Genomic DNA, 72,089 nt, shown 5'->3' with positions numbered 1-72,089 from the left:
TGACTAGTGGTATTAAAGCGATGATTGATAGTACAATTTCACATCGAGTGCCCCAATGGATGGGGTAGGTCAGGTGAACCAATCGTGATGTGAGAGCCCGTAACAAGCGTATCACAAGATTAGACGGAGAAAATGTCACATGAATACTTTTAAAAAGTAGTCAATGTGTCACATCGGAATAAAAAATAAAGATTTTAGGCTATATAAGTGAGTGCATTGCACATTCTATCTTTATTAAACATGCATTTGGAGAAGAAGATAATAGCTCCATGACACACCCTGTTAAGAAAGTAAAAAGGTACAATACTCTTAACTAGCTTTTTAGTTTAATTTGTCTCAGCTTCTTTTAGCCACGAAAACTAGCTCTTTAACGGTACCCTTACCAATGAAGTGGCAACAAAAAACATTCAAACCCATTGACTTGTTGATTCTAGCTAGGCCTCTTTTGATTTTTGAACACAATTTACCACTTTTAATCTTTGCAAATTAGTACTTAAATTTAACAACTAAATTCATTTTGATGTTTGAATTTAACAAATATAAGAAATCAATGAGATTGGATGCTTTTTTATTATTATTACATAAAATTGCTACAAAATAACATTTGCACTTAAATTAACCCAACGCCAATTCCTTATGATGCAAAATTGTAGAGCTTGAGGAGCAACAAATAATATATCATTCAAATAAGTACAAAGAAAAAGAGAGAGATGTTTACTTGTAAAGTCAGATATTGAATGGAGGTTAGTGGGTGAAAAAAATGAGAAGCTTTTTAAGTCATTCATCATTGCAAGAATAGGATCCATAAAAAGAGCAATCAAAAAGTTCCACTCTAATTATTTATACAACATCTTGCATAGGGATATTCAATCAATTAATCGATAGGTTAGCTGACTCAAATTATCATTAACCGGCCCTTTTAAACTCTTAGTCGTTAACCGAATAAAAATTTAAAAAAAAAATAATTAAACCGAACTTTTTAAGTTAATTCGGTCGGTTAACGGAAATTTATATGTTTTATTTTTATTTTTTTTGTTAAAACAAGTATAAAACATATAAAAAAGTAACCGAATTAACCGATCAGTTAATTTATACTTCCAAAAAATTAACCGAACAGACCGACCCCGACCGAATTCTTATATATTACAATATTATTTATTAAGTTTGTTTAATTTGGATAACCAACCGATTTCGAACCGAATTAACTGTTAACCAAACTTCCAAAAATTTATTAATCGACCTCAACTAAATTAATTCGATTAACCGACTGATTAATCGAATTCGATCGATTAACTAAATTAATTTGATTTTATCCGAAATTTGCACGCCCCTAATCCTGAATCCTTCCCCTTGTTAGGGCCTATTCTATTGAATTATAATCATGATCCCCCATATAATTTTATTAATAAAATTATTATTTATGCATTTTAATAATTTTATTAAAAAATTTAAAATTTTTTATTATGTACCATTTTTAGTCTAATGTATTTCATTTTCCTAATTTTTCATCACCGCTTCAACTACATTCGAGTCTAAACACGTCATTATTGTTTCTATCTCACATCTACAATACTTGAATTTCATTATTATCGTTCTTTTTTATTCATCAAAATTGATCTCAACATCCATCTAAAGGTATGTTTAATTTTGGTGGCCAAATTTCAAATAAGAGGCGGTGCTAGGAGTGACAAGGCCTCAACCCCTCCCCTCTAAAATGGGTAATTCGAACTTTTAGCCTTTATAATTTATAAATTTGTTATTATTTTCAGCAACCAAATTAGTAAAGAGGTAATTTTCAGCAACTTTTCTACTCCATGTAAAACCCCATTTTCGCCCATTTCTTATACATGGAAAATGACAGCCATAAATGGGTAAAGTTGGAAAACTGAAAATTTGGGAAACGTGGAGCCCGATGGCTAGGCCTGGCTCTGAAGAACCCGCTTGTACAAATTTCGCGACCCAAGCATTTAGTGGCCTATCAAAATTAAACAAACCAAGCTCGGGACCCAATTTTAAAAACTAGTGATTTGAAAAACATAAGTGCCCAAAGCCTACCATTTTCGACCACCAGAATCTTAACCCCAAAAAAAACCTAAAAATAAAAATTAGTCGTTGAAATTAAACTGGACCGATTGGTCGAATTAGGTCTAAAGCAAGACAACCCAATTCATCCATGAATTGGTACGATCAACCATCAAATTGAGAATCAGATGAACTAATTGGACTGGGCACCGATCACCTGAATAGTTTAACCATCAATTAAATTCTAAAAACATTGAAATTCCCGCAATTCCGAAAAAAGACCCATATAGACTTCTTCACACTTTTTATGTACAAAATCCAATAATGTGAACCTGTTCTCGAATCAGGCCGAAAAAAGAAAACCTGTTCTTGAATAGAAACAAGAAATCTTTCTAAACTTGGCCTACCAACAGGTTTTTCTTTAGGGTCTATAATTTTATCAAAAAATGAAATAATTATATTAATGGAGATTGTTACCATGACGACAAAAAAGAAAAAAGAAAATATGGGGGTAGAACAAAACTCAAACCTGAATAATCAAAGGAAAACTTACCTACATTTGGAAACTAAAAAGGAACTGTCCATTTTTTTTTTGTACAATCTAATTTATTCACTCTAAATAGGAACTGTCACCACCTAAATTTTTCCGTGTGGGCACGCCAAGCTACTAGTTCAATTTTACGTTCTTTTCTTCTTCTTTTTTTTGTATAGGAAGATTTTTGCTACCTTTTTAAGTTTCAGTTCCTCTTGGTATTTTTTAGAGTACGTACAGTCATCACAAGCTGTTGTCGTGCACCTTCTACCTCCGCGAATTTGAGGCTTATCTCGGAATATCGTTCTTGCATATCCTTCAATTCATTTTCCATTGATTTGTTTCTTTCTCTTAATGATTCTAGTTCAGCTATCAATTCATCTTGGTTACCGTCTTTATCGACAATAGACGGTTCTTTCTCTGACAAACTGTCATACTTGCTGCGGATAAGATATCAATAGAAGTAATTGTTAGTCACTTTATCTTTTCTTTGGTTTTTTTAATACTCTTCTTGGTATTTATTCCCTCCACTAACTAGTACAAGGAAGAATAGTGGAAAAAGGTACAAAAAGAACAGAGTCAGAAAATAAAGTTTTATATCTTCCAAGTCTTACCTTTTCACAAAAGGCATTGATATAATGTCATTTGATGTATCCTCGGAATATTTACACACCTGCATTTTTATATATTTAGAACAAAATATAAGTCAAAGCTGGATATAATGACCTTCAATTTATTGTTCATTAATATTAGAGAATTTCCCTTAAAAATGAGTTCTTTTGTATCTTCTTACAAATCATGGTATAATGTTTCTGACCTTTTGGAGTTGGCATTTGCAGAAACTGGTGCTGCGCTCACTGAGTTCTTCTACTCTGCTTTCTAACTCATCAATTTTCTTCTGAAGATCCTTCTCCATTTCCAAGAAGACATTTGTTGACGTTTCTAAAGCAGTTTCCTTTGACTTTATTTGTCCCTGCCGTGAGGAAAATATGAATCATATGAACACAAATTCTCCCTTTTCATACTCTGCTCCAGAATAAAAGATGAACCATGTGCAACAAACTGTTCCAAAGAGGATTTTAAATAAATCTCGAATGTGAAAATTTACCTCAAGCAGCATTACTTTCTCCCTTAGGCTTGCAACCTCTATAGGACTGAGAGGAACCATGGCAGATTTATCGTCTTCTAATGGTGTTTTTGTTCCATCAGAAACTGCCTCTCTTTCATTGCTCTCTTTCAGCTTCTTTTCCATGGTAGTAACAGCATCTTCCTTCTTCTTAATGTCATCCTTTAATTCAACTACTTGCTTTCTGAGTTTTTCTTTCTCTACTTCAACCTCATACAGAGACCACTTCAATTCAGTGCATTGAGTTTTGAGGGTGTCCAGCTCTGATTGCAAGGATTCAGCTTCAGCTTCTTTCTCAACCCTCATCAAAGCAATTGTACTCACCAGCTCATTTCTTTCTAAATTTCCTCTTTGATTCTGCACTCCAATTTCTTCAGCAAATGCTTTGATGTGATCCAACTCCAGTGTCAACTTTTCTGTCTGTTGAGCTTGTTCACGAAGGCATTTATTTTCTGTAGTCAGCTTGTCAATCTCAGCTTTTAGGTTCTGGATCTCTAGGGAAAAAGTCCCACTAACTTCTTCTTCATGCTTCTTTTGATGTTCAAGCTGCTTTGATTTATCATCAATTTCCTTCAACATCTGCACTATCTGATTTGATTTTAAATTTACTTGATTGAAAAAGTAACAGAGTTTTGCCTGATAATCCTCCTTAACTGATTGCAGCTCTTCGTTAGCTTTCTTGTGTTGTTCTTCCAGCTTATTTTTCTGCAAGCGTAGTTCACTAGCTTCAGTCAGAGCTTTTGTAGCCACCTTTTGATTTGCATCAGATGTAAAGGCCATCTGCATAGAGAGCCTCCTAAATTCCTCCTGAAGACATTCAGCTGTATGAGAATTCTTCCATCTTGTCATTCGCAAGGCTTCCTCTGCTCGGATAGCTCTTTGCTCCTGCTCAACTTTGGTTTGTATGATAGATTCTAGATCCATTTCATATACTTGTGCCTGTTTCTCTAACTCTTCCTCCAAGCTGTTGATGTGGGTTTCTAGTTCGTTTATGGTAGTTAAAGAGTCAGAGGATTCTTTTGACTTCTTGTTGAGTTCACTTTCCAAGCACTCTATTCGGGCCTCGAGTTCATTTATGTTAGCAAAGGAAGATGGGCAATCGTACTGCATATTTAGTTGATCTTGCAGTTGGCTTTGCTCTAGTTTGTAGGAGATGTCGTGATTTTCCTGCTTCAGTATCTCATAGTCAAGTGCTAGCTGCTCCATTTGTGCCTCAAGATCATCTTTATCTTTCTTGTAGACCTCTATCTCTCTGTGAAGGTCCATGATCTTTTGTTCAAGTACAGAGGTTTCCTTGGTGTCTCTATATTCTTTAACGAGTTGTTCCAATTCCCTCTGCTCGTCATCATCATCGTCATCTGTGTGATTTCCTGAGATGATTACTCTCAATTCTTCAGCACTGACATGGGATCCTGATTTGTTGTTGGGTGGATTGGATGCCTCCATATTCTTCGCTTCCAGCAGTTCTTCTAGGTTGTGTACAGCAAGAATTAACTCAGCATTTGACTCCTGCGTCTTCTGCATTTGTAACTGAAGATTGGAATTCAAGGCCTTCTCATGATTCAACTCTTGTCTGATTTCTTCAACAAGAACCCATGGGTCCCCACTCTCAATCTGCAGCCTGCTTTTCACTTTTGCATCATCCATTCGCTTCTCACAGGCTTTCAGCTTCTTGCACTCTAATTTGAGTGCATCTCTCTCTCCTTTCAAAGTAACAACTTCCCTCGAGAGATCCTGCCCCCTTTTGCTCTCCTTTACAATTCGTTTCCTAAGAGCCTGTAATTCCAAATCCGACACATCCACTTGTCTGGACAAAGCAATGATCTCATTCTTGAGCTTTTCAATCTCATTATCTGAACCATGTTGGGAGTTTTCTCGCGGAAAGGTGTCCTGAGAACAGTTTGAGTCATCAGTACTCATTCCAAGATCAGACCCTGCTGACCATTCCTCGTAGATTGCTGTGGAAGTAATTGATGTTGCTTTAGGAATAACTGAGGTGCTATTCATAGATGACAGATAAGGGTCCTGGTTGATGTTGTTGTTTCTCATTCCAAGTTCTTGTGGAGCATTAAGTCCAGAGATGCTATCAGAACTTGAAATGGTAATATCAGATCCATTGGATCCTCTACAGTTCCCAAGCAATTCAACATTGTGGGCGATTTTGCTGAAAGTCACATCCTGTCAGACAGATGATAAACAAAGAAACAAGTAAAACATGCAAATCCACTTTCAATTAACTTTTATATTAACAGCAGCAACAAGAAAACCGAAAATGATGATAAGTGCCTTACTTCAGTGGTTTCGTTCTTAATGTTTTCATCGACCTTCAAGCTCCTATCTTGCGACCCAATGCTCGCATTTTCAATTTCTTCCACCTCTCTGCAATAATTATCAAACAAAAAGTCAACATTAAAAACAAACGATCCAGGTTCTGAAATAACATCCAATAACTACAAGAATTCAATAAGAATTGAGAAGTCTTTTACCTTTGATCAGCATTTTCCTGCAGCCTCTGAATTGAAACCTGGTCCAACAGTTTGAATTCAATTTCAAAACATCAATCAACATAAATAATGGGGAAAGATTAAAGAAAAATCCCAACCAGAAGTAATCCGTGATGCATATAAATATGAGAGAGAAACAGAGGGAGTGAGAGTGAGAATACTAACATGCAAAATTGCTTTAGAATTTGAATTCTTTAATGGAAGAGAAACGGTGGAAATTTTAATTGCTTCAGCATAAGCAGCAAAATCAATTGAAGCTTCCCCAACTAAACCTCCTCCTTTTCCCAATCCCTACAACAAACATATAAAATATTCACGACACCACTATTTTAAGGAAAAAAAAAAGATGTAACACATCCAAGACATGAATTCATCAAAAGTATACACGTATGTCTTACTGATGATATAATAAAATGGTAGATTCTTTCATTGATCTTCCCAGTCTTTGGATCCCGAGCAAATTTAACGGTCTCGTAAACTGGATTTTCCCACCGACAATTACCGTCTAGAACCGTCGCCTTTTCTATCTTTGTTCTCGGTTTTCCTCCATCGCCAGGGACCACTGATATCATCAATGCTTGCACATTCAACTGCGTAACCTAAATCACACAGAAAAAAACTATTAATATTTCAATATTCTTCAAACTTATTCAATCACATTACTGGAAAAAAAATATTTAAAATATTTATCATTTTAACTGAGAAAAATAGCTCAAACAGCTTCAAGAAAAACAAATCGATTTCTCTTTTTTTTTTTCAGTTTTAGCTGCAATTTCTGACTAATAAGCTACTAAAAAAAGTAAATAGATGAATTTAAAAGAAAATGTTCGATGAATACGAAATTCTGAAAAATAAAGAATTTGAAATAATGAGAGTACTTGAGTTGCATGGAACTGAAGCTTGAAGACGGCTTTGCTCCTGTTCTTGTCGCTCCTCCATCTCGCCGACTTAAACATCTTCTCCGCAAAACTCGCCGGGATTCCCGGACTCTCACCTGAGGTCCGGAAAATCCAGCTGGCAAGCCGTCATTCAATCGATCTCTCGATCCAATGCTGGAAATCCAATCCAAAATGCAAGCACGCACCGAGGAAAACAGAGCCAGTTACAGCAGTCCACACATAGAGTTCAACTAAACAGAACCGAGTTCGTTCAATTCGAGTGGAACTGAATCAAAGACCGAGCCTAGAACTCAGAATCAAAAAACGCCTTGAAAGAGAACAGATCTAAAGAAGAGCTCTTTCCCTCTCTCTGTCCCTCACAGAGCTATTTGCAAGTTGTAACAGTCTCTCTGGTGGAAAGAGATTGCACGTATTTTATTTTTAATATAAGAAAAGGGAAATTTTTGAAAGAGAAAAAAATTGAAGGAGAAGCTTCTCTGTGATTAAATTAATTTTTAATGAAGGATTAATTAAAATTAATTACGTATTAGGTGAAAACATGTGTTTGTTTGTTTTGAGCAAAGGGAACAGTAAGTAAAGGTTATTAATTTGACATTAATGCCCCCATGTGTCAGTTTAGTTGTAGCAAATATTCTATGTTTCGGACGAGGGTCAAACGGGTAGTTTGTAAGAAAAAATAAAAAATATTAATTGATTTTGACTGTATTAGCCTAATAAGTTGGGATACGATTAAGATAAAACTATAAAATATAATATACGGACCTGATGGACGATAATGAAATTACATAGTCGAAATCCAAGAAATTTTATTATGGGTTAATTTAAAGAAGTCCTAAAACTATGAGTTAAATTATAAATCAGCCACTAAAAGTTGAAATATTCCAATTGAGTCCTCCAATTAAAATTTTCCCTTAATCTAGTCATCAACTTTGGCACTAAATATAAGTTTGATTTTGTCATATTTAAAAAACATTTATTAATTTATACGTGATTAAATAAGGAAAATAGGAGCGAAGCTAAAATATTATTTAAAGGGCCAAAATTGAATAATAAATATTTTGAGGGTCGAGGTATAATTCTATCATTATATTTATTTGTAATTTCATAAATTGTAAAGGATTTAAAGAAATAAATTTACCATGTTAGAGGGGACCAAAGTCACTACCTGTCCCTTGCCTTTGCCCCTACACGTCAGATCCAAATTAATTTTTAATGCCAAAGATACGACTAAAGTGACAAAAAATCTTAATTAAAATGATACTTTAGTTTGAATATTCAATTAGACTCTTCTTGAGTTTAGATACCAATTTAAAACATGATTTATAATTTAGGGATGCTTGGTGGAATTAAACATTTATTTTTTATACTTACTATGTTAGTGTTAAACTTCTGGTTAAGATTAAGTTTGTATTATAAGTTAATCGGGCATCAATTTAGTTAAAAAATTACTAAAATATCATTACTTTTACAAAGAAATAAAAAAATATTAACGTAAGGGTATTTTTGTCTTTTCTCTCTTTTTAGTAAAATAAATACAACAATAGGATGTAAACTTAGGAAACATGCATTTTAAACTTTTAACTTAAATCATATATGTTTTTTTTTTTTTATATACAATGTTAGCCCTTCCTCAATCCTTAAATAGGAGGATAATGGACTTCATCTCACTCGAACCCACGTCGTCCTATACTGATACCAGTTGAACTCAAGACTCAATCGACTTAACTCATCTTTTGTTAAATTGGTTTGAAATGGAAATATTTGATTATCTACATTTTGAATTATTGAACATTAAAATGTGTCATTTTCAATTCAATCCTTAGTTTTTTTTTTTCCTAAGGTCCCATTGTACAAATTTTTGAGGAGTACATTATTTTCTTATTTTTGTTTATTCATTAAATAATTCACTTTTCCTTCAACCACTCTATTTTAATTATTTTCCAAGGATAAAAAATATATATGGTTAGCCCACAAAATATAAATACCTAGGACCCTTAAGTCTCTTAACATTACATGAAAAGAAAATAAAAATGTAATTAAAATGTACTCCACTTTTCAACATCCTTTTCCTTCAAGGCTTTTTGAAGAAATGCTTACATCAATGTGATACATGTGCATTCAATCCTTTTCTTCTTCCTCTTTGAATTTTACATTACTCGTATTAATGTCATCTCCGTTAAATTATGCTTCTTCTTTTTTTTGTTACGAGTGAGTTATGTATTTAATCTTTATACTTTAATTTAGTTATTTTTAATTTTTATATTTACATGTAAAGGATAAACCCGATTAAACAATGAACAAAATGAATAAAATAAGAATCGAAAAGACCGAACAAACAAATTTTATGTGGAAAAACTCCTCAAGAGATGATAAAAAACCATAGACAAAAGGAGATTTCATTATAATAAAATAGAGTACAAAAGATGTAGAGAATTAAAAGAAAAATTCGAAGCCCCACAAGAAAAACCCTTCGAAACAAAGAACAAACTTCTCTCCATCTAAATAATTTTTGTTGTGTAAAAACTAGAGTAACTAAGGCCTGATTATAGGCTGAAATTCAGAGCATATATGACTACAACAAGTCTAGGTTAATCAGGTTTAAGTGGGAAACTAAAACAGAATTTAGCTAGGAGAAGAAAAGTCAAAATAAACTTTGGTCAAAATAAGAGGTATTCTCCCATATTACAAATTTTAAAATTTTAATCTTGACCAAAATGGTAGATGTTAAATTTGTTAAGTTATAATATTTCTAAAATCTCATGTGGCAAATATATTACATCATTTGTAATGTCGTGCTAGCTTGTTATTTCTGCATATTACTCATGGATTTAACGATTTTTATTTGTGGTAAGACTGAAATTCTAAAATTCGAAAAATTTAATAACTAAGAATGATCCAATTGGAGAATATGTATTAAACCTACAACTTTACCATACATGACTAATAACATAATTAAACCAAACAAAATTAACTACTACTATTTAGATTAGGATTGAAATTTTTAAATTTAAAGAATATGACTAAAATTGACTAAATTAAAGTATAAAAGTTAAATCCACAACTTTTATATGATAAAAGATTAATGACAAAATTGGACCTAATTATTATTTATTAGTATAACTTTTACATTTTAAGGAAAAAAAAAGAGTATTACTAGGACAGAGCTACATGAGAATGGGAGGCGCCTCAGCTCGCCATTTTTTTTAAATACCTCTTAGGTCACTACCAATTTCATAGTTAAGTAAACTGAATTTTGCCTCTCCAAATTTTTATCGCTTAAACACTCATTAGATCCCTAACAATTTTAATATTAAGTAAATTGGGCCTTGCCCTCTTCATATTTTTTTTGCCTAAACACTTTTTAGGTCCCTGACAATTTCAAAATTAGGCAAATTCAACCTTTCTTCCCTCCAATTTTTTAATTTAAATAGAGTTTTGGACAATTAATGTCTCAAAATTTTCTATATAATTTCTTTCTAATATTTAATTATTGATTATAATTCCTTTTATTTATATATTTATATATATATATTTAAATTATTTTAATAAAAAGAAGCATTATCATAATTTTATAAAATTGAGACTAAAAATATTAAATAAGTTAACTTTATTAAAGAAACAAATTTTATAATGAGGGTAATTTAGTAAAATGTGATTTTAGGTAAACTTATATTCCATCAACCAAGCATCAAAACTTTACGTTCTAGCCAAATGAATCAAACAGAGTAATATATGATACCGATATTCTACATCATAATCTTACATTCCCATATCTAGGACAGGGCTAAAGGGCATGTAAGGGTCCCTAATGGTAAAAGATCATTTTAGCTACTTTAAAATTTTAAATTATAAGTTAATTTAATGGTAAAAATACACTTTATCCTTAAAGATAATAAAATTTTAATTTAATTACTCCTTTAAAATTTATAATTTAAGTTTACCCCTAAAATGATTACCCATATTCCTATTACCAAAAGTAATTTTATATTATTTCAATGAAAGGCCCTTTATGAATAACTTTAATAAAAGAGCAATATTTTCAATTTTGGTAGGTTGAATGTGTATGTATCTCAAAATTATTTTAGTAATAAATGTTATTGTATTTTATTGGATTCCATTTTTGAATATTATATAAATGGTAATAAATATTTAGAAAATAATGATAATATCTGATCCCATTAATGTCATTGATTTATTTTTTTGTTAAATTTAGCCAATTAATATTGGCTGTAGCAATAAACTACAAAGTTTGGGTGCTGACGGACTACTCAAATAAGAATCCAAAGATTTAGTAAATGCCAATTGCCACAAAATTAATGAATTAATTAACTAAACTTCTATTCAAATCACTAGAAAATGACATTTTAACCCCAAAAAATAAGTTTTAGCATCATATAAATTTCCCATTTTTTTAAACAAAAATGTTTTTTCTTTATTTTTGTTAATTTGATACATATTTTTAGTTTGCTTTTGGTTATAAATTTTGTTTATTATTTAAAATATTTTAAAAAACGAAATAGTACAAATTGAATTACTTGATGTCCAACATTTATTGTTTTTTTTATATTAATAATCGTACAATGATATAAAATGTCAAATGCATTAATTTTTATCCGTGCATTATTTGTAGCTATCATGCATAATTATGGAATTTATTTAATGATAATTATGACGTTATTCTTTCGTATGTTTGTTAGGTTTGGAATCAAAGTCAATTAGTTAAACCTCTCTTCTAATAAATTTGACAAAGAATTAGGTCTTTAATATTGTATGATGAAATGGGAGAATATTGGACCAACCAAAAATTAAATCCTATTATTCTTTTAGCACCTTATATTATATGATAATATAATACAATATAATTCACGTGCCTTTTGGTTTACATCCTAATATGTTAGGTGGGAGATTTGAATAAGATGAAGATGGCACTCTTTTATGACTTTTGGGGCATTATTTTATTTGATAGCAAATAGTTCATGAACCTTTTTATTAGGTTAATATATGTCTTGTTGTTCTTGGGTTATTAGATGTTTTTTTTCTTCTTTTTATTAGGTTAATGATTATAATGATTATATTGATGTAGAGTTTGAAGTTAGATAGTTTAGGTAGTTCATACAATAATGTCGAGAGTAATAGCAAGTAAATTAAAGAATCAAGTAGATTTCGAAGGTGGAAGTAAGATGTGGTAGGGTAATTAGGTTAAATCCTGTCGCATCTTTGACAATAATTTGTTTGGTAGCAAAATCTTTTATGATGTGATTTTTATGCATCATACATAACAAAAGGGTTTCAATAGGTTCTGGTTATAATTCTTTCGATGGATAAGTTCTTATTTGGATAACCTTTTTTCGAGGTTGAGATATTATAGTGCAGTTGGATTCATTTGATGATTATGTATTGTTATACCCCACCTAGTTTGAACATATGGCACGTGAGAGGTTACTTGAGAAGCACCTAGAAATAGTGCTCCACCTCACATTATCCAACTAATTATTAGAGGACCAACCATCCGAGCATCAGGCCGCCTACTTTTAGCGAGTACACTCCTATAACAACCTCATATTACCTCAGTAAGGAGAATGTTAAAGCAGTACCACACTTGAAGACAACCCATGTATGACAACCGTACTATCTAGTCGACCACATGATCACCATGTCCCAGAATTGTAGATAATGTGGCACTACTGGGCAAGAGACTTTTCCCCCATCAATAACACTAAGCAATATCCTCAGCACTCTACCTTTCTTATCTTCACAATCTCCTCTACCTCATTTCCTTACTTTTTCATCTCTTCGCTTATTTAGGTGAGTTAATCTTTTTACCCCCACTACCTTCTCCTCTTCATATTCTTCTTTATTTATTAACATTTTCGATTATTAAATTGAAAGAGATACAACCAACACGACAACTGAACATGCAAGTAAACTGATGTTATTAAATACATCGATAAAATTCGAAGAGAAATTGGTTTCTTCGATTTGTTCACTGCAGTAAACTTGTATTAATGCTGGCTCTATAGTCGATAAGAAAAGTCAATCGATAAAAGATTAAAAAAAGAAGGATTAGGTAGAGAATTAACTTCTTATATGTGAACCTCAGTGATACTGGTATCTATTCCAAAATTTCACATACTACGTTTCAATCAAAGTCTACTTCTGAATCTCAGTTTTTATAATTGTTTGGTTCAATAAAAATATTTTTAAAAAATTTTAAAAATTAAGAAAATTAGTTGAAATGGTTATTTTAATTCGATCAAGTTAGTCTGATGATTCAATCAATTCGCGAGTCAATTGATCTAACTTCTTACTTAAGATTGATACCCTACCAACTCTCGGTGTTTCAATTCTGAAAACAGTGATTTGAATCACAGAAATAATCTTGTTCGTGGGGTGTGAGTTGACAATGATTTATTTCTGCTAATGGTGTATAAATCAATCGCAAATGTACTAAAAAATGTTATAAAATTGTAAATTGGGTGGTGGGTTGAGATATGTCAGTTTTGAATCAATTTGGGTTGAGTTTATTTTGGTTTTAGCATTCAATTTGAAACTCGAGATTTTCATGTAACATATTTAAATCATTTCAAGTTTAAATTATTTTAGATTATCTTATTAAGTAGTTTTAAGTTCGAACCAAATTAAACTTAAATCGAATATGTTAAAGCTAGATTGTATTGAGTTGCTTTGCATATCTTCTTTTTCTTAAAATAGAAATTGACAAATCTAGGTTGTATTGAGTTGCTTTGCATATCTTCTTTTTCTTTTAATTTAGCTTTAAAGCTGGCCATATCATGTGTTGGTGGTGAATAATACATATCTACATAGAAGTGTACCCACAGAGACGGAAACCAAAGGCAAAGCATCCTTCAACAAAGACGCCACTTCGGTTCAAAAAAGCATGCCTTTTCACCATTGTTTGTTAGTCCCAGCAGACTCCACCCCAACAACCAGATTCCACTGTCTGCAAATACATAGAAATATTTTGGGTAAACCACACCCAAGGTCATTGAATTATTAGTAAGTTATCATTTGGTCATTCAACTTCAAAAAGTTATAAAATAGTTACTGAACTATTCAAATGTCTTCATTTAAGTTATTATTAAACCTTTTTTTTTAAAGTTCAACTAACGAGCTTCGAGCTACGATATGATGATTGGTATAACAAAATAGTACCCACTAATGAGCAGAAGAACATATCTCAAATCCAAGCTAATTTGATGGTTGGTGTCAGAAATTGGAGAAGAAAGATGTTCGGATTTTGATTCGCAGATTGGTGAAATTCAAATCTGTTTCATGAAAAAAAAATTAAATTTTAAAAAAGGAGAGACAATTTACCCTTTCAATTGGTGGCGGAGGTTAAAATAGAGAAGGTTATACAACGGTGATTTCAACAATCCAATGATTTCAATGCAGACTTCTGAATAATTCAACCATTTTATAATATTTTAAAATTATATGATCTAAACGTAAACTTACTAATAATTAGTGATCCTAGATATAATTTACCCAAATATTTTTAATGATACAATTGGCATAATGATCTTTGTATTATGATAAATTACAGAGAAAACTAATGTTTTGATGAAATCGATGTTAGAAAGAGTTTTCTTTAATTTAACGTAAGGAACAGTAACTGCAACCTTGGAACTTGTCATGTTTCTTTTTGGCCATGCTGTGCAACCCCACTAAGCATATAAACACATGCATTAGGACCAACGGCGAGTACTATTGTTAGTGAAACCAAAAATCAAGTGTTTCTTTTTAATGATTCGATTAGTGGCGAAGTGGATAAGTTGCAATGGATGGCTCTTAAGCTAAGCCACCAGCAGTGATTTATTGGGTCCATCCCCTTTAATGCACCGCACTACTACTTTCATCAATGTCCAATTCCCTTGTATAGAATTTTTTTAAGAGAGGTGGGAATTGAATTGTAATTTTTTTTAGGTTGAAGTGTAATTTTTATGAGGATTAAAAAGAAATTTTTTTCATTTTTTGGACCAATCATAAAAAACTTTCTGATTTTATCACTTATAAGTGGTTAAAAGGTTATCTTTAAAACTTGGGGGTTAACCACCTACTTGCCCTCTCTAGATTGTTTTTAGCATCTTGATTAAATGGTTTAATTGTTATGTTTTTAGAACCAGACTGAATCGATCGATCTGACCAATTGGATTAAGAACTAGTCAGTACACTGGTTCGAAATAAGGAAAAAATCAATTGCCTCTCGAATCAGTATGGATTGAATTGCAATAGTAGATCTTGGAATTAAGTTCTGGGGGCTAGTAAAATTTCTAAAAATTTTAAGAGTTTAATAAAAATTTCTTTAGAAAAAACTAAGGGTCTAATTAAAATTTTTAATTTTTTTGTGAGATTAATGAGAATTCTCAAAAAAAATTGAGGGACCTAGTTAAATTTTTCTAAAAAATTCAAGAGAAAAATTAAAATTTCTCAAAATTTTTAGGGGGCTCATAGGCCATTATAACAATTCGCCTCTATTGAATTGGGCTAAAAAAAACCAATTGAACGGGATTTTATAATTTTGTATTTTTTTATTTTCAAAATATTTTTAATAATTATTTAATAATTTATTTGATTTGAACTGGATGGACTAATTGGACCAAGAAGTAATTATCTGATTGGTTCAACCAACACCAAAAATGTCTAATTGCCCTTTCAGCTCCTCTTAAACCTAAACAATTCAATTTAACCCCATTTAGCTCCTTCCTTAAATGAAATAAAAAAAAAAGAAAAGAAATTGAGCCCTCCTAAAAATTAGTAATTCAATACAAAATTTGTAGCTTTAACATCTTGATCTTTTAAGGAAAAAAACTATCTTGTCCCTCTACCAAAAATTTTATCTTTGCCTTTAACAATTTGATCCCTCAATAACTCATGCTTATACACAGTTAGAACTTATATTAAATTTAAATAAAATAAAATAGAATAAAAATGAATAATTCCAAAAATTAAACAGATAAGTGCATGACTTTCCAAACCCAGATTTTGAGAGGGACCCTTAATCTAAATTTGATTTCATTATTCACTTTAACTTTACCATGAATTGCGTATAATAAAGTAGCAATGTCATGCTTTTTAGGGGCTAATAATTAAGCTATCAACAAATGTTCATCTCACAAGAAAGTTAGGGGACATTACAACCTTTTTGGTTTCAATAAGGGGAAGTTGAGAAAACTTGTCAATCAAATCAAGGACTAAATTGAATAAAAACCAAACGTTCCCAAAGCCCTACATTGATTTTTGGATAAAAAAGTGAATAATTATATGAAACTTCTAAATTAAGCTAAAAAAAAGGCACATGATTTACCTAAGATATCAAACTATCATACCCATTTTTGTCATTTTATGAGTCTTTTTCTTTATAACTTCTCAATTTTTGTGCATGATTAAATCTTTGTTTTTTTAGTTTAATATATTATTTGATTTTTGAGTTCAGTTTTAATATTTAATTTAGTATTTAAATTTTTTATTATCACAATTTGGTACTTGAGGGGTTTTTTTTGTCTCAAATAAATGCTTAAGTTTGACTTCAATGTTCAATTTCGTATCTAAGCTTTTCTTGTCTTAATCAAGTACCTATATATATTTTTTACTATAGTGCACGTGTCAAACATTAATTGGGCTACAAGAAGTCATTCCATCTAGGTACCAAATTAAACATTGAATCCAACCTCATGTATCGAATGTATGGTAATTGTTTTCTTTATATCTATCTATACTATATATTAAACCCTTAATTGAGCTGGTGGCATGAGTCAATTGGGCACCGATTCAATTGATTAACGACTAAAACACTCAAAACAAATAATATCATTTTAAGGATGTTTTTGTTAGATCAATCCAGTGAGATCTTAAAGCTTCACAACCATCCAATCCTTCATACACATTGAGTTTTTGTGGTATTCGTAACTCACTGTATTTAGGAGTGAGTAATCGGTTTAATCGGTTGATTTGGACATTTTTTTCGAATCGATTTAATTGACTTTAACATGAGAAAATTGATTAAATTGAACCGATTTTGATTCAGTTGATTTTTTTGTTAATCAACGTTGGTTTATTGGGTTGACTTTAGAGGTATTAGATTGGGTTTATATGGTTATTATATATTATAGAATATAAATATATTTTAAATAAATATAAAATAAGTCATTTTTTTTTATCAACCAACTGAATTAACTGATTAAATTAAGGTCAAAACAAATCGACCTGCCCCACTAGACATGGCTAAATAAAAAATTGCTTTCCCCTAACCATTAATATAAAAGAACTACCCATAACTCCTCCCAACCTTTAAATAAGAGAAAAATGCACTTCGATGTACTTAAACCCACGATCTCCTACACTAACAAAAATATTGATGCCAATCAAGCTAAAACACAATCAACAACAAAATTTACAAATTAAAATATCCTCAACAACAACAATAAAATTAGATGGAAATATGATAAATTTCAACATCAATGTATTAAATATAAACCCAGATATATACTTCACTTTACCATATAACAGCTTTGCACGAAAATAAAGCTGAAAATGACATAAAATTCTAGGAGGAAAATAGAGTAAAAAAAGCTGGAAAATGGGACCTTGAAACCATAATGAAGCATAACAAGTGCAAACATGAGAGACAACCCAAAGTGCTCACGTGAAGGTTATGCTATTTTGTAGGTCACATACAACCAAAGGGGCAGAGGGCAGTTGGGTCCCTAAACATCATTTTATTTCTTCTTTTTTCTCACAACACATTTCAATTTATTTGTTTTTGGTCTTGTTTGCATCATCACCTTACTATTCCACTCATTTTTTACATTTTTTTTTGTTTAGAGGTGTTGGATAGAATCTATACCTTATGAACTAAAAATGATAAACTAACGTTTATAAAATTTTTATTATTTACCGATTAAATGTTAACTCGATTGATATGGACATGGTTGTCAATGCAGGAGGACGTGAGTTCGAGTGCACTGAAGCGCATTATCCTCCTATTTTTGGGTTGGGAATGGGCTATGAGTAATTCTAAATATTGTATCAAAAAGAGCACTATAATGAGAATATTATATATATATATATATATATATATATATGACTAATTTAATATTTGTAAAGAAGGAAATCTAAAACCGCGCTCTATTCTTTTTTCATTTTATTAATAATTATTTGTTTTTATGAATAAGTTTTGAGTGTAATAGTAAAACACATTGCACTTCTAGAGAAAAAACTTAGGTTTGAACCTTGAAGGCAACCTTATTAGGAGGATGAGCCACGAACCTTTAAAGGTTTAGTTTGCATGCACCATAAATAGATATGAATGATACTTTGATTACAAAAAAATAAGGGGAGGGATCATAGTATAAAAATTATTTATATAATTAATATTTTTACGATCTAGTGATGAATTTATCAATATAATTGTATTTTTCATGCATGTAAATTTTCAAACCGATCATCATCTCTATCATATTGTATTAAATACTTTATATATTAATATATATTCAATAGCTAGATTTTTTTATATAAAACAAATAGTTAGAAGTTTTAAATTTACATCAAATTTAACATGCACGATCTACATAAATAGACCATGAAATATAGTGGTTGGATCGTCAATATTAATCTTATAAATAGTTATGGAAATATGTAAAACTACTTTAATATTTACTTTGTGTAAGTGAATCCTCCAAAAAATAATTATCTATATTATTTATTTATCAATAATCATTTTAAGAAAAAATCATTAGTTAAATAGTTTTATTTTATTTTATTTTTCACTCGCATAATAAATGTAGATAAACTATTATTTATATAAATCAAACTTAAATTTAATTTTTATTTAAAATAAAGACTTAATTTGTTAAAAATTGATAAAGGAAAAAAGTTATTTAAAGTATGTTTGATAATCATTTTAATTTTTATTTAATATAAAATTTTCAATAAAAATGTTAATAAGGTAAGTAGGTAAATAGCTAATTATCACTAAGTAGAAAATATTTGGGCTATTTACTAAGTTAATAAAATTTTCAACCCTATAGTATATGAAGTTAGGCCAGCTCTTTAAAATGTTTGGGCTATTGGACGTTTTAGCCTACCCACTTTCTTTTATATCAATTAGGTCCTTTCAATTTGGGCCTCCTACGATGAGAAGAAAATCAGAAATATATAATTTTTTTCATTACAATATGTATATGTTATTTTTTTTCTTTTATATATTATTTAATTTAATCATATTAAAATTAGATATACTATTTATCATATAAATATTAAAAAATATTTAAATTGTTTTTGTTTAAAAATTTAATAAAAGAAAAAATATTTAATGGTAGTGAAATCTATATAATTATATTTTAAAAAATAAAAGTTAAAAAAGGCGACATGTCTAAATGGCTTGTGTTAGCTTTAGCTATAGCTAATTATAAATATACGCAGGTTTGGATAAATTTTGATACTCATATTTTGGACCGGGATGGGCTTAGACAATTAAGTACGATGTTGATACCATGCATGAGCTCTATCAAATCCGACTCTTGAACACCTCTACATGCCACCAACCAAAGGTGTTTATGGGTCGTTAGGCTTGATTCGAGCCAGTACGATATTAACATAATTTATAATTATCTAAGCAAAACAATATATAAAATTAATTTATGCTATTTTTCATTTAATATTTAATAATTGTGTAAACTACTTACATAACCACTCAAGTTTTAGGGCATTCTTGTTTTGGTTATTGAAAAAGTGTTTTTTTTTTGTTAATTTCGTATTTCGGTTTGATCAATTTTAAATTCAAGTGAATCCAATATTAAAATATATTTTGTCATCAAACGGAACGCTAACATGATCTTTTTTATTAGAATAATAAGAAATTTAGCTTTCAGCATTCATACATTTTGTTAATTTGGTCACGATTTTAAAAAATCTATAAATTATTAAATTTATGAAACAAGTAAAAAAAATTATAAATTAGATAAAAGTATCGTGGAGGCCCTTGTGCTAGCAACTGAATTACAATTTACTCCTTCTACTAAAAAATAAATAAATTGATCAAAGAGTAAAGCGGTCTTACTATTAAAAAATTAATCCATTTTTATAGTTAAAGTTTGGTCCCTACTTCAGCATGAGGTATATATGGTATGCCATATGTTACGATTTGATTATTTTGACAATCATGTCAATATTTAACTGCAAAAATAAATATAATTTTTAACATAAAAAACTACTTTACTTTTTAATATAATGTATAGAGAATAATTTATTTTTTTAATAAAAAATAAAATGTAATCTGACACTAATATCCAGTTCTATGGAATTTCATTTCGTATGATGCCTTTGTCGACCATCACTAGGTTTCTGACTCTGGTGTTGGTGGTGCTGGTGCCTAAGTACCCACGTATCTTTCAATGTTTCTGGTTCTACCACCAATCGCCATCAACTGCAAACTCTGCTGAAAGAAAGCTGACAAATCCTCCACTGCTAAACTTTTGCCAATTTGCACCAATACGTTACGTTGAAGAAAGAAACAGAATTATATATAGTAACGAAGACCGAAGCACATTGTTTGTGATTTCCAGCTTCCAAAGGCTATTTTATTTTTGTTAAAGAAACACGATGTCAGAAATTAATGGAAATCATTGAAGGAAAGAAATTGGAGAAAATCGGTGATGGAGTTCCTTCAATTTTACATTGCATTTTGTCTTCTTTATTAAAAAAATAAGTAAATTAGTCAACAAGTTGGATCGAAGAGCAAACCGGTATTTCTATTAAAAATTCCATCCATTTTCACTATTAAAAGTCGATACGTCAACATGATGTATACGTGGCACACCATGTGTCACTATCTGGTTATTCCATCAACTATCCCAATTTTTAATAATACAACCGGATGAAATTTTTTAATAAGAATGACCAATTTATTAATTTGCCCATTTATTAGTACAAGAAGTAAAATGTAATCCAACTTTTAGTATAAAAACATTTATAATGCTTTTACAGGAGAAAAACTAGTAAAGAGAGTATATTTGTTTGAACCAATAAAAACTCCAAGAGTCAAGTTAATTGATTGATCTATAGACCTGTTCTTGAGTCAAGTTATCTGTCTAAATTCAAAAACTCGCTTAAAATTTGGGAGACTTTAGACAAAAATATTAGACTCAAAAAATGAACTTGGAAAAGATATTAGCCCGTTTAAAATATGGGTCAAGCTCGAGTTTGAACATTCAAAACTTGAGCCTAGCCTGGCCGATTTTTAAGTTTGTAATATTTTATATTATGCAATTTATAACACATAAAAATGAACTCCATGGTAATATATAATACTACTATAACGTAAACATTAAAAATGTTAAAATGACTATATATAATTTTTAATAAATAAAGATATATAAAATTTAAATATTAAATTTAAAACAATATAAACATATATTTTACATTTTCTTTTAAAAGGCAGATCTTAAATGGGTATAAGTTAGCCATTTGTAAATATGAAAAAACTTAGTCAAATTTTAAGCTCATATTTCGAGTCAAACTGGATTAGACAAATATAAAATGTATTAATATCTTTTTATCTTTAAAATTTGATGATGTGACACTATTTTATTGGTGCCCAAAAACCTTTATTTTTAAGACCATCTTAATGCAAATTATCCCCTTATAGTTAACATATACCATTGACCATGGCACGGAAATGAAAACTAGTCAACACTATAAAACTAACATATATTATACATTAATGCTATGTAACATACATTGATTCCAATTAGATGATTACAAAATAGCTTTGTTTTGGCCATTGAATTAGGCTGATAAGCAGCTAAAAACTATATTTTCATTAATCCCACCAGAAGCTACAAACCCATTGCTACCTGCTCTTCCATATAGCAGCAATGGGAGTGACTTTGTCTCCACTTCTTTTCTCTGGCTTGCCTTCACCATCATATTTGATCTCTCCTCAGCAATGGCAGCTTCTTTTTTCTCAAATCTTCTTCTTATAACGTACTCTTCGGGAATAAACACATCCATTTTGAATTGATATTCCCTAAATAATGTGAATAAAAATGGTGAAAGTGACTATGAATGGTTGAATGAAAGTGAAGAAAGATCCTATTCCTATATATATTTATAGGAGAAAGAGATAGGGGGATACCATGGGCGTTGGTCCCATGTTTTTGCTTGTTTTTTTAACACTTTATGGGGCTTCCAATGCTATGGTTCCGGACCAAGTTTTTCGAGAAAAAAGATGGCATTGCGAGCATGTGTGGAGGCAATCCGACAAGTTCGATTAGAATAGAGATGTTGAAATTTAATTTAATTTAAGCTAGGGTCTACTTGTGGGAACCCATCAGTCAAAGTTTCAAGCTTGGATACCATACATGCATGTTCTTTTCTTCCACGTATGATGTAAGAATTGAATATTTAAAAACATTTCTAGTACCAAATAGAAAAGGTTAAAATTCTTAATGTCGGTAGTTTTTCCAATATATAATGATAGAGCATGTTATAATATATTGTAACAACACTAATAATATTGTTATATCAATCCGCCGTATAGAAATGTGTCAGTAAAGTAGAAGGTGTTGATCTCTTTCTTGACTCTACTTGATATAATTGTCACGAGACTAGAATTTTAATCTCGCAAATGTGAGGTTTTAGTTTAAAATTTGTTCAAGTCAATTTAACTCTCGAAAGTGAGAATTCACAAAAGAAATTTGTTGAAACCCTTTTTTGAAAAAAAGGGAATCGACTTGAATTTTGAAAACGAAAACGAATAGAGGAGTCGCCACCGATCTTTTTTGATGAGGTGTGATTGGGTCACCTCGTAAAAGTGGTTGTTTTTAATAAATTGTTTGATTTATTTAAACAACGATTTTGGTCTGCGCAAATCAAGAAAATAGGTTCGGGAGTCGGTTGCGCACGAGGAAGGATTAGCACCCTCGATACGCCCAAAATTGGTACCTAGTTGATTAATTAGTGTCTTAGTGTCGAAGATTTGAAAACTTGAAAGAATTTAAACTACGATCCCTCTTTGTATTAATGCTAATTTAAAAAATGATCGAATAAATTAAAACAGATGTTAAGGACTCTCTCATCTCGAAGTAATAAAATGTCACGCCCAATAAGTTAGGACACGACATCTCGAACTTTGAGAATGAGCTTGCCTTTATTTAAAATTAGTGTATTTTAAATCTTTTTTTTAAAAGGATGTTCGGTTATTTAGGGTAAGCGAGAAAAGTTGAAACCCAGTAAGTTAGGGCACGTTTTCTCGAATTTCTTAATACCAAATATTGCCTTTATTTGCAAAAGTTTTTATCTCGAGGTAACAAGATGTCATGTTCAGTAAGTTAGGACACAACACCTTGCATCTTCGAGAGTAAGGATTTATTTCAAAACTCGTATTGTGATTTAAAAGAATATTCCGTTATTTAGGTTAAATGAGAAAAATCGAAACCCAGTAAGTTAGGGCACGATTGTCTCGAATTACCAAATACGGAATATTACTTTTATAAAAGAATTATTTTAAGGTATCGAGTAAAAAATATAACGTGATTTATAGTAAAACATAAAAGCAAATTGTGGTATTAACACGTATAATAACATAATAATAGGTGCGATAATTGTCAATAACAATAATATGAGCAATTATAAAAGATGAAATAACAACAAAATTGGTAAAATATAAAACAAACGCGTAAGGAAAATGAAATAAGCAAATACATAAATAAATAAATAAATAAATAAACATAAAACATGACAAAATAAAATGACAATGATAATGAAAACAATAATATTAATAATATTGATAAAAATAATAGTAATAAAAGGATAATATAAAAATAATAATAAAATAATACCTATGATACTAATAATAGTAATAATAAGAAAATTAATATTTGTATTAATAATATAGAAAACAATAATAACAATAATAATATAGTAATAATAATAATAAAAGTGAAAATAATAGTAAATTAATAATAATATATGTTAATAACAATAATAATATATAAAAGATAGGAAATAATAATATGGTAAAAATAACAATAATATGTTAATAAAAATCATAGTAGTGGTAATAATAATAATAGTAAGAATAAATATAACAATAATAGTAATATAACTAACAAATAATAATAATAATAATAATAATAATAATAATAATAATAATAATAATAATAATAATAATAATAATAATAATAATAATAATAATGTTTAATAAAGACACAAAATGATAATAAGTAAGATGCAAATGAAAATAATATAAAATAAATTTCAATAGTAAAATAGTAATATAGTAATATTCATACGTAAATATAAATATAGGTATAATACATAAAATATAATAATAACAGAGATATAAATAGATAAATAAAATTAGATAAAATAAATATAGATTAAAATATAATAGTAATAATAGTAATAATAATAAATATAATATAATAATAGTAATAATGATAACAATTCAAAAATAATAATACAAATAAATAAGTATAGAAGGGAAATGTAATTTTAATGGTAATAATAAGGAAAATAATAACAATATTACAATAATAATAAAGTAGTAATGAAAATAAAAAATAACTATAATAGTAAAAATATAATAAATAATAGTAAAATAAAATAAAAAAATTAACTAATTTAATAATAAAGGGGCTAAATAACTAAACTAGGGACTAAATTGAATTTAAAACAAGAGTTCGGGGCAAATTCGAAAATAAATAAAAGAGAAAGGGACTGATTTGAAAGCGTGAATAACATACGGGGTCCAAAAGGGGAATAATCCCAAACCTCCAAAATGCGCGTTTCATAGGGCACTCAGTTGAAAATCAAAACGAATTACAGGGTAAAATTAAAATTTAAAAGAAACTCGATTCCAAAACAATAAAATGCGGAAGGACTATTCGAGCAATTAGCCCTTCTGTTGAAAAACACGCGGACCTTCGGGCGGATGGGTCGGGTTGTGGGTCACCTCCCCCAAAACGTCACCGTTTTGGGCGTCTGGGGGGCCTAATAAAACGGCGCTGTTTTGATTTGGTTATTTAAACCTTTTTTTTTTAAATTTCATTTCTCCTTCACTTAAAAAAAAAACAAAAAGGCCTTCAAATCCTCTCCCCCTCTCAGTCTTTGGCCCCGATCTCCGATCACTGGACCGGTCGATGTCCACCGCGTCTCCGCCACCGGCGACCGTCGTGCACGGCGGTCAAAGGTAAAAATCTCCATTTTTTTTGTGTTTTAAGATGTATTTATTTTTATTTTGTTTATATTATATATTTATACATATATGGGTATAGAAGGAGTAGATTCGGTCATGAAATAGAAACGAAAAAGAAAAACCAGTCACCTTAGGCCTACGGTTTCGATTTCTGAGGGTTTTGGGTTTGATTTGATGTCGTTTTTCTTACTTTGATCGCTAAAGTTGCTGTTTTCTTTGCTTAAAAAAGATCGAATGCTCTTGTATTCATCAAAAGTTGTCGAAAAAATAAAAAATCCCACAAAAATGTTCTTGACTTGGCTTTTTAAAGCCATTTTACATGCCTCTTCTCTTTACTTTCTGTCTTTTCTTTATTTAATACTTGCAGGTAGTGGAGCAAATGGAGGAGTAGGTGGTTGACGTGACAGTGGCGGTGGCAGCAAAGGCGGTGGCCAGGTTCTGACATGGGGCGGCTAGGGTCAGGCTAGGCTAGGGTTTTCTCTTTTTTTGTTTGTTAGGTATTGGGCTAGGGTTTGTTTTACTGTTTGGGTTAGGATAGGTTGGGTTTGGGTCTTATTTGTAATTGGGTTTAAGTGGGTTTGGGGTTTTGTTGTTTGGGTGGTTTTAAGTTTAGTGGGCTGGGTGAAATTGGGTTTGTGCAAAATTCTCTAAGGCATTGAAATAAAGCGAAAGCAAATTCAAAGCAAAAAAGCAACGAAAGAACTGAAAAAGCCACCATAAATCAATGCACAAAGGTTTTTGAATAAGTGTTCTCAAATATATTCAGTAACTTTAGGGAAGACCTCTATTTATAACTGAGATCCTCTAGATCCAACAGTACAGTTTAAATTACACCCATGGTTAAGATCAAAGCCTATCTATAAGATAAGAGTCCTAGGAGATTTAAACACTATTCAATCTTATCCCTTAGGGTTACAAAATATTTACCATCATAACTCTACTTTTACTGGAGTGTTTCACTTGGCCACCAAGGCTTCAAGTAGATAAGTTTCTTCATACGTTCCATGAATTGAGCCAGTTTAAGTGGGTCAAATGAACTACATTTAATCAGTTGACCTCCATGAGACGTTTTGTGTGCATTTGTCACGGGCTTTGATCCGCGCTCATGACACAATGCCCTGGTCGATCACCTGTCTCAACTAGAGGAGTAGCATTCTTCATTTTTCAAAGCCACCAGCTAGATTTGTACTCCAGACGACCCACCCGCTTCAATGCAATAAGGGGCCTATTTAGGCTAAACAACCTTATACTAATTGAAGGCATAACGAAATAGATCACACAGTGTACATCCTTCACACTTTGCATAATGACAACCTTCCTCATAAGAACCTACCACATTAAGCTAGTGGAAAGGATCGATCTCTCAACCCTAAAAATACTCTAAACAAATCTCTTTATCTCCTTGTCATTTTGTTCCTTGCTAGTTCTCCGCCTTTTTAGATGAACCAACCTCTACAAAACCACCACTATCTCTCCTTACCTTCTCCCTCTTCTCCTCCCTTGTTCTACTTTGTATCAACAAATATTGTAACATATTGTAACAACACAAATGATGTTATAACAACATATTGTAACCACATGAATAACAGAATAGATAATATTAATGGTACCATTAATAAGTTGACATTTTTACTTATATTATTATTATTATTATTATTATTATTATTATTTTCGATTTTATTTATCTAATATAAGGTTTGATTTGTAATAAAAACTAGACTATAAAAAGTATTTAACTAATCAAAATTGATTCGGGATGAAAGTAAGAAATTATTTAATTAATGTAGTTGTATTCATTAAATTACATAAACATTTATTTCAACATGAATTGGTTTTAAAGAAGAGTTGTTGTCGAATAAAGGTTATTCGACATGTTCCATATATGAATTATTTTTAACATAGTTGTTTTGAAATATAATTATTTTAAACAAGAATCGTTTTGAACATTAGTTGTTTTAAAATGATAGTTGTATATAATTAGGGTAAACTTTATAGTAATCTAACAATAATTTTTTTAAAATGTTAGCGTTTTGAAATTTAATAATTGTGTTTTTTATTAGCATAATGATATATTTGGACCTTTAATGTTTACACATTTTATCAATTTAGTCCTAATTCTAAATAACTCAACAAATTTAATCTTCAATGTTTATATGTTAAGTCAATTTAGTAGTAATTCTAACAAATTTAACAATCAACATTTATATGTTCTGTCAATTTAGTCTAGATGCTAAAAAACTATTATTATATCAATAGGAAAAGAGTTCTATCATCTTTTCATTAATGATTTTACTTTAAAAAAATGAATTTCTAAAACTTAATAATTAAATTAAAATTCATTTAGATAATAAAATAAAATGCACTATGAATATGTAATTTCCTCAAAAAATTAATGATTTAAATAGTAAATAAAAGTTTTAATAATTAAATTATTTAACATGATTTAGAAGAAAAGATGATGTGGAGTGAAATAATAATTTCATTTGGGATTTAAACTAATGGAATTTTATATTAATATTGAGCATTTCGAAGTATGATTCTGATACATTTGTATATAAATTTTCGTGGTCGGTTTTTTATTAATTACTATATGGTTTCTTTTGGATAATATTATTTATTTATTACAACAATTAAGTTTAATGAAGGAAATAGCAGTTGTCCCCCAAACAAAAGATGAAATAAAAAGTTCAGCAAACAGATCAAAATAAAATAATAATTTATTTCTCCTCTATCTTTTTATTTAATTTTTCGTATTTTAATATATCTGTTAATTTTATTAACGTGACATCCACGTGGCAGTCTACGCAGTGACAAAATTAAGAGATCTGGTAAGGACCCTAGCCCCGTTTAATTAGGAAATTTTATTTTAACCCCTCTTAAAATATAAACCATTCAAATTAAGTTTTTCACTTTTTAAATAAATGGAAAATTTTCATTTTTTAGCACCTTTAAAAATATAAACAATGTAATTTAAGCATTTTAGTAAAAAAAAAAAAATTAACGTTGGCCCCTCCAAAAATCTATAATTTTCTCTCGCCCCCAAATAAAATTTCTAGCTTTGTCCCTGAGTTCATGTGTATGTCATGTTAACAATTAATTAATTTTAAAAATAAAATATTTTTATACTTTTAAATAATTTTACTAATTTTAATTCTTTAAAAATAATTTTTATATTCTTTTGAATTTTTAAAATTTTAAAAAATAATTAATTATTAACATGACATGACATCCCGTCAACAAAGTTATTAGATATTAACTTTTTCGTCTATTTTAAAGTGATTTGATAAATAATATAAATTTAAAGACTATTTTAATCATAAAACCTCTCAAAGCTAAAATATTATACATACATTCAAACTTTAGAATAATATATATATATATATATATATATATATCCTAACTACAAAATAAAAATAATTTATCTAAATTTTGATATAATCCTAGTTAATATCGTATAAGTGAATATATTATTTTTCTATTAATATTTATATATAACGATATATCGTTATGTTATTATTTTGAATTTATTCATATTTTAAAAATATTTTAATATATATGAAAATATTCATAAATTAAATAAAATTTAATATATAAATTTTAAAAATATAATACATTATTCAATAAATCCAAAAATATAATACTTGCCATAAATCCTTCCGGTAGTTCATTGTAGTAACTCAAAAATAATAAGATATTAGTTTTTTATATTAAATGTTGTATATTATAATTAAATTTGATTAAGATAATATATTTTAATTAAAATAGTTATTTTAATTAAAATAATTTATTTTTAGCATTATTCAAGTTGATTAGTTATATATCGGTTGGTATACATTATTCGATAATAAGAATAAAATGAGGCAAAACGTAGTGGTACGACCAATACAAGCCGAAGTTTTCATTGTAATGCAAAGTATAGTTTAGGGTCTGATTTATTATTAGAACGAGATGTACCAATTGATAAAATATGAGTATATATATATATTTTAAATGTATGAAAAATTAGGGATAAATATAAAACTATACATGAACTTTAGTTCAATATATAATGTCATACATGAACTTTGATTTTTGTGTAATTTTATACATGAAATTTTAATAAGATTCGATAAAATAAGCACCTTTTACGCTAATATATTGCATACATAAATAGTTATATTAATCAAATATAAAAATAAATATATGTATTCGTTTCTTTAAATGTGTACAATTGAATCAAAATCAAAGTTTAATATATATATACATAAACGACAATTCAAGTTTATGTGTATAATTACATGAAATGGGGTTAATGTACTAATATAATTTAAATCCTCCATGAAAGAGTTGGTGATGGATCCTTGATGACCCTATTCTTAAGGCACAAAATATTATACATACCAAGAAATTAGTGATGGAGCTTTGATTGTGTATCCTTAATAAATATCCTCCACTAGTTTTGCTATTTTTACTCTTAAAATCTGCCCTATTTAAGATTCATTAAACACCAAACTGAAACAGGCAATAAACAAATCATATCTGAGTTTTGTTTTCTATCTCAAGAACCTTTTGAGTTAGAGAACAAAACTCAGTGTTGTCTTTAATTGAAACCATTTATTATTTGTAATAATTGTAAGAAAAATGGCATCCAATGGGACAACAGAGAAAAAGGCTGGCAAATATGCATCCTTCTTCTCCGGTACACAAGACAAATGTGGAGTTTGCAAGAAAACTGCATACCCATTAGAGAAGGTCAGCTACTATTTCCAATTTTGCATATAAGACACTCTTGTTTTGTATTTTATTCAACTTGATACGATTTTGAATAATGTTTAATTGACAGGTGACAATGGAAGGAGAAATCTACCATAAAAACTGCTTTAGGTGTTCACATGGTGGTTGTGTGCTTACAACATCTTCATTTGCTGCATTAGATGGTATCCTCTATTGTAAGATTCACTTTGCTCAATTGTTCAAAGAGAAAGGCAGCTATGCACATGTTACCAAGGCAACTGCCATGAAGAAAACCTCATCAGAAGCCAAGACAGAAGATGATCCAACACCAGAGGCTGAAGCTGAAGCTGAATAAGATGATTCTTACAATAGGGATTTGAATTAGGTGTTTAATTTTTTACTGGTTAAGCTACATTCCATTACTTTTTTTTTTTTTTATCACCATTCATAAGTATGACTTATTGAAAGTAATGAAAGGGATCTTAACTTCTGTTTATTTTCACTCTAGTTCTTCCAATTCTTCAACTTTGCAAGCATTTTTGAGACCAAGCTAATGTCTACTTTAATGTAGTGATTGGGAGATGGAGGGTTTTGATAAATGGAAATTTATTTTGATTTTTTTACTTCATATAATAATATTATATTAGAGTCTTAATTTGTATGGAGTGGTAATTAAAAGATTAAAACTTTTGTTACTTCCATCCCTTACGTTCAATACGAGTTCAAATCATATTATTCCAATATTGTATCAAAAATAATATATTATATTAACCTTAAAAAATAATTATATTTTAAAATTAAGAGCTCTTTTTATTAAAAAGAAGAAGAAGAAGGATAAAATAAAATAAAATATGAAGTCGATTAAGTCTTAATTCAATTGGAATGAGCATTATGTAGAAGAAAGTGGGTTCGAGTGTGTTGAAGCACATTATCCTCTTATTTACGAATTAAGGAGGGACTATGAGTAATTATAGACATTATGTCAAAAAAAAAATATGATCAGAACCTATAAAAATAGTGATAGTTAGGTTGTGGAAATAGAAGATGGCGACAAATTAGGAGAAAAGATATATATATCTTGTTCCATATTTAATGTGCCATGTGTCAAATCATCATTGATGGATCAAGAACAAGTGGCTAATTAGTTTGGGCTATAAGCCTAGCTAAAATGGTACAATAATGTGTCTTGGGTTATTTTCAGACTTCATTTTGAGCATTATTATAATTAACCTCTTATTTTGTTCGATTTCTTTGAATTATTCACTGCTTTTTAATTAATTAATATAAAATTATTTTTATTTAAATTTTATGAGATAATATAAAATTTAATAATAAATATATAATTTTATTTTAAAATTTAAATTTTTAATGTATTTTTTACTAGGTAAAATTAATAAAATATTATTATTGGCATTTTATTTTTCGTTGGATTGATTTTAAATTTACCCAAAAGCAAAAGTATGAACAAATTGTAATTATTTATCATTATACTTTATTTTGATATTTATCATTATATTTTAAAAATTAAATAAATTTTCCATTCAACTCTTATATGGTTACATTTTATTATTAATCTTTGAATTTTATTAAAATTTATTAAGAATTTTGATTTTTAATTAAAATTTAACACTCAATATTAATTTTGGTGATTTGAAAAATAAATTATTAAGAAAAGAATTATTTCAAATACCATATTTTAATAGTTAACGATAATTTAATTTATAAATATTAAAATAATAAATTAAGTTAGAATTTTTGTTTAATGCAATAAAAACTTAAAAATAATTGATTAACTTAATATTATTGTTGAGACAAGTTTTTGAAGTGGCCTACTAAGTATCAATCAAAAGTGGCCGCTTCTGTCATCCTTGCAACAACTTATTACTAGCTATATTTAGAGTTGACAATTTATTGAAACAAAACCTTTGACTTTGAATTGTGTCGATATTCTAGATATATGTAGGCTTGACTTTGAAGACCAATCCATTTAAAGCAACTTTCCTTAAAGATTAAATCGGTTCGGATCAAGCAATTAGATCCCTTGAATTGTAGAGAACAGATCGAGATCACATTGAAAAATGAATGTCAACAGTCTATTTTATATTGGTCTTTATTATTATATTGTTCGCTACTATTTTATAGTTGCTATATTAAAGGATTAGATTGTAATTGATCTCTAGTGTGTTAGCAAGTCCCGAATACTTCTATATATTGAGAGACTTGTATAGGTTTTATATAGAGCATAAAGAGCACTTTATTGTTAATAGAGTATCATATTTTTGTGATCGCATTTGTATGTAAACAACTTGTGTTTATAGCCTAAGTTTTTAGGAAGAGAATTTAAAGGTTAGCGATATAGTATTTAGGAACAAAAGTGAGTTTATACATTATTAAGTGTTAGGACATGATTTATTTGCTGCATTGATGAAAAAGATAGTAGATTTACTCATTGAGCTAAGCTCTGCAAATGTAGGAAAATTAAATTGTGTAAATAACTTGTGTGCCTTTTATTTACTTGTTTTAAGTTGTTCATTGCAGTGGCGATTGAAATGGCCACTATAGCCAAACATTTCCATTAACACTTTGTGTTTCAAGTAATTAACAAATGTTTAATTTAACAATTTTTTAAATATAAAAGTAAAATGTATAATTTTTATTAAAATTTATATTTGAATATTTTAAATTATAATTAAATAACAAAATTCAATCAAATAAAAGTAAATTAACAAAATTCAATATAAAGTTAAAAGTATAGTGATAAATTCATCTTTAGTTTATAAGGACACTGATAAATATAAATAGTGACAAACTCCAATTTTACAACAAAATAATTTAAAACAAATTTATATTCTAACTCTTTTCCAAATGAATCATTTAAAAATATTATCTATGCCTTATATTTAAAAAATCTATAATAAAATAAAATAATTTTTTGAAAATTTTCAAACATGGTACATATATTAAAAATCAAATTGAAAAATTTTATAAATATATAATTTTAACACTTGAAATAAATTAAGGGATTGTTTATATAAAAATTAAAAATTAAAAATCTAAATAAAATCCTATAGATGTCGAGAAAAGAGTCTTACCAAGTGTCCAGCAACAACCTATAAGGAGATTGTATAAATGTTATGGGCTGTTTCACAAATTTTTATTGACCTCTAAATTCCATTAGTTCTTTTTTTATTCATTTAGATTACTGTTAAATAGCAATGAACTATTCTCGATTTCCAGATTCCCTTTATAGTTTTTTTTCTTTAAAAATATTGATGGTATTGTCAAATAATTAAAAATATGAAACTTCCAACTAATATCAACTTCACATGTAACAAATTTTAATCAAATTTATAGTCTAACAAATTAACCTTTTAATAATTTATATTAAAGAAACAACATTTTCAACCAAAAACCATGATAATTTTTAATTAAATCTAAATTATTCATTCTCTTCTTTTCCTAGCCCCATAATCACTTGATTCAGGATAATTTTTAAATTAAATTTAACTTATTCTTCCCTCTATCCCTTTCCCCATTAATATTGTTTTTCTTTTTCCTCTAAATCTATATTGCTTTTTTAGCAACTCAATATTTATTAACATGCCTCATGCCCCTAATGTTTAGAAAATAATCTCTTTCAATATTTTTTAACTCCATATTACGAGGTAGATTTGTGGTACAAGAAAATTAAAATCGAAAATGATATTTTATATTTTTTCTTCTTTCTTTAAAAATCTATGAGAATGATTAAAGAAATTTTATAAAATGGATACACCGAGAAAAATGATAAATAATGATATTTGGAGGAAAAGATAGATATCTTAAAATCGAAAATGATATTTTTATATTTTTCTTCTTTCTTTAAAAATCTATGAGAATGATTAAAGAAATTTTATAAAATAGATACACCGAGAGAAATGATAAATAATGATATTTGGAGGAAAAGATAGATATCTTCATCTTTGGTTATCATATATAAAACACATTTATCTCGTTTAGAGAGATGATGTATTACAATAGGGCTTTTAAAATGTTTCTTTTCTTTTTGCATTTTAGATGAACATATGAATGATTATCTAAGGAATTGTAATATTAAGCTGCCGACTGTAAAGAAATTTAATTAAGTGGTTGTCGATTAATGATATAATTTATTATTAAATGGACATGAATATGAATTTACAAATTTGTTTATGTATTTAACTGCTAGTTGTATGGATGAAAAGAAAATGCAAATTCAGCTACTTGTATGGGCGAGAGGGCATCAAGTGTTTATTGATTTGGAGTGTCATGTATTTTTTTTATTTTCTTTTAACAAAAAAATTCAATTTATATAATGGAATAAAAACCAATTTATGTGGTAAAACAAATTACTTTTGAATAAAAAACATTTTAAAGAATAATATAAGAATGGAAGTATAGATCAAGGGTCATTTACTATTTATAAAAAAATGTTTGATAGTTGCAAATAACATTTAAATTAATGCCTGCTTAAAATATTTTTAAATAAAAAAAAAGAGTTATTTAAATATTTTAAATAAAAATATTACCCCAAAACTCTTTATCTTTTATGCCTAGTAATTGTTTTAGGCTTAGTTTGGATGGGCGATTGGGTGCGATGTGGTGTGTTTAGCTTATTTTTTGTCTTACACTACAATATCGCTACAGTATCTAATTTCACCGCCACCGTTGTTTTTACACTAACCGTAGGTAAACGCACCGTCCATCCAAACTCACCCTTAGTATTGTGAAATATTTATAGGATCTTCCACATCCTAATGCTAGAAGAAAATTTTTTGCTAATTATTTATGTTGAAAACTTGTGCAGATTATTGTTGAAACACTTAGAAGTCGTTAGATTGTATTGAGAACGAATCTATCCCCTTCAAAATATAGTCGTTGTTGTTTTCTGTAACAATTTTGAAAGAGGTAATGTAACATTGTTGATTGTTATTGTATTTGATGTAGACAAGGCAAGCTTTCTTTTATGAATCAAATCAGATAAAAATTGTGCTTGATCTTTCATTGAATATCTCGTCTTCTTTTGAAAAGAGAACATGCCTAATACATATCTTCTATCAATTAAATACATTTAGGCAGTAAAAGGATCATACAAACTTTTGTATTAGAAGTTAAATTACATTTTGTCCTTTTTACTAAAAAAATAGGCAAACTAGTTCTTTCTGTTAAAAATTTTATCAATTTCTATTGTTAAAAAACTGACATAGCTGATGAAATAACTAGACAGTTATACGTGACATACCACATATACCTTATGCTGATATACATGTACCAATTTTTAGCAGTAAAAGTGGAAAAAATCGTTAACAGAATGACTAATTTACTCTTTGATTTAATATATAAAGATCAATTTACCTATTTTTTTAATAAAATGAATAAATATAATCCAACTCTAATATAAAAACCCCATAATACTTTTACCCAAAATATCACTTTTTCTTTTTTTTCTTTTTTTTTTCTCTTTCAATAGTTATACACATAAAGGTGTCTAATAATAACATATATTGCACTTCACCTCACCTCAGCCTTTCAGATTTGGTCACTAATACATCAACTCTTGATTGAAATTTTTTAATTCAATCTAAATAGCTAATTAATCCAATTTAGAAACATAAAATGTCAAGACCTTGGATTCACATGGACAAAGAAATAATTCATAATTGACAAGTTAATGATGTCATTTCAAGAAAAATATCAAGTTGGGGTAGCTGACTAGCCCTTCCACAAAGCTTAAAAAGGACTTTCAAGTTTTTGGACTTTGACAACAGTGTGAACCCTACTCCCTTTTTCATCTTTTATCAGATACTAAAAAGTTAGGCAAAGCTTTTACTTTAGTCCATTTTTTCAGACCCATGCTGATGTCTCAGGCACACAACATGTTAAAAGATCATAATCTACTCCCTCAGCTTCTTCTTCTTCTTTTTTTCAAATGATTTTTTGTTTTTGGCTATAAATAAGTTCCCATAGTCCAGCCAAAATAAACTACCTAACTTGGTGAGCAGAGAGGATGTGCACAAAAGAATTTACAGGTATGGATCCCATCATAATAAAATATTCCTTGGTCCACTTTATTTAATGCCTTAATTATTTTTTTAAGGTCCCATTAATACCTTAATGGGAAACATCAAATTTATTATTCATTTAATTGTTTGTTACGAGACTAACACTATAAAGGGTAGTAGGTATATGGAAATTTTATCCCTTTTAGAGATGAAATTAACACCATGGGTGAGTACAAAAAAGTTAAACTTGATTTTTGGTGAGGTTTTTCATAATATCATATAGTTTTTTTTAGATAAAAAGTAAATTAACTACAAACTATCTACGACACAAGTAATCGCATGCTAAGCATCTTTATGTAACTACTCAGCTAATAGATCCGGAGTCTCCTAGAACACTTTAGGACCATGAGGAAGATTCCTCATTGAACCAAACAATTTATCCGCGACAACATTAGCCTCACTTGGAATTTGCTGTATGGCTACTTGTCAATCTCGTCTATACAGATTTTGAATTTGTAGGACCAAATCTCTATATGAAACTACACATGATATATCCAAAATTGCCCAACAACTAGAGCATAATCCGTTTAAAATATAGTCTTCTTCCTCTTTGCATTCCAAGCCAATATAAGACCGTCATATATTTCCCAAAATTTAGCTTGCTTAACGCTACATTTTATGTTCCTCCCAACTCCACCAAACCAAGTTTAGAATAGTTTTTTTAGTTTTTAAGAAATCATAAATTAGTAAGATAATAAAATTGCATTTAGATCTCTCAAAAGTTCTTATTTATTTTTTGACTCCTTAAAATAATTTATTGTCTTTGCCCCTGCACATGATTTTATTTGTTCAAGGACTCTAAAGAGCTCTTACTATAAAAATGTACTTAAACTCTGGACAAAGTAAAGAAACAAAATCATAATCAAAGACGGTGTCATAAATTTCAATACTAAACTTTTATCCCAATCTCATACCAACTAAATAAAAACCCTTTTGGTTTCAATCTCAAGTTTCATCACTTAAAATCTTTGCTGCTGCAACTACCCCATCATTTGGGACAAACTTGAGGTACTTAAAAATGGAGCCCCCAAAAGGAATGTGCCTTCATAAAACTCTTAGTGTATGCTTTGAAGCAATTACATGTGATGAAGAAAAACTATTGGGGACACTACTATTTGTCCATGAATTCAAGACCCTTAAGAAAAAGAGAACCCATCAATTATTGATCTTTGGAGTTTGCAATAAAAATAATCCAAACCCCAAATTGGCAATTAAGATTTGATCCCAAATTAATGAAAAGTCAACGGTTAAAACAGGCCTTTTAGAAAGAAAAAAACACTAAGTTTTCAAGTTTGCACTACACCAAGTGCAGGATGACCAATTTAGCCTCTCTCACCTCTACTGTATATAACTTTATCCTTTTACACAATTTTAAACATTTAAATTTTAATCTATTGATTTAACTGATTTGATTGATTTCTGTTGAGAAAATGACCAAATCAAATTGATTTTGATTTTGTTAATTCAGTCTATTTTTCAATTAACCAATTTTGAGTTATTGAATTTTTTCAATTGATTCATTTATAAAATTTAAAAATTAATAACAAATGAAATTAACTTATTAAACCAAGGTTAAAACCGACCAGCTTACTTCACCGGACTAATAAAAAATAAAGCAATTAAGAAAAACTTGCATCATAGATTAGAAACCAAAAGCAAAGTGAACGAAAAATCACAACTACTACCACTAATTTCCTACTGTAGTCTTGTCTCCAAGTTATTAAAGACAAGGATGGGGCAGATATTAGCCATGAATGAAGGGCATTTCTGTCATTCCAGCCAAACTAATTCCTAATTTTCTCCTTTTTTTTGGCTATATTGTCACCACCAGTTTCCTTTATGTCTTGGATCTTCATATTGATAAAAACACCACACCTGCCTCTTTAAAGTTGAACAAAATTCAACTCCCCCAAAAAACAAGCCTCCTCTCATCATCCATTCAAAAAAAGACCATGAAAATTTGTAACCCCAAATCCTCATTCATGTTCTTGATGATCATATTGGCTTCCATCACCCACCTCTCAAGTTGCCACTTCATCCATAGAAGAAGCTTAAGCAGTGAAGCTGAAGAAAGAAGCAACACAGAGTTCCACACCTGGCATTTACCTGCAAAATCTCCAGAGCCATCATCAAGAGCTGAAAAGGATCAACCGGTTTATCAAGTTTCTTATAGAACAGTTCCTGGAGGACCTAACCCTCTTCATAATTGATTCAATCCATTGCAGATCTTTTTAATTGTATGTATTTGAGGTATACAAATTTTTGTCACCCTATACTTCTTCTTTGTGTTTTTTGAAAAAAAAACTATGTGAAATTAATAGATAGTTTTAGAAATAGAATGCAATTTTCCTTTTGGTTTTGCAGAAATTCTTGGTTCATTCTCAGAGGTGGAGTTTTGTAATTTTGTAAATAGTTGAATTTTTTTTTTTTGTAAATAATGCGATTATTTTGATAAATTTAGCGTTTAAACTTTACATATTATATAATTTAATTTTTATTTTTTAAAATAAATATTTTAAAAATATATGATAATAAATTTAAATTTTATATTAATATTAAATAAAATAAAAATACCCCAACTCATCTCTCTTCCTCTTCCCCACCCCCAAACGCGATGAATATTGAAAACCCTCTGTTTTTATTTGCTTCAATGGCGGCACCCACGCTTCATCTCTCTCTCTCTCTCTCTCACACACACACACACACACTTCCACTGCCTTCCAAGCAACATCTTCATATGCTTTCCATAGCTAAATATCTATAAAACCCACACACCCTCATTCTCTTCAATAACCAAAAATCAAAGAAGCAAAAAAGAAAAAAAAATTCTTTTTTGTTGTAATTTCTTGATTTTTCCGATATGGGTTTTGAAGATTCAGATGGAAAGCTACAATGATAAGGGAAGTATGGTCAGATAATTTGGAATCGGAGTTCGAGTTAATCAATCAAGTGATGGATGAATACCCTTTTATTTCAATGGATATTGAGTTCCCGGGTATTATTTTCACAGGAACGGTGGTGGAGGAGGTCTGGTGAGGCTGTGGGAGAGAGAAGGTGGGGGATTTTTATTTTATTCAATATTAATATTAATATTAATATTAATATTAATTTATTATTATAGTATTTTGAAAATATTTATGTTTACATATTCTTTTAATTTTTTAATTTTTTTAGGATTAGTATGAAATAAGAATATTTGTAAATTTTAAAAGTAAATTTTTAAAATTATAACTAAATCGATATAATATGTAAAATTAATAGCTAAATTTATTATTATATTAATTTTTATTTATCACGTCATCTTATCATTTATAATTTTAACGAGAATGATTAAAATGTTTGAATTATATATCATGAATGTTTAAATTATAATTTTTTTATTTTACTGCTTAAAATGAAAATTTTAATAATTTAATGATTATAACTGAATTTTAGATTTATTATTTTATTACAAATTAAAAATTAAAAAAAAACGGAATGAAAACAATGTTTTAGTTGCTAAAAATATATGCATCTTATTTGTTTATTGCTTAAAAGGGTCAAAACTCAAAACCTCACATTTTTATTTGATGTTACTTCCATAATTATTTAAGTGTAATAATACAATTTTCCTATTATATACAAGAATTAGGTTAGCAAGCAAAGCAGTAACACCAAAAACTCTAACATTACCTAAAGGTATCGTGGAGTACTTTATATTAAAAATAAAATTATATTTGTTTTTATGTATTAAATTTAAAAATAAATTAGTTTATTTTTAAAAATTATCCATTTTATTATTAAAAGCTAGTCTATATATGTCAGCATGATATATACTTGACATGTCACATGTCATTATTTGATTATTTTATCAACCACGTTAATTTTTAACAGTACGCATAAATGAATTTTTTAATAGAAAAGACTAATTTGCTTTTTGATGTAATGTACATGGACTAACTTGTTCATTTTTGTGAGTAAATAGAGTAAAATGCAATTTGACTCTTAGCACTAGACTTACGAGTCATCTAAAAAATGGGAGAGTTTAGATAAAATAGGATGCCCGAAAAATGAGTTTGGGTAAAATTTAAGGCTCATTTTTTATATGGGTCGGGCATTAGACAAGATTCTTTTGACCTGAGTCTAGCCCAAATATATTATAGTATAAAAATATTATATAAATTTTATATATTAAATAATAACTATATATGTTTATATTTATATTTATAATTAAATCAAAATACAACAACAATTAAATCATTATTGAAAACCTAAAAGAAAACTTACCCAATTAAATAACCCAACTCAAAATATAAAAATATAAAATTATATTTAATACAATAAAATATTTATTACATTTATTTGTGTTCTTTTAATATAATAAAATATTTATTGTATTTATGGTAGTGTTTTTAATATAAATATTTTTTAATATATTAAAAAATTTTATTTTAGCCCTTTTAGTACAATTAGTGTATTGTATATTAAAAAATATTTTAAATAAAACTAATCTAAAAATTAAATATAGGCAAGCGGATCGAGATCGAGTTTATCTTTCTTAAAATGGATTGGGTTTAGATAAAAAAAGTAAACTCATTTTTTTGGGTCGAATCAGGCCCGAACTTAAAAAACTAATCTAAATACTTTACATGCACTTCTTGAACACTTCTACTTAATATAAAAATCTTCATAGTACTTTTACCTACAAATTGGTATACGAAAATATGAGTCAATGGACTACAAAATCTATGAATTTCAAATAAGGGGAAATATACCTAATAATAAAATCAAACATAATACATACACATATACATATATAACATGTTTGTATGTATGTGAGTGTAGAAATAGGACTTGACAGATTGAAGTGTCCAAAACATGTAGTTTTCATACAAAAATTTCATAGAAGAGACATATCACAGTACTTGGTACTTGACATCATGCCAAAGCTGCATGAGTTTCACTTTGAAACAATACTAGCATGCATGCATGTATGGTAGATGTCTAGTTGATTCGTGTAATCATTTTAAAGAAATATTTGTATATGTGATTTTTCTTTAATTTTGTGAATAATAAAAAAAGAAAAAAAGAGCCCAATGAGTAGAAGATTCTTTGAAAAGGTGTTGGTATAAATATTGGTTACATTCCAAAGATATCAATATAAATTTATTTTCTTTTATATATTAATTAATTTAAAAAATCAAATATTAGGTTGCATGATGGATATGATATTAAGTAGGAACTGGTGAACAACTTCACAATTGTGTTTAGGTTTTGAAAAGAAAAAAATATTTATTTTCAGGGAAAAATTATTAGACCTAACTAGAAATGCTATTGAGGCATCCCCTGCTACCTCTCCTTCTGAGAAAGTAACGACCCCTCCTGAAAAAGTAACGACAATTTGGCTTGTATATATTCCTTCTTTTTTTTTTTTTCCTTTCTTTTTGCCAAACATCTATACCTAAAAATGTAGACATAAATGAGCACATAATGTTTTTCTTGCTAAAACCTTTGTTTTTATTGTATAAATCTCCTGTTTCCGAATTTCTCAATGATCTCTCTCCTATAATGCCATCCGGAGCAAGAGCATCACTGTGTAAGAAAAGGCTTTCTGAGTCCAGTTTTACATCGATTTCTTCATTGTTTAAGTCACCACATTTAAATATAGACCAATGACCAATAAGCTTAAGCTTCCTTCAAAGGTGTGTTTTTTCACTCAGGATATTTTTGGAAGTCTAACCAATCACTTTACTCATAACTAAAGATTGTTTTGTCTATTGTTAATAGAGATGAAATTGGTGGGTCAAGTTCAAATGGTTGCAACCAAGACCATTCTCTGATCAAACATGGTTAATACCGGGCTCAACATGATGAACTACATGGTGCTTGTTTCAATGCCTCAGAAGTAACCACTGGAAAAACTAATGATAACGCAAATGATGGCGTGGTTGAGATTTCCGATGATGAAAGGTTGGATAAGATGTTGGAATTTTCATCTAAGAACATCTGGGAACATGTTGAATCTGATGAATTTATGGAACATGTGCGTCAAGGTTTGGATTCTCAGCCCACTTCCCTTGGTGGAAATCAGGCCATGTCGATTCAGCTCCCATCTCATATTTTACCATTAAACCATGATCCCTTGATCTCACCAGCTGGGAGAGTAAGGTGATCATGTTGATAATGATCACCATGGACTTTGTGTACCAGAAAATATGGAGGATTCTCAGAAAGTGTCATGTTTGCACCAGCTCATAGTCCCTTATCAACAATTTGCTGACAGGGTTGACCAACTATCCAAATCCCAAGATAGCTCAAAAGGGAAGAGGCAAGTTTACATAATCTTTTAGTCTTGAATGATTTTCACATTGCTTTCTTACCTGTGGGATTTATTCTAATTCAGGAATAGAGAAACATTCCCAGATGAGACTGAAGCCTGTAAACACTGCAACCGTAGAAGATCCAGATGTTTGAAACTGTAAGTTCACATGCCAGACAGAACATTTTACTAGAGTACTATGTTACTCGGACTCGGTTTAAGCATATTCCCGAGATCAGTATTTACTTCGAGGATTGTTGTGATTGGCAGTTACTGTGAGTGCTTTGCAGCAGGGATTTACTGCGAGGATTGTTGTGCATGTGAGAACTGTTTGAACAAGCCAGATTATGAAGAGGTTGTTCTTGATTTTTGACATCAAATTGAATTGCGGAACCCTCTCGCATTTTCTCCACCTATTGTTAACCCACCTAATGATTCCCCTAACGTTACTGTAATTATAACTTCTATAATCTATCACTTTTTTTCCTTTAAATTTGTGTAATTTCATAAGTGTTTGACATGAGAAAATATGTCAGGGTGATGGAAACCTGATGAACACTCCATCAGCCAGGCATAAAAGGAGATGCAAATGCAAGAGGTCAAAATGCCTAAAAAAGTATTGCGAGTGCTATCGGGTATGTTTTAACTTTGTAGCTCCATGTTACTTAAGTTGCTCCCAATTTCCTTTTTTTTTTTTTTAAGAGCTTGTATTCAACATCCATGTGGAATATACGCCTGGACATAGATATGTTATATGACTCACTAAGTATATAAAAAAATTCTTTAAATTATTGAACAAATCCGTGTTAGACATAAGCTGACAACACTCAAGTTTATGTTTAATAAATGGTTGTCATCGTATTTCCTTTTCCGATAAAAAGTCAACTTTGTTAAGATGATATAGGATAGGAACTTAATTGCCTCTAATCAGTCTGACTGCACAAGCATTCTTCATTTATTTTTAGGCTAAAGTTGGATGCTCTGATGGATGCCACTGTGAGGATTGTGACAATTCTTTTGGCAAGAAGTCAGGTAATTTCTAAACTTGAAAATGATTGAACATATCTATAATGGAAACATTTCTGGATCCTAGGGGTGAAACCAGAAATATTTTCTGGGATCGAGACTAAGTTACACATTTTTGTAAGAGCCAAAATGCAGTTTCATAATTATATTAGTTTATATCTTCATAATTTTTAGAATGATTAAATCAAAATTTCATTATTTTGAGGGTCAAACTATAATTTTACCATGCATTAACTTATAATTTTTAGATTTTGGGATCTAAGAATTATTATCCCATTTTTGGGGATGTGGGGAGCAGTGTTCCTGCCTCCCCTCCCTTCCCCCATGCTGAATCTGATGCTCACACCCGATCATTAGTAACATGGACCATTAAGTACTTATTTTTCCTGATTCGAATGATGAATGCTGACCCTTGCTGTGATGATTACATACAAGTATTATATACCCAATTATTAGTGACTAACTAACTTCACCATGCTGGAGCTACAGAATCAACGTTCCAGAGAGTGGAAAAACAGCAGAATCAGTCTCATGAGATGCTAAATGCAGCCCAAGTTATGTCTGACAGCATCTTGGTCGGGACTGCAAATTTGTTTTTGTCAATGTGGGAAAAACTTGCCGATAAGAACCATCTCACCGTTTCGGCACATCCTCATTCAAGAATACATAATATGAGGGACTGTCAAAATGTCTCACAGGCTGAATCAGAAAAAGGAGCTAGCCTTCATTGCTACTCCTCTGCCTTGAGTCCTAAGCAACCATGTCGGAGTAAGGAGATTGATGATATCTGTGAGATCATGGTAGATGATTTTCCTGATTACCACATGGAAACCTCCAACCCTATCGACACAGTGAAATCTGGCTTGGGTTTGGGGCTCTTTAATGGTGAATGACTTTGATTTTTTTTTTTACAATTTGTTATGGTAATAAAAATTTGTGTTATGCCTAATAAAATTGATGAATGCCATCCAATTATGCCTGAACTTTTATGAATTTATGGTTTTATTTACACTACCAGAGGCTCCGATGTATATGACCTTTGTGTTTATGTGTATTTTGATGTTGCAAGTGCCATCCATTTTCTTTTAATTATTTTGCTTTTATGCATTTCACTTTTGCACTTTAATTTTGACTTAGGCTCATTTTTTTATAGGGGCATTTTATTTCAGTTTAGTTCCATTTGTTATAAGAGATGGATTTAAGCTCATTATATAGGAATGCTGCTACAGCACTTTTCTCAGCTGTGTTCATGCTTATCTTTCTCTACATTGTGGGCTAAATATACAGTGAGTGCTCTTCTAGGATAAAGCATATCGTATTTTTATATTTTGGGGCTCTTTGTTTATTTAGCAATTAAAATCCAATTTGTCTAAGCCCTGATCTGATTTTTAAACTGGACTATTTTTGAGGGTTCAGAAAATTTAATTGAGTCTTTGCTTTTGCATTTTAGCATTGCAAGAACTTAAATCTTATCATAATTTGAAAAGTTCATGTTGTCCTAATTTCTGTGTCTACATATATTCTGATTATAGTATAACTTAAATCTTATCATAGTTAGTGACTTCTGTTTTTAATGATGCTTGAAGATGATTTTTGCTTGTGGTATTCTGCTTTGTTTGCTTCTGTTTTCCGTGTGCCATAGGTGGTACGCTTGGTCATTGCTTTAGAGTGTGGATACTACTGTCAAATGTGGATACTTCGGAGCCTAATCTCATTGAAAGGAATATTGAGTTCGCTATCTAATTTGCAAAGAGAAAAAGGTTGTTAAGCAAATATTTGTATGCTTTGCTTCTCCATTCATTTTCTGAAGTTTTTTTCAGCTTAAAAACGATAACAGAATATTTAAATTAATTATGTTATTATGCATAGACAATATGGTAATTATTACCCAATGATAAACTTTTGCTTGTGCAAGCATCAAGAAAGAGGGGAATGCTGTTGTAACTGGAGATGGCACTAATGATGCTCCTACTATATCTTTAAAACACTATTTAGCTACTCCTTTTTTTCTCTTGTTTATTGATCTTACCATAGAACTTCAGCTTAATGATGTGAAGTAATTGCTTCTTTTTTCAACTTACTGTCCCAGTGTGATGGTCTGATAGGATTTTGGATGAGGAATACACGGAGTGGATGCCAGCTGGGACTGGACTGGTTTTGGAACATTAGGTTTTGGGCCTTGATTTAGTTAGTCAGATGGCCCTTTTATTATGACTTCGTTCGCTTAAATAAAATTCAAACCGTTTCAAAATAAATAATATAAAATTTCTTTCTTCATGCATCTCTCTCACGGTTCTCCCTTTATTCTCTAGTATTTTTCTTCTTTCTCTTGTTTTCTTTTCTCTCTTCCTCCTTTATTGTCCTTTATAACAAACCGCTGCCTCTGCCTCTGCCTCTGCCTCCACACCTTCCAGCGTCTTGCCTTCGATTGAAGGTCAGCTTCCTTCCCATCAACCTTTTCCTGTCATTCTTTTTTAGCTTTGGGTATCCACAGGCCAAACAAACACACGCTACAGGAGGAAGAGAGTTTTCGTGAGAGAGAAACCCTAAATTTTCTCTGGCGTTTCTGGTTTTTGTGAATTTTGAAATCCGCTGCTTCATCGGAGACTCATTTCAGGTATCAATCTCTTTTTTAGTTTCAGATCCGTGCTTTTTTACTTGTATTTCAGTGGGTTTTTCGTAGGGTTTTTAGTTTTCAGCTTTGGAAATCACTGTTTCGTTCCGTCTTTCAAATCTATAGATCTCGGTCTTGTTCTTCATTGTTGGATTGTTTGTTTTACTCTGTTTAATATTATAGCTTTTGTGTTATTTTCTATTTCTTTTAAATCTTTTCTTAGCAGAATACTAATTGCCTAAACAAAAATCATCCGCATGTAAATTGTTTACTGCATCTGTGTTGGCTTGATTTTAGTTCTAGGAACCCGGTGGGAGTTGTGACGCATGTTGAGTTTATTTGGTAGTTTTTCTGGATGGTAATAACATGTCTTTTGAATTCGTTGTGAGTTGTGACATTCTGTTTCTTAGTTTTCTCAAAAAATCTGTACTTCAGTTTTTTTTTTTAAAAAAAATCTAATTGGGATGCTTGTTAATATTGATAGTAATTGAAGAATTGGAGAAATTCAACCGATTTGCTAATTGCAAAGGTTTTTGTTGATTTGGGTTTCATAATCATATTTGGTAGAGATTGTCATGATCCGTGTATGCATATATGTTTTCTTTAAAATAGTTTTGAATGGAGTTCATCTATGAACTTAGTCGGGATTGTTTGTGTTCTGTTGGGTATGATTTGCAAATGGATTTTGATCGGAAGTTTTAGGTAGACCTATGGTATTTCTGTATATCAGCTAAATGGGAAGTTTTGTGTGATTATTGATATATTCATGTGGTGAAAATACTCGAATTTTGGTTAAAGATAGAATTATATTCATGTGTTGCCGGGAAATTGAGTTGTAATCTTTTAAGTGAATAGGTTCTAGTTGCAATCTTTAGATTAGCATAATTTTAATTTGCTTATTGGTTGATGGTTTTTATGAGACTGAAAACAAGTTGAAAAAGAATAAATAAGGACCAATTTGGAAAAAATGTAAATATTAAAAAGTTAAATTTATTATTACTAATATATTTTCATAGTTAATTTTATAATTTAACCATTCTTTATATTAAATGATAAATCAGGTCTAACATTTAATCATTTGAGCAAAGAGGCTTTTTAATGAAAATGTGTCTTATAGGGCGTGTTTTCAACTGACGTGGCTGAAAGCGTGCCCTGTAAAACGCGTTTTTAATGAAAACGTATCTTGCTGGACGGTTTTTATTTTCTCTCCAAAAGCAACATATAGTAAATAAAAAGAACAGCACAAATCCTTAAATCAATTCTCAAAACCCTAATTTTTGAATTATATTTGATTTTTTGTTTTGTTTTTTTTTTTAATTCTACTGCTTCTTACTATCTCATCTCATAAACTCTCACTTTGTTTACTTTTGAAACCTTAATAATAATTAGGTTAGGTATTTAATACAATGGTAGGATTTAAGAACAGATATATGGTTATGGAAGTATTGTTGGATCCAAATAAAGAAATGTCAGGGGATGATTCCATTGTAATTACTCAATTTAACATCTCAAAAGCAATAAAAGATAGCATTCTTGTCAACTTCGGTGAATGTGGTCTAGCTTCTTCGCTCAGATCTTTCCAAGGTATAATATAAATAATGGTGCTTGTTTTTGTTTTTTTTTTCCATTGATTGTTGTGATTTTTTTTTCTAATGATCTCTCGACTTTTTTAATTTCATATGCAGTTAAATATGTCAATTCAATTACAAAGCTGTGTATTATCAGAGCTTCAAGAGATGAATACAAAAAAATTTGGTATTCAATTAGCATGGTTAGAAGTATTGGGAACTGTCTTGTGCTATTTAATTTGTTGGATCTTAGTGGTAAGTTCTTTAAATATAAAGTCAAATTTGCATGTTCATAAAATTTTAGTTGGCTTATTAGTTTGTATAATGACATGTATTTATATAAGTATTATTTGAATATGAAACCAAAGCATGTTTGTGATATTTTAGTTAGTTCATTTGTCAATAGAATTCAAGCTTGAAGAATCATTTTTATTGAATTATATGGATAGTGTTTAAGAAAGTTAAAGAATATTTTAGCATGACAAGTTTTTTACTTGGCACTGGCTGTGGAATATGAAGATTGATTAAGAATCAAAGTTTACCTTTTAGCCTGTGATGTAACTTAGGATTGGCAAAATAATCAAAACTTATCGTGTTTGGACTCAACTCGATCCTATAGGGGCCTTTTCTTATGCTAATTGGTATTCAATAAAATGGTAGGAAAGTTTCATGGTTGGGTCAGGATGGTTTTATTTAAAGTCCATCTTATCCCAATCTTGGAACTTTTCTGAAGTACCTCTCTTCAAATTTTATAATTACTTTTAATATATTTTATCTTTTTACGATATTCTATTTGATGTATTTGGATAGTTAGTAGATTTTTAGAAATGGAGCTAAAGTGTAAGTGTTTGGTTCGTGTTAAATGATCTAGTTTGTCTGTTAGAACTCAAGTTCAGATTTAGGGCATGTATAAGGTGAAAATGTTTTGAAGGTTGAGTTGGAGGCGAGATGGGCATGAACTTTGTCTTGTCTTGTCCTCATTAACGGTTTGTAACTTTACTTTTTACATAATTTGGATGTTGAAATACTTTGTGTAGTTCTAAGCAAATCATAAGACTTTAACAATTGTATGGTTTGGTATAAAATTGAAATGTATAAAAAAGCTCAGATTTGTTAAGCTCGAGCTTCTTTCTTTCTTCTAGGTAGTATAAAAGCATGTAAAACTGCTGCCTTGAAGTGCGATGAGTTAAAATTCGAGCAATACAAGCTTATGGTTGGAGCACGGCTCTCGGTTGATGTTATTCGGCACATGCAAAATTGTATTGAGAAGATCAAAATTTTAGAACACTAAGGCTCCGTTTGTTTGTCAGTAAAATATTTTCCGAAAAATGATTTACTTTTCTAGATATATTAATAAATTTATATGCTAGTCTGGATTACATGTGTTGGTTTTTTTAGCAGAAAACTATAATTGTACAATTATAAAAAAACAAAAAAAAAATAAAGATTGAATAATAATAAATTAATTTTCAAACCACAATTAATATTACAAATTTTGATACCAGATCATAATTTTTGGACTAAAATTCATACCAGACAACTTGGATTAAATTTCAATTGTTTTTTGATTAATAGCTTTATATCTCCATTTCTCTTTCTCTACAAAATCAGCATCCAAGAACCTTGAAACAAATACATACCCAAAGACTATAAATGTCTTCAAAACTAGTGAGAAACCCAATTGTAGCTGTAACATTTATCCTAGTCTGAAACTTATCTTTTTCCTTCATTTCTTCATGTTTAACACTGAACCGAATGTGTTGTAAACACTCAATACACAATGAAATACTTGTTCCTATTAGTCAGTTTTTGCACTAAAGTAGGATCAATCTTTTCCCCTTTCCAATCGAAAACATTGAAAGCCATTGTTAGACTTGAATCAAACATTACTTTTAGACCATAGATTTTGGTTCACCATCTGAAATTTCGTGGCTTTCAACATTTTTGTTGGCTTCCTCCTCCTCTAAGGAATTCTACAACTCACAAAAACAAGATATCCATGTTTACTAAAGATTCCAAAAATGATTAAAAAAAATAGTCCTACACTCACATTACTCATGTTACAGGCCATCAATTCACCATTACTGTGATCATTATTAGAAACCTCTTTTTTAACTGATCCATTGCCATCAACATTCACGAAGTCTGCACCACCCGAAATAACATTTAAATCATCCCCCTTATCCTGCAGGATTGAAAGTAAGCAAACCTTTTAGCTTGACAAAATCAAAATTAATTAATGCACAAACAATGTCAGGATAAGGAACATTTGAAAAAAGTCACAACATGGATAAAATCAAACAAAAGCATGCTCTGACCGAATATTCTAGGAGAAACTCTAGGCTTTTTGACAAATATTGGCATATCGTCAAATCATCTATTGTCCTTTCTCTAAATACATCATGAGATTGAATACTTATAGAACATTAGGAAGAAGAATTATAGTGCTCTTAGGAATGAAATAAAGACAATGGTACTAAGCATACCGGTAAGGGAATATTGGTAAGTGGTACCTTTTGTATTTAAGTAATTGGTTAACTGATTTTCAAAATAGCAAAAGTTTGCATATCTGAAATACATAATAATTCTGCACAACATTCCATGAAATGCCAACCCCACACCACAATGCTATAACAACTATTATTACTTCACATCATGCAATGATCACTACCATCACAACATTGCAAATGGTCCATAAAAACACTAACAAAAAAAGTAAAGAGATGAACTCTCTGGTGAGAATCAGAGGCATCTTTCTGGACTTTACCACTTGAATTTCCAGTTTCAAGATTTTCTACATTTTTATTGGAACCTTCTCCTTGAAAAAGTGTTCTGCACTTAACACCATTAGGATACAGTTCCTTATTTCACTATAAATCCAATTCCTAAACTCATTACACAAAATTCCTCACTAATTCAGCAAATAGTAAGGGAAAAAACTCACTCACCTCTCCTTTCTCATGATTCTCTTCATAGTAGCCTCTCAACTCACTGTTATTCACAAAAATTCCCATAAAAAACGTGTCTACTTTATTCTTTTCTTCTTCTTCTAATAAAATAAAGGATCAAAATGTTTGAATTATATATAATGAATGTTTAAATCATAACTTTTGTTTTTATTTTTGATGCTTAAAATGAAAAATTTTAATAATTCGATGATTATAAGTTATGATTTTTAGATTTATTATTTTATTACAAATTAAAAAAAAAAACAGAATGAAAACAATGTTTATTTTTTTTTGGTGAAAACAAAAAAGAAGTAGCTAATTATTTACATCTAACACACTTGAAAAAAAAACATTTAGACTGGTCTAAATCTAAAATATACTGCACCATAAGGGAGGGAATATCAAAAAATTGTAGATCAAAACTAGAAGGCAACGCTTCTTTTGCCAAACAATCAACAACTTCATTTTATTCTCTGGGAGTATAGCGCAAAATTCACGAATTCCCTTAAGATAGTAGATTCTAATAATATATGCATCTTATTTGTTTATTGCTTAAAAGGGCCAAAACTCAAAACCCCACATTTTCTTTGATGTTACTTCCATAATTATTTAAGTATAATAATACAACATTCCTATTATATACAAGAATTAGGTTAGCAAGCAAAGTAGTAACACCAAAATATTTAACATTGCCTAAAGGTATGGTGGAGTTGTTTATATTATAATTAGAATTATATTTGTTTTTGTACGTTATATTAAAAAGTAAATCAGTTCATCAGTTAAAATTTTTATCTATTTCTATTATTAAAAGTTGGCCCATGTATATGTATGTTAGCATGAGATATACGTGACATGTCGCATGTCACTATTTGATTATTTTATTAGCCACGTTAGTTTTTAACAGTACGTATAAATGTAATTTTTAACAGAAAAGACTAATTTGTTTTTTGATCTAACGTATATGGGCTAACTTGTTCATTTCTTTGAGTAAATGGAGTAAAATGCAATTTGACTCTTAGCACTAGACCTACTCATGGGTGAGGCCATCTGAAAAATGGGAGAGTATGGACAAAATACGATGCCCGAAAAATGAGTTTGGGTAAAATTTAAGGCTTGTTTTCTATATGGGTCGGGCATTAGGCAAGATTTGTTTGACCTGAGCCTAGCCCAAATATATTATGGTATAAAAAATATTATATTAATTATATATGTTAAAAAATAATTATATATGTTTATATTTATATTTATAATTAAATCAACAACTCAACAACAATTAAATCCATTATTGAAAACCTAAAAAAAAATTACCCAACTAAATAACCCAACCGAAATATAAAATTTTAAAATTATATTTAATACAATAAAATACTTATTACATTTATTTGTTTTTTAATATAATAAAATATTTATTATATTTATGGTAGTATTTTTAATATAAATACTTTTTAATGTATTAGAAAACTTTTATTTTAGCCCTTTTAGTACAATTATAGTGTATTGTATTTTAAAAAAATATTTTTAAATAAAAATTAATCTAAAAAAATTAAATATGGGCAGGTCAAATAGAGACCGAGTTTATTTTTCTTAAATTAGGTTGGACTTGGACAAAAAAGTAAATCCATTTTTTGGGGTGAATCAAACCCGAAGTTAAAAAATTGATCTAAATACTTTACATTCGCCTGAATACTTCTACTTAATATAAAAACTTTCATAGTACTTTTACCTATATGAAAATGATAGGTCAATGGACTACAAAATCTGTGCATTTCAAATAAGGGAAATATACCCAATAATAAAATCAAACATAATACATACACATACACATATATAATATGTTTATATGTATGTGAGTGTAGAAATAGGACTTTGACAGATTGAAGTGTCCAAAGCAAGTAGTTTTCATACAAAAATTTCAGAGAAGAGGCATATCACAGTACTTGGTACTTGACATCATGCCAAAGCTGCATTTGTTTCACTTTGAAACATTACTAGCGTGCATGCATGTATGGTAGATGTCTAGTTGATTCGTGTAATCATTTTAAAGAAATGTTTGTATATACGACTTTTCTTTAATTTCGTGAATAATAAAAAAAGAAAAAAGAGCCTAATGAGTAGAAGATTCTTTGAAAAGGTGTTGGTATAAGTATTGGTTACATTCTAAAGATATCAATATAAATTTATTTTCTTTTATATATTAATTAATTAAAAAATCAAATATTAGGTTGCATAATGGATATGATATTAAGTAGGAACTGGTGAACAACTTCACAATTGTGTTTAGGTTTTGAAAAGAAAAAATATTTATTTTCAGGGAAAAATTATTAGACCTAAATAGAAATGAGCTAAATTTAAGGGCTTAATTGCAAAACTGTCCAATTATATATTGGATAATGTATATTTTTATTATCATAAAAAGAAAGCCCAAATATACTTAGGACTTAATTGTTACAAAAAGATTGTTTGGCTGAATAGTCAATTTTTTAATAAACGTGACATCTTATATTTATAATTTTTTAATATTTATACTTTTTAATAACTTTTTAATTTTTAAAATAATTTTTAAAATTTTTTAAATTTAAAAATAATTAATTAATTGCTGATGTGGCAACCATGTGTATGCCACATCAACAATGTTAACAGACGTTAATTTTTCTATTATTTTTGGGGTGATTTGACAAAAAAATGCTAGTTTAAGGGTTAAAAAATGTGAACTTTTAAATTGAGGGTTAAAATGAATTTTTTATAAAGTTGAAGGGACAAATAAGTCATTATGCAATATTTTTATCCTCCATGCCCATTTTACCGTCCATGTTTTAGGTTTGTAATTCTCTCTTTCAACAATATTATCTTTTAAGATTTCAACTTGCATTTTCTCCTTAAAAATGTAATGTGATTTACTACTGTGCCCAACACTTGTATGGATAAGACATTCAGTTTTAATTAAATTGTTAAAAATAAAAAATAGAGAAAATGGTTTAGCCATTGACTCAATTAATTTTTTAATTTAGTTCAATTGGTTCCGAATAGTTCACTCAAAAACTGGTTTAATTTTTTGTCCAATTCGATATATTAATCAATTCCTAATCTGATCGACCAATCCTGTTCAATTCCAACATCAAAGTTGTATGGTTTTATAATTGTATGATTACAGAATGGTGATAATGAACACAAAACAAAACCCATAGAGACTCCAAACTTTCAATCATGACAAACACTATTATTACAAATCAGAACATATGCACATCAAGAAATGTGCTCAAATTGCATTCGAGTTTATTCCATTTATTGATATAAACCTAATAATTTGTATATAGAAAGGACTTAAACCATCCCAAATACTCTTCATGGGCAGAAAATAACCTTGTAATTAGTCCCTGTGGCGCATGTAAACAAGCTTGTTGGGTCATCCTTTGGGTAACTATAAGCATCGGGGCACCTTTCCTTGAAAAACCTCGAGAAGTTGGTAGGTCCACAGTTCCCTGAATTACAGCAATGTTCTTCAGTGTTGAACACTGGGCAAGGCCCGTTACAACCTCCGGGAACCTTCAACTCGTTCGGGCATTGTCCAACAATGTCGGCCGTACACTTGATAACCCTAGTGCACCCTGGGGAGTTGGAGCTAAACTCCATAGGAACATTAAAGCCATCGATGTTGGAGATGTCAATGAAGTCTTGGTGCTCATATTGGTCGATTGAATATTCAGCTAGTGTGTTGGGAGCTTTACCGTATCCCTTGCATTCGAGGACTCCACCGCAGTCACCTGTCTCGCATGAGCCTTTCCCGGAGGCATCGAAATTGCATTTGGTTCGAGCCCAAATTCGGGCTTGTGTGGTTCCAGAGGCTGCACTGATTTGCCATGTTTGACCTTGGTCAAGTCTCTTGCCACCACCCGGAGATGCGGCAGCCCAAACGGTGTAAGGGCAGTTATTCCTTATATCAAATGTGGCCGCATGGGCTAAGCCTAAAAGGGTTAAGAAGAGGAAAGAAAGGGTTGGCAAGGTTTTGAAGGGATTCATCGTGGATGAAATACACAAGAGTTGGCTAAATTGTATATGTCGTAGTAATATGGGTTTAATGGTGCTTTGGAGTTGCAATTGGCGAGGGTTTATATAGAGGGATGGAGCCATGGGGGACGGCCATGGCAGTGCTTTGTATGATTTACGGATGCAATTGCGTGCTAGAATTTTGTTGGAAACTATAGGATTTTATCAAGATGATGATGTTTAGAGATTTGGCTTCACCTCAAGTCAAGTCAAGAGTAGCATTTATGCATTGTTAGGCCATTCAGAGAAATTCTATAGCTTAGCATTGGTATAGTGTTACTTTACTAACATTGAATTTTTTTTCAAGAAAAAAAAACCTAATATAGTTGTGTTGAAAATATATACATACATGTGTTGACACTTTCATGTTACTCACAAAATCTAGAAACTGACAAATAATTTTTCTACACGTAAGTTTTCAAAGTTTTATTACAAAAATTTTATTATTTTCCACTTAAATCTTTAAATTATAGGTGAGTGACCACTTTAGCATGATGGCCAGAATATTTATTACCTCATGTGTGGCTTGGGTTTGAGTTGCATTAGTCGTGTTACTGTTAGGGTTTTACCCGCCACTGATCAAAGAATAAATTCTTTAAAACTCCACCAATAATAGTTATTGAATAAGTTTTAAATATTTTTTTTTACAGATATTGTAAATAGACCTAATCTAGTCTTTTTCTTTTCCGAGATACAACAAGATTTTTTTAAATAAAATAATCAAAGACTCTTCCACATTAAAAAAAGAAAGGTGTAATGATTTTTTTGTCTCCCAAATTTTCGTCTCTTTTAACTCTTGAACTTATATTCTTTTTCAAATAATCTTAAAATGGATGAAAGAGTTAATGTTTGTTAACTTTGCAACGTGGCATACACATAGGTTACCACATGGATGACATGTCAACATTTAATTAATTTTTAAAATTTTAGAAATGCTTAAAAAAGTTAATGTTTTTTAATAATTTTAATAATTTTTATTTTTTAAAATTTTTAAAATTTAAAATTAATTAAAACTAACGTGTCATACATGAGGCAAGTCACGTGTATGCTACGTCAATAAAATTAAAAAACATTAATTTTTCATTCATTTTGAGTTATTTAAAATTACATTAAAATATTCATATAATAAATACTTAAAATTAATATATTTGTATTCAAAATTTTAATTTATATAAAACAATTCATTATTTTATATTCAAATTGTGTGATATTTTTTAAATTAAAAGGATTGGGAGTGTTATCTATCATAGACTATTCTTTGTCGGTTATCATGTGATGTGAAAATTAGAAGATGGCCATATGGGTCTTTTTGATGTTAGAATTAACGAATTTGATGGAAATTAGTATTAAAAATTAGATTGTATTTTATTTTGTCGATTCAATAAGTAGGTAAATTAGTCTTTATAAGTTAAATCAAAGAGTAAACAAGTTATGCTGTTGAAAATTTTATCTATTTCTACTGTTAGCATGATGTAAAATCTGATTATTCGACAATATAAATAGATTGAATTTTTAACAAAAAGATTAATAGTGACTTTGAATTAATTTACTTATTTTCTGAGTAAAATAAATAAAATATAATTTGATCCATAATATAGAATCTTCATAATATTTTTATAAAAAAAGTCTTTATTATCCTTTTAAAAATTTTTATTTTATATAAACAAAAAGGAATTAATGTGTAGAAGTGGAAGACGTCATTCTTGTTAGGCATTTTGGGGTGAAATTGTAAAGTTTGTGATATTTGAAATGTGTGGCAGTCATTGAGTTCCCGTTAATTGCGGTCTCAAGTATTTTAGTCAGCACTGCAATGTATTTTAATCATGAAATTTCGAAAATTTTGACAATGATGTGCTGAATTTTATGTGCTCTATTCACATTTTGTTTTAGTGATAAATAAAATAAAATATATTATGTGATTCGTTTAAAATACTATTTGGTTTTTAAATTTATATTTTTAATTTAAATTTTTTAGTCCAATTCGGTATCTAAATTTGACATTTTCATTCTTAATTTCGTACCTAATTTTTTTTTAGTTTTAATTTGGTACCTAAACTTATTAAATATTATACAAATTACTCAAAGCACTTACGATGTTAAAATTTTCATGTTATACTACAAAAATGTCATCAGTATTAGAGGAAATTTGTGTTAAAATGTATGCATTGAACTATAATTAACTAATTAATATTGAATAAGAAAATAAGAGTTTTAAAACTCAAAACATAATAAATTCATTATTTTAAATTAATAATATGAAAAAAGAGATAAACTAAAAGTGATTTAACATTTAAATTGCAGAAAAGAGACGCCATGTCATCTGCCACATATTGATCAACCTTTGATTATTTTTGCTACCTTATAAAAAAAATAATATTGTGAGTATATTGGAGTAATTTGAATAACATTTGACAAATTTAGATACCAAGATACCAAATTCAAAAAAAAAAAAGAAGAGAGAGAGAGTAAAGTTCAGGTATCAAATTGGACCTAAAAAAAATATTAAGTACCAAGTTAAGAAAAAGTATCAAATTCAAATACCAAATTAGGAAAAAGAAAGTTGTTTGTGCTTATCGATGGATTTCAATTTCTTCCACAAAAGTATTTGAAGTGTCATTCATTTGGTGCCGGAAAATCCCTCAACACGTTTTGTATACCCCCACTTGGGATTTTATTTTCCAACGTTGTAGAGAGCCCAAATGTCTAAAATTACCTAAAAAGACGACAAGTTCAACAGAGTATAAGAAAATGGTGCTCGACAAATGAGTTATGCTCTACATGTGGGCTGTGGAATGAACATCTATAATCAATATAGCCTGTTCCACACCAATTACGACTATTCTACTTGATGTGCACCATTCTAATAATAAACTAATAAAACCAAGTCCCAATAATAATAATAATAATAAAATGATACATCCACTAGTGTAGTATTAAAACACCAATAAGCATGGTGAGTTCTTGGTTCTTTAGGGTGTCGACGGCATTGTTAAAACCCCATCATTTTGGAAGCATATTAAAGATTAAGACTACATTTGTTTGATTTTTGAAAAATAATTTTAAAAAAATAGATTGATTTTTTGAAAAGAAAATCATATTTTTAGTGTTTAGATGATTCTGTGTATAAAATATTTTCTACTATTTAATATTATTTAAATCATTTTTAAAAGTTATTCATAATAAAACAAATACAAAATCGATATATTTGTTACAAAATATTATAGTAATATTTTATTTTGACAATGGAAATTTATTTTCTAATAAAATAATATTTTATAATAATTAATATCATATAAAACTTAATAATAAACAATACTTAATTAAAACTTAATTTAAATTACATATATTACATAGAGAGTGAATATTGTTTATTTTTAAAAATTTTGTTAAAATTTTTAATATTAAAATATTAATTATTTATTATATTATTAAATATGTAATTAAGTATATATCATTAATAATATTGGAAATTATAATATTTGATATTAATATTTTAATACTTATAAATATTTTAAAACATTAAAATAAAAAATTTATTATTATGATAATAGACATAAAAATAAAATTACTTATAAATGAGTTTTTTTCGAAATTCGGTGATTTTTATCCTAAATTTTCAATTTTTAATTTTAAAATTATATATTATTTTATTTTTGTATTTTCTGCAAATTAAACAAAATACCAAACAACATTACAGTGTATGTACACTGCCGCAAGGGCCCAAAACAACTTCAAAAGCAGCGAAGATTGAAAGCCTTAAAAGGAAAAAAAAAAGGGCTTGAAGAAAGACTTGGGCCAAATCATATATTAATTTAAGGTAAAAAAAAAGTCCACAATTCTTTAAAAAATGAATACCATTAAATGGGCTTTTATCGATGAATGTTGGATGCAGTGATAAAATATATTGGACTTTCAATATGAGAGATATGTTCAAACTTTAAAGACGACATTGTTTGAAAGGGCAGCCACGAACTCCGAACATGAATCGTAAAACAAACATGATAATACAAAAAAAACAAATGGGCTTTTGATATTTAAGGAGTTTATTGAGTTGATGTTATTGTTTAACCAAATTCTAACTTAATTAAGTAATTATCAAAAGCCCTTCTTTTTATAAAATAATAAACATTTCGATAAGGATGTTTTTATCATTTCAAATAGTGTTTAAATTTTTTTATAAATAAATTTGTTACATACATTTTTTTTCCACTTGTATGTCATAATCTAATAAAAGTTAGCATAAATTACACTCATGTTACTAAACTATTAATAAATTTACGTTTTGGTCATTAAATTTCAAATGTTATTAAATGGCCATCGAACTATTTAAAAATTTTCATTTAAGTCACCGAGTTGTTAAAATCGCTACTATATGAACTTCACTATTCGCATCGTCTATACCAATTAAAAGCTCTATTTTCTGTTCTCTTCTACACTTCAATTTTTTTTCCATTAACCAGCTTTGAATGTCACAAATCTACAAGCCAAAATTTAAACAACTTTCTTCTTTGATTGCCAACACTGACTGTTAGATCGACTTAGACCTAAAGTATGTTAATTTGCTCGCCAATAGGTACTAATCCACGAATCACTACTTAAACCTCGCTAGCTAAACTTTAAAAAAAAAAAACTTAACAATCCAGTAATTTAAATAAAAACTTTTGAATAGTTTAATGATTATTTTATAACTTTTAGAAGTTAAATGACTAAAACATAAAATTACTAATAGATTAATAATATTTGACATAATTTACTATTAAAGCAATTGGGCTTCTCCTCAAGGTCGGCAAACGGTTTCCGTTTAAAAACGTTGAAAGAAACAGAAAACGTCGTTAAATTAGCCGTTAGAAAACCTTCCAACGTAAGCTTCTCCCCCGACCTTTTGCTTCTCCGACAAGACAGCACACAATAAAACATTACTCTATTCTAGTTTTCCCGCTACTTCACTTTCATTTCATCAATCTCCACGAAAAAGAAAAACACGAAATCAAAACCCCAAAATTTCAGAGCCTCTGCTTTAAGGTAATTTTGGGTTCCTTTAGTTTGATTTTGTTATGTATAATTTATGTTCTTATTGCTCTGTTTGGCTTGCCAGAAACCGTAGGAAATATTTTTGATCTTAGTGTTACATTTCTTTTACTTTGTTTTCTTTGGAAACAAACAGAAAAAAAGTTCACAGTGTTGAGAGAAATGATGGTGAAACCTTTTGATTAAATGGAGCTTTAAAATTTTTTTTTACAGGTTTAGCTCATATTTGTAACTATGGTGGAAGTAAAAAAGGAGAAAGAAGAGTATTATTATGAAGATTTAATTGAAGAAGATAGATCATCTGCTTCACCTTATTCATTTTCAAGCAGTAGTTTTAATACTATTACAGCATCACCTTCTCTTCAAGGGTATGTTTTTATCATTACAATGTCCCATGAACTTGTCTGTGTTGAACATTGTTAATTAATTTGATAAAACTAAGCTTTTATTGCTATATACCAGAAGGGTAACCGGTCCGACTCGCTGGTCCATGAAAGGAGGGTGGACTAAAGAAGAGGTTAGTCCCTTGTTGTGACTGATATGTATGTATGTATGTATGTATGTATGTATGTATGCTTATGTTATTGTGGGTTGAACAGGATAATCTTTTGATTGAAGCTGTGAAAAAATGCAATGCAAGGAATTGGAAGGGAATAGGTGGGACTGAAATTTTTCACCTCTTTTCGCTTTTAGTTTCCAATGAATGAAGGCTTTTACTTTTAGTTTAATTGCATCTACTAGTTTCGGAAATTTCTTTCCACTATGCGGTTGCGCTTAGTCTTCATCGTCCTTACGGATTATTCGGATTTGCAGTTGTGAAATGTGCTTAATGTTTGCTATTTGCAGCTGAATTTCTCCCTGGAAGAACAGATATCCAGTGCTTGCATCGATGGCAAAAGGTCTTGAATCCCGGAATCTCGAAAGGACCTTGGACAAAAGAGGTTTGAATATAAAAGAGTACGTTTTCGTGGTATTTGAGATTCTAGTACCATTGATACGTGACTTCGGGCTGTTGTTGTTTTTGAAATTCCAGGAGGATGATTGTATTACTCGGTTGGTTAAAAAGTTCGGTTGTCGGAGATGGGCTGTCATTGCGAAGTTTGTGGGAGGTCGCATAGGCAAGCAATGCCGAGAAAGGTCAGTGCATTATAGATTCTGATATGGCAATGGCCTATTTTTGGTTAACCAGGAGCCTAGTTAGTGTATCGTGATGTGATTCGGGTTTGTGCGATAAAACTAGTGTATATTTCAGGTGGTACAATCATTTGGATCCAACCATAAGAAAAGATTCATGGGGAGAAGAAGAGGAGGCCATTCTTACATATTATCACCAAATTTATGGGAATAAGTGGACTAAATTAGCTGAGCTTCTACCTGGAAGGTATGCGTTCAATAAATTAGTCCGAAAACGATTGCTGCATATGTTGACAGTTAATGCCATATGCTATGTTAACTGGACTCGGGACACAGGTGTCGGACACGTTAATTGTTGAAATTTTGGACATGGGTAATACAGGAGGTTTGAATATTTTTTCCTCTGCTCATATCATTTTGGCAATTTGCAGGACCAATAATGCAATAAAGAATCACTGGAACTGTACCGTAAAGAAGAAGCTTGATTTGCACTCTCCTAGTCGATATGCCAAGGGCATCGATAAAGGGTCTTCTGATTTTCATGATCGGGAAACTATGCCGAAAGGCATGAAGGTCAAAGACGTGAGACAGCGTTTTGATGAAACAAAATTTGTCAATCAGAATGTTACTGTGGATTATAGTGCTGAAACATGTAATTTGGATTTGGTTCTTGGAATTGCTGGTCCACCAGAAATCAAACTAGGAGCAGACCCCGGTAATGTAGAAAAGTACAGCTCTCCAGGAGTGTCGTATGATCAGATGCCCGTGCATTTTAATGAGAAGGGTACAATCGATGATTCAATCGTTGGATCTGTAACGAGGTATGATAAGCACACCTGGGTACCTGAACCTCAACCAGCCTTATTCAGGATGGTTTCTCAGGATGGTTGTGCTCTTCTTGCTTCGACATCAGTCGGTTCTCCATCAAGTTCCTTAGCTTTCAACCCGGAAAGCAAAATCCGGAGAACAAATACAGCATACTCAAGTGACTGCTCGTTGCATAACGAGCCAGCTCAGCGAGAGGGTTCGATAAGTACTGTATTTCCCATTGTGGAAAACGGAGATATCCATTTTAAAAGTTCATTTTGCCATGCTTCACCACCTAACAAACTCATTGGAAGTCTCTCTCCTAACAGTAGGAGTCTAGAATCTATATTGAGGATATCTGCAATGACCTTCAAGAACACTCCTTCTATCATTAGGAAGAGAAGTTACAAAAAGGGTTGGAACGATAACATCTCGGAATCCGCCGCCTCCTATCCTGTAAGGACTTTTTCGTGTTTTCATATGGAAGAAATGTGAGTTCTGGATAGGGTTATGTGCTTGATATCACCATATCTATGCATTGAAAACCAGTACCTTGGTGTGTCAAAGTATATTACCACATATGTCTAGGGATTTTTGGAATGATATCCTGTTCAGAAACTCAACTCTGTCATTATATATACATAAGTTATATATGAACACCCGCATTATATATACATAAACTATATATAAACACCCACACTCACACAAACTGTCAGATTCAAGCAATGAAGTTTGATGTTTATTTTTACTTTCTGCAATCATAGATGGAAGCGGGTTTCTATTTTCCAAAACAACAAAAAGATTGCAAGATTGAGATTTAGAGACCAGGATCAGAATTTAAAGAAAAAACATATCAAAAGAGAATAGTAAGAATAAAAAATAACATCTGTAAGAATATGAATATCACGAATACAAAATCACGACAGTGGGCGTAAGATGATATTTGATAATTGAAGGTGAAAATATTATGGCGGAATCTAAAATAATCTCAAGACAATGAAATGGATTTTTTTTTTATGCAATTAACCCAAATGTATTAATTATTTATGAAAATGACTCAAGTAAAAAATTATGTAGGTGTCGCCTGACATGTCGGCGGTATCTTTCCCTCATCATTAGTCAATCGTACACTTTTTAAAGAACTATAACTTTTTTGGGTGCCGTCACTGTATCAGGTGGCACCAGTATATACTTTTCAAAATATCCGTTAAAAATACGGGTATTCATGGTGGAGAAAAAATACTTTTTAACAGGTGCTGTCATTCTGTCAGGTGGCACCTGTTAAAATATGTTTAAAAAATATATGTTTTTAGGTGTCATCATTGTGTCTGGTGCCATCGATAATAATTAAAAAAAATCGTTATAGAAAGAGTAATTTGAAGCTTTGGTAATTGTTTTAGAAGATTTGGAGTCAGCTATTAGAAGGTCTGAACCATAGAAGTCAGCGAGAAGGAAATATCTTCTTTAGTGTCGTAATCAGCACAAAAGGCCTCCATAAACAATGACATTGGTGGCTATTAAGTACGTTAGGATTTCCAATTGAGAAAAAAAAGGAAATAAAAAGAAATAAAATAAAGAACAAAAAGGACAATTGAGTAGAAAAGCTAAGGTCTTCATCCACTGATGGTGACATTGATAAACAAATAAGACAAGAACCACCTACGTAGCAAACATCTATCACGGGTTTCCCCTTTATTTTCTTTTTCCTTTTTTTTTTCTATTTCAACTGTTTCTTTTCAAATTTTTTTCTAGTTCACCTGTGTTTTTTTTTAAATTCCCATGATGTCGTCTGACACATTGACGACACTAAAAAAAAATATTTTTCTAATTTATTGATCGATGTCACTTGACACACTAGTGACACCAATTTTTTTTTTTAAATTTTCAACAAACTGGAAGCATCCACTAAAAATATATATATATTTTTCCTCCCTGAATACTCGTTTTTTTAATGGGTATTTTGAAAAATATATATTGATGTTGCTTGACACAATGACAACACCTAAAAACGTTATTTTTAAAAAAAAGTCTATGATTGTCTAATGATGAGGGTAAGTTGCCGTTGTTGTTTAGGCGACATCAACGATCACGGGGAAAAACATGTTATTTACATACATAAATTTTGACTTAGGCTATTTTCGTAAATAATTAATTATTTTAGATCAATTGCATAAAAAAAACCCCAATATAATGAATTAAACAAAACTCTCTTTTACAACAAATCCCATTGCTATCTTGATGTAATAACAAATATGGTTGGAGAGTTATGACTTGAAATTTTTATCTATTTCAACTGTAAAATTTTAATCCTTATACATTAATATGAGATATACGTACATTATGTATAATTGTTTGATTATTCCACTAACCATACAAACTTTTAATATTAAAATTGATGAAATATTTATTAAAAAGTTGTTGTTTGACTATTAAAAGTAGAAGAATTAAATTTTACATATGCCAAACATACAGGGACCGATAACAAAATTAGACCATTTAAAATTCTTTTACCGAAGAATCATCAAAAGGAAAGGACGGAGTTTCTAGAAGACACACCCGTAACACATTAATACACCCCCCTCGTCTCCTTTCTGGCGCCTTCCTTTTATTTCCTCAGTGTCCGCATGGGTCCCACGTACTTGACCTTTTCTTTAATTTTCTATATTTTCCCTTTTTAATTTAATATTTTATTAATTATTATCCTTTCTTTCTCGATTTCCTTTTCCACTTTCTTCCCCTTATATCATTTACTCCAAATCCCAGAATCTTCTAGAAATAATAAAAACCTAACACGTTCTGCAACGGTGCTGTCGCCGTCTTTCACTCTCTTACGGTGTCGAAAACCTTTTGGATTCAACGATCTTATCGCATGACGAACCTGGTTTCTTCTTTGGTTACTGAGAAAATTTTCGTTGCCTTTTAAGGTACGGAATTTATTTGAGCAATTTTGAGTTTTTTTAATGTAATTTAATCTCTATGCTCATGTATGGATGTTATAATATTTGTTCATAAAGAAAGCAAGAAATCTTTTAATATTATTCTGAAACTGTCTCCGTTTCTGTGCTTTTGAATAATCTATATAAGATTTGATGTTGAATTTGGTGAACTTAAAAAGATATTTTCAGCTCTATGCATGGAAGATATTTTTTTGTTTCATTTGTTTATTTTCTTTTTCTAACACTCTCTCGGCTGCCAATCAGAGCGTTATTATTCTTTCGCTTACGTTTGATGTAAAGGAACGCTAAAGTGACCTGTCTCCCTCTCTCTAGAGAGTTCGGTTTTGTGTAAGGTTCGGATCTAGAACCGAACCGTATGGCACCATTGCCGGCCGATCAACCCTGCGAATCTCATGCCAGCGGTGCTGTGGCTGACTCGCAACGGTCTTTACCTACACCGTTCCTTTCTAAAACCTATCAGCTCGTCGATAATCCATCCGTCGATGATTTGATTTCATGGAACGACGATGGATCAACTTTCATAGTTTGGCGCCCAGCTGAGTTTGCTCGTGATTTGCTCCCTAAGTACTTCAAACATAACAATTTCTCTAGCTTCGTTCGTCAACTCAATACATATGTAAGTGTTTAAAAATTTGAACGTGATAGTACTAATAATTAGTTTTAATTCAACTTAATTTTAATTTTTCTTAGGGATTTAGGAAGGTAGTGCCTGATAGATGGGAGTTCGCTAACGATTGTTTCAAAAGAGGTGAAAAAGGACTTCTCCGAGACATACAGCGCCGGAAAATAACTCATAATGCTTCTGGTTCGGCGACGGTGACCATCGCGGCGGTTACTTGTAAGCCATCGCCGTCGAATTCGAGCGATGAGCAGGTTATTTCATCGAACTCGCCTCCTGTTGCTACCGTTTTGAATCGGACCACAAGCTGCACGACAACGGCGGAGCTTTTGGAGGAAAACGAGAGGCTTAGAAAAGAAAACATGCAGCTTAACCATGAGTTAACTCAGTTGAAGAGGCTGTGTAACAATATTTTAAATTTGATGACTAATTATGCTTCCGGTCAAGTGGAGAACCATTCAAACTTGGCTGAAGGGAAGGCATTGGATCTTTTGCCAGCGAGGACGAGGAACGGTGGTGGTTCGAAGCCTGTCCTGGCGGAGACGGAGGAGGAAGCAGCGGAGGATTTGAGGCCGAAGTTGTTTGGAGTTTCAATAGGGATGAAGCGCGTGAGGAGAGAAGGTGAGGAAGAGGAAGGGGTGATGGATGAGGAGCAGCAGCAGGAGATTAAGCCTGGATCTGACATTAAATCAGAGCCGTTGGATGGCAATAATGATAATCAGGACTCCACGTGGCTGGAGCTTGGCAAATGATCGAATGGGATTTATTATTATTATTTATTTGATTTTCTTTTAATCAGTGGATGGCGATGTTGATGATGAGAATCGGAAAGGAACGCGCCAACGTGGTCCCTATGGAGCATGTTTCGAAGAATCACGTGTTGGGAAAACAGACACGTGGCGCCATGTGAAATATTTGTTCTGGATGCTTCTAGAATGTAAAGCCCACAGACGACAGAACATGTAAAATAGACTAAACGTGGGGCAAAATTGCCCAAACGAAATGGGGCATTCAAAGACGGGCCTCCATTTCAAATCGCTGTAGTTGGCTATTTATTTATCTTGTATTTCACAGGGTTAAAGCTGATTGAAGAAAATTAACAGTTGTTGTTTAGGAGCCTTACCAATTAAGGGATTGTTGGATTATATTACTTATAATAAGATTGTTTTATTAAGATTATGTAGATTTTTTCTAGGCACCCAAGTGGCAAAGGATTGACCCTTTCAAAGTCGGTATCCACGGACAGATCCTCTTTCTAAAGTTATTTTTCGGATCGATCCCCATTGTGCTATAAGGTTGTTTGAACTCGTGCTTTTAATTCTTTAAATGACTTTTTTTCATTTGCGATAAATAGATATTGGAAACACATCAATACAACATCAATACATAATTAAGAGATATCTAAACAGTTAGATTGTAGTTAAAATCAAGTTCGAATTTCGGGAGGGTATTATTTTAATATCAACTCTTACTTAAATTATACTCGGATAGTAAAACGGATAAAGATATCTATGATTTATATTAAAATATAATAAATAGATATCCAAATATTCAAGCAAGCAAATTAAAAAGAAAATCTCTTATTTCTTTATTTCTTTCATCTCTTCTTGTACATAGTGTATTAGATTTGTTGAAAATCATTTTACAATAGTTTTTTGTACTTTTTAGAGTTTAGATTTGCAAATGCTCACTTATTAGTGTTTCATTATTTGTTTGCTCAAATTTCTTACTATATTAAATAGTGATCTCATGATTTTTAAATAAAAAGCTTTAAAGGAATTAAATGTTCTATTTTAGCCTTGAAAATTAGGGGAAGTTGTAACACTCCCTACCCGTATCTGTCGCTGGAATAGAGTACGAGGCATTATCGAGAAGCACGAAACACTTACAGATAATTTAAATACATTTTCATAACAATTTGTTTCGATTTCATACTATTTCATATTTAAGCTTTATTCACTAAAGTATTTGAAATATCATCTTTATGCAAATAGCACACATGAGGTACATAATTCTATAATTAAGAATGAACACTTTTATCAAACATATTCCATGTTTTTATATATATCATAGTTTCATATTTCCATGTATCAATTACCATCACTTCCTCGTATTTCAGAAAAATACGTGTAACAATTCATAAATATGCAATTCATTAACTCTTCCTACCAATTACGATTTAAATTGCCAAATCACTTATTGAGCCCAATTTCAATGTTCACTAAAATTTATCATATAAATTTTGATGTACGTATTCATCAATAAATTCCATGTACAAATATCATCATCTTATATTTCCACATACATTTGCTTTCCACATTTATGAATTCAAATAGCATATACAAAACATACCAATGTATTTCAAGTACGTTTTCATGATATTTCATTTCGAACTCAGATTATTTCATACTAGAAGTTTTCTCATTAACTCATTTGGAATACCAATTCATACGGATAATACACTCAAGGCGTAGAAATATATAATCACAAATGAATTCATCCATCAACCAAGTTTTATGCTCATGTCTCATCAAATCGTATTTCCTTATGTCACATAATTCCATGTAATACTTACCAAACTTCTTCAAATTAGTGAACATCTTACGGAATTGAGTACTTCGTTTTTTTTTTTCGATGCTATAGTTCAACTATGGTCTTACACATCTTTACATAATGATGCCATAGCCCAGCTATGGTCTTACACGTAATCACATATCACATATCGATGCCATAGCCCAGTTATGGTCGTACACGTAATCACATATCTCACTGATGTCATATCCTAGTGATTTTTATAAGAAACTAGACTCAATAAGCCTTAATTTCATATTTTATTCATCCTCTAATTCGATTTCTATAATTTTTAGTGATTTTTCAAAGTTAGACTACTTCTGCTGTCTAAAACAGTTTTAGTGCAAAATGTTTATTTCCATTTTGCCCCAAATTTCACAATTCATACAATTCAGTCCTTGCTCAATTAACCCCTCAATTAAGATAATTTTCTCAGTTAACACTTTTTCTAGACATTATAAGTTATTTCATAACTATTGAAATTCATAATTTCTATATGAAACTTTAACTTCAAACTCTTTTACAATTCGGTCCCAAACATTCACTCTCTATTCAATTCTTTCAATAAAATCAGCATATAGATAATTTAAAGCTCTAATTCCATGCCAAATCATCATATAATTCCAGCACATATTCATAACAACTTTCAATTTCTTTCATAGAATCAAAAACTAATGAATTCAACAAGTGGACCTAGTTGTAAAAGTCACAAAAACATAAAAAAATTCAAGGAGAAAGCAAGAATTAAACTTACATGAAGCTAGAGTATGAAAATCAGCTTGAACCCTCCTCCATGGCTGTTTTTCGGCTGATGAATATGAAGAGAAAATGAAGAGAATTCTAGATATTCCAATTTAGTCCCATTTTTATTTAGCCAATTTTGGAAATTTTCCAATTTTGCCCTTATTTCATCCATTTCCTGATTTTTCTCAGCTATTGCGGCCCAAAATATCTCCTTTAGGACTATTTTCACTTTAGGTCCTTCCTCATTTGACAATTGAGCTATTTAATCCTTCTAGCAACTTTTACACCCTTTTCAATTTAGTCCTTTTTATTTAATTAACCACCCAAACGTCAAAATTTCTTGACTAAGTTTTAATACTACCTCACCAACACTCCATAAATATTTCTAAAAATATTTATGGCTCGATTTATGAAGTTGAGGTCTCGATACCTCATTCTCGACCCAATTTACCTAATTAATTCTTTTAAATCACCAAATTCAATAATTCAAAAATGCTTTTATATTCGCATTTGACTCATAGGTATTAATTTATTAAATTTTTAACTCACCCGTCGGATTTGGTGATCTCAAATCTCTATTCCCGATACCACTGAAAATTAGTCTGTTACAGAAGTGGTTTTTATATTAGCGGTAAAAGATAGATATTGTGATGGTTATCCTGTTCTTCAAAAGTAGCAATTTAAAGTAATGAGTGAGAAAAATCTTAGGTAAGTTGCACTAAATTAACGAAGGTAGATAATTAAAGTCAGATCACATCGATTGTGTAATTTAAAAAAAAAAGTTTTAAACCATTAACTTGCCCCTCTTATTAAAGTTTAATCTACCGAAGTTTTATAATTTAAAAGTTAGGGATTGAAGTAAGGTTGAGACTTTGAAGTTACGTATGGATTCTAATAACTCTATCTAAGATCGAATAAAGTTGTTTGAATAATGTTATAATTGAGAGAAGAACTTGAAAATGAAAATGAGAGAACAATTCGAGACTAAAATTAAATCAAAGATTGAATAATTGGAATAAAGATAAGAACAGAGATTGAAACAAGGCTAGATTCAACTTGGATAAGAATTTGGAAGAAAGAGATTTGCTTGCTCTAAAGAGCCTGATCAAATTCAACTGAAATCCAAAGTTAGAAATTAGAAATTAAAAGATGAAATCCAAGATTAGTAAAGTGAAATAAGAAAAGCAAAAATAAAGAAAAAAACAGAATTAAAAAGTAATTTTTAAAGGGTCGGAATTAAATTATATATTTTATAATAATAAAAATGTAATTTCATCATTTTAATAGTCTATATATTTATAATTTTAAAGAATTACATTAATTTTTATTATTTTTGAGTAGTCTAAGTTCAATCTTACTATTATTAATTGAAAATTTTATAAATTATAAAGGGTTTGAAAATAACTTATTTAGAGTCTCATACACATCTTGAGAGCACTCAAGAGACTAAACTTTGATGGATAAGATCAACACATATCTAAAGAAGCTTAAACTCTCTCAAAATTCCCAACCCCTAGAACTTGGAAAACAAATGAAAGACTATGAACTAAAGGCATAAAAAATTTCCATGGCCTAAAGAAACACCCTAAAAGCCTAAACAAAAACTAAATGAATCCAAATGAGTCGAGTACTCTAAATGGGCTTGAATTTTAAAAGGAGTAGACGTTTGTGCTTTACTCCTTAACACTTAAAACTCTTCTAAGCTTATTAACACTTTCCATTTATGTTTACCTACTAGATCCATAAAAAAACCCGTCGTAAGCAGTATCTTTGATGAATTTAAGTTAATAAATTTTACTTTATCCATGCATCTATCATCTTTGATTAAAGGCATCAATTTTCTTGATAGAGTTGTTTGATGCTCGACCTATTGATGGGTCTTTTCAAACTTCAAGAACAGTTTGTTTTTATGTTTTTTTTTTTTTAATGTTTTACGTTTCACCAAGTTTTTTTAGTTTTCTTGTGCTTGATGGTTGTTGTTATGTCTTTAAACCTGTTTTGCTCTTGTGGAAACTTCAAATCCCCCTAGTGGGGGAAACTTGTTTAACTCCTGTTGTTGCCCTTTTCCTAGGTTTAAAGCTTTGTTTAATGGTGTGCATACCACCAACCCTTTCTTTAGCCATTGAGAATAATAATGTTTCTTGGAATTTGGTTAGGTTGCACCTATTAAATGAGCATTAATAATGAGAAAGATTAAAAATATGTAATTTGATACATAAAATTTAATTTATTGTAATTATATATAAAGAAATAAATACATCAATTTATTTTTATATTGATTAAATATAATTTCATGTGTATGTAATATATAAACATAAAATGACGCTATATTAATAATTATGTTAATAATTTATAAAAATTGAGTCAAATAAAAATATCATGTATAAATTTACACAAAATCAAAGTTTATGTACAAAATTACATATCGCACCAAAGTTCATGTATAATTTTGAGATTTATCTAACTAAAATTTCGAAATAATATAAAAAAGCCATGAATTAATTAATACTAGTAAAATAAACCAAAACATGTTTTCCACATTACATTAGGGTCTTGTCTTTTATGAATCAAATACCATCTCTTTGCTTACAAAAGAAAATTCCATCCCCATAGAAAAGGAAAATTGTCGTAGATCAAAGGACCACAATATATCCTTAATGGAAATGAAAGGGAAAAAGAAGTATTGCAAAATGCTTTCCTCTTTTACCTTTTTCCAAAATTATCAAAAAGTCGTATCACATATTACTGTTGATTGAATTAGTATTAACATTGTTATCAAAGTAGAACATAGATTTAAGTGTGTTAAATAGTATTATCTTCTTATTTATGAGTTTATAAATAAATTATAAATAGTTTTAAAATTTAATTGATCTAACATATAAATATTAAATTTTACTATTCACTTTTTTACGATAAGATATTGAACTGTCGACCAGAAAAATTGATAATAACAAGGCAAGAAATCCCCCAGCACTTTCCTCAGCAACCAAAAAGAAAATCTAATTGTTTGGTCCCTGCTACTTCAGTAATGTACAATTTTATGTACCGACGATATATATAATTTTCAGCCGACTTTATTGACTAAAACCAGCACTGTAAGCAAGATTTCATGGTTTATAGGTGCCATTTTGAGTTGGTTTCCATGAAATTCTGGTTTTTGCTATTCCACCTATCATTGCTTTAAATGTAAACTTTTTTTTTAATTGACTTTTAAAAGCCAAGTGTAACTTTTAAGTTCAAGTTTAATGTTGTATATATATATATATATATATTTAAAGAAATACCATTATTAACAGGCAATAATAATATAATCTAATTAAGTTTTAGTTTAATTAGGATGAGTATTGTTGTTAGAGGATGTTGGTTCGAGTGTGTTAAAGGATTATCTTTCTATTTATGGGTTAAAAATGATTATGAATAATTCTAAACATTGTGTTAAAAATATAATCGAAACTATAATAAAACTTATCGCATCAATGATGTATAAAAATCTAGTCTCAAATAATCTATACTCCTTCTCATCTTGGATGCTAATTTTATAATCATCATTATTGTATTTTATTATGATTCTCAATAAATCTAGTGGTACATTTACTTAAACGAATATCATATATAAGGCAAAATATGACTAAAAATTA

General features: G+C 29.9%; 6 protein-coding genes and 2 long non-coding RNA genes across 10 annotated transcripts; 6 read left to right on the top strand and 2 right to left on the bottom strand.

Annotated features, from left to right (window-relative positions):
- Positions 1 to 2,456: 2,456 nt before the first annotated feature.
- LOC108482670 (uncharacterized) lies at positions 2,457 to 7,567 on the bottom strand. The gene is made up of 9 exons (XM_017785791.2): positions 7,063 to 7,567; positions 6,583 to 6,783; positions 6,350 to 6,475; positions 6,167 to 6,204; positions 5,972 to 6,059; positions 3,663 to 5,858; positions 3,372 to 3,527; positions 3,169 to 3,227; positions 2,457 to 2,994 (listed from the first exon to the last, which is right to left on the bottom strand). The coding sequence occupies exons 1-9, from the start codon at positions 7,138 to 7,140 to the stop codon at positions 2,760 to 2,762; spliced, it is 3,177 nt and encodes a 1,058-aa protein (XP_017641280.1). The 5' UTR covers positions 7,141 to 7,567; the 3' UTR covers positions 2,457 to 2,759.
- Positions 7,568 to 29,777: 22,210 nt separating this feature from the next.
- LOC108482674 (LIM domain-containing protein PLIM2c-like) lies at positions 29,778 to 30,509 on the top strand. The gene is made up of 2 exons (XM_017785796.2): positions 29,778 to 30,031; positions 30,123 to 30,509. The coding sequence occupies exons 1-2, from the start codon at positions 29,921 to 29,923 to the stop codon at positions 30,366 to 30,368; spliced, it is 357 nt and encodes a 118-aa protein (XP_017641285.1). The 5' UTR covers positions 29,778 to 29,920; the 3' UTR covers positions 30,369 to 30,509.
- A 7,340-nt stretch (positions 30,510 to 37,849) lies between these two features.
- LOC128289366 (uncharacterized) lies at positions 37,850 to 39,286 on the top strand. Its single transcript, XR_008279012.1, has 2 exons — positions 37,850 to 38,343; positions 39,104 to 39,286. It is a non-coding gene; the product is annotated as an uncharacterized LOC128289366 (long non-coding RNA).
- A 3,707-nt stretch (positions 39,287 to 42,993) lies between these two features.
- Positions 42,994 to 43,956, top strand: LOC128293863 (uncharacterized). The gene is made up of 3 exons (XR_008283993.1): positions 42,994 to 43,026; positions 43,357 to 43,423; positions 43,907 to 43,956. It is a non-coding gene; the product is annotated as an uncharacterized LOC128293863 (long non-coding RNA).
- Positions 43,957 to 45,653: 1,697 nt separating this feature from the next.
- LOC108482673 (probable ribonuclease P/MRP protein subunit POP5) lies at positions 45,654 to 48,978 on the top strand. 3 transcript variants are annotated; one of them, XM_017785794.2, is made up of 4 exons: positions 45,654 to 46,034; positions 47,421 to 47,615; positions 47,717 to 47,854; positions 48,742 to 48,978. In XM_017785794.2, the coding sequence occupies exons 2-4, from the start codon at positions 47,438 to 47,440 to the stop codon at positions 48,888 to 48,890; spliced, it is 465 nt and encodes a 154-aa protein (XP_017641283.1). In that variant the 5' UTR covers positions 45,654 to 46,034; positions 47,421 to 47,437; the 3' UTR covers positions 48,891 to 48,978. The 3 variants fall into 3 exon arrangements, with proteins under 3 accessions (XP_017641283.1, XP_052882230.1, XP_017641284.1); XM_053026270.1 differs by having other exon boundaries at positions 45,655 to 46,034; positions 47,458 to 47,615; XM_017785795.2 differs by having other exon boundaries at positions 45,655 to 46,034; positions 47,445 to 47,615.
- A 4,671-nt stretch (positions 48,979 to 53,649) lies between these two features.
- LOC108482672 (thaumatin-like protein) lies at positions 53,650 to 54,719 on the bottom strand. The gene has a single exon (XM_017785793.2). It carries the CDS (start codon positions 54,673 to 54,675, stop codon positions 53,890 to 53,892), a length of 786 nt encoding a protein of 261 aa, XP_017641282.1. The 5' UTR covers positions 54,676 to 54,719; the 3' UTR covers positions 53,650 to 53,889.
- A 5,390-nt stretch (positions 54,720 to 60,109) lies between these two features.
- On the top strand, positions 60,110 to 62,055 carry LOC108482265 (transcription factor MYB3R-3-like). The gene is made up of 6 exons (XM_017785383.2): positions 60,110 to 60,136; positions 60,219 to 60,276; positions 60,466 to 60,560; positions 60,653 to 60,756; positions 60,872 to 61,000; positions 61,185 to 62,055. Exons 1-6 carry the CDS (start codon positions 60,110 to 60,112, stop codon positions 62,053 to 62,055), a joined length of 1,284 nt encoding a protein of 427 aa, XP_017640872.2.
- A 2,175-nt stretch (positions 62,056 to 64,230) lies between these two features.
- Positions 64,231 to 66,315, top strand: LOC108483795 (heat stress transcription factor B-2b). Its single transcript, XM_017787381.2, has 3 exons — positions 64,231 to 64,484; positions 64,761 to 65,133; positions 65,208 to 66,315. The coding sequence occupies exons 2-3, from the start codon at positions 64,873 to 64,875 to the stop codon at positions 65,886 to 65,888; spliced, it is 942 nt and encodes a 313-aa protein (XP_017642870.1). The 5' UTR covers positions 64,231 to 64,484; positions 64,761 to 64,872; the 3' UTR covers positions 65,889 to 66,315.
- Positions 66,316 to 72,089: the final 5,774 nt, after the last annotated feature.

The sequence above is a fragment of the Gossypium arboreum genome, chromosome 1, assembly GCF_025698485.1.
Source record: "Gossypium arboreum isolate Shixiya-1 chromosome 1, ASM2569848v2, whole genome shotgun sequence".
NCBI classification, from domain to species: Eukaryota; Viridiplantae; Streptophyta; class Magnoliopsida; order Malvales; family Malvaceae; genus Gossypium; species Gossypium arboreum.
Note: the sequence above shows the minus strand (reverse complement) of the source record. Positions and strands in the feature narration are given on the sequence as shown.

What these genes read in the sequence shown, in the direction of transcription:
- LOC108482265 (XM_017785383.2), top strand. Translation starts at nt 60,110, where the DNA reads ATGAAAGGAGGGTGGACTAAAGAAGAG. An exon ending in AAGGACCTTGGACAAAAGAG is followed by an intron (nt 60,561 to 60,652) that starts GTTTGAATATAA and finishes TTGAAATTCCAG; the next exon opens with GAGGATGATTGTATTACTCG. An exon ending in GGCAAGCAATGCCGAGAAAG is followed by an intron (nt 60,757 to 60,871) that starts GTCAGTGCATTA and finishes TGTATATTTCAG; the next exon opens with GTGGTACAATCATTTGGATC.
- LOC108482673 (XM_017785794.2), top strand. Translation starts at nt 47,438, where the DNA reads ATGGTAGGATTTAAGAACAGATATATGGTTATGGAAGTATTGTTGGAT. An exon ending in TTCGCTCAGATCTTTCCAAG is followed by an intron (nt 47,616 to 47,716) that starts GTATAATATAAA and finishes TTTCATATGCAG; the next exon opens with TTAAATATGTCAATTCAATT. An exon ending in TAATTTGTTGGATCTTAGTG is followed by an intron (nt 47,855 to 48,741) that starts GTAAGTTCTTTA and finishes TCTTTCTTCTAG; the next exon opens with GTAGTATAAAAGCATGTAAA.
- LOC108482672 (XM_017785793.2), bottom strand. Translation starts at nt 54,675, where the DNA reads ATGGCTCCATCCCTCTATATAAACCCTCGCCAATTGCAACTCCAAAGC.
- LOC108482670 (XM_017785791.2), bottom strand. Translation starts at nt 7,140, where the DNA reads ATGTTTAAGTCGGCGAGATGGAGGAGCGACAAGAACAGGAGCAAAGCC. An exon ending in CAGGAAAATGCTGATCAAAG is followed by an intron (nt 6,060 to 6,166) that starts GTAAAAGACTTC and finishes TAATTATTGCAG; the next exon opens with AGAGGTGGAAGAAATTGAAA. An exon ending in AGAAAGTAATGCTGCTTGAG is followed by an intron (nt 3,528 to 3,662) that starts GTAAATTTTCAC and finishes TCCTCACGGCAG; the next exon opens with GGACAAATAAAGTCAAAGGA.
- LOC108482674 (XM_017785796.2), top strand. Translation starts at nt 29,921, where the DNA reads ATGGCATCCAATGGGACAACAGAGAAAAAGGCTGGCAAATATGCATCC. An exon ending in CTGCATACCCATTAGAGAAG is followed by an intron (nt 30,032 to 30,122) that starts GTCAGCTACTAT and finishes TTTAATTGACAG; the next exon opens with GTGACAATGGAAGGAGAAAT.
- LOC108483795 (XM_017787381.2), top strand. Translation starts at nt 64,873, where the DNA reads ATGGCACCATTGCCGGCCGATCAACCCTGCGAATCTCATGCCAGCGGT. An exon ending in TTCGTCAACTCAATACATAT is followed by an intron (nt 65,134 to 65,207) that starts GTAAGTGTTTAA and finishes AATTTTTCTTAG; the next exon opens with GGATTTAGGAAGGTAGTGCC.